The sequence below is a fragment of the Rhipicephalus sanguineus genome, chromosome 2, assembly GCF_013339695.2.
Source record: "Rhipicephalus sanguineus isolate Rsan-2018 chromosome 2, BIME_Rsan_1.4, whole genome shotgun sequence".
Lineage (NCBI taxonomy): Eukaryota > Metazoa > Arthropoda > Arachnida > Ixodida > Ixodidae > Rhipicephalus > Rhipicephalus sanguineus.
In genome coordinates this window covers 105968636-106040724 of record NC_051177.1, presented here as the reverse complement: position 1 = coordinate 106040724, position 72089 = coordinate 105968636, and the positions used below count along the sequence as shown (strand labels likewise).

The window sequence follows — 72089 nt, the reverse complement described above, 5'->3', positions numbered from 1 at the left end:
CATTGGTCGCTTTCTTTCCGTCCACGCTAATCAATTCCGTCTTTTCTGGCGACAGCTCCAGTCCGAGGGTACCTAATGTATCGATGAGGGTGAGTATAGCTGCTTGGAGTTCAATTTGCATGCTCTGCTCGTCGGGATAATCCGCCGCTTCTGTCCATATTGTGATGTCATCCGCGTAGATAGTAAAACGGGCCGAAGTTTCTTGCTCAAGCCTTTCTGCCACACGCGTCATGGCCAGATTAAAGAGCAAAGGACCGAGGATGGAGCCCTGGGGTACACCCCTATCCAGATAATAGGTCCTCGGACTCCAACCCGGTGCTTTGCCGTGGAGCCTGATTGGTCTACATTGGAGAAAGCTGCGAATCCAATTATATGCTTTTTGGCTGGGATACCTTGCTGCCAATTCTTGTAGTATAGCCTCTTGTTTCACGTTATCGAATGCTTTGCGCATATCTACTGCAAGGATATAGTCTGGCATCAGTTTACGAGATTTGCGGTTGATTACTCTGCGAAGTAACCACAGGCAGTCATGGGTGCCCATGTTCGGCCGAAAACCTGCCTGCGCAGGGTGTAGTCCGGGTTTCTCGTATTCGATGTAGTACTGTATCCGTGTGTTCAGCATTCGCTCTATGAGTTTGCAGACTGTAGAAGTCAGAGCTATTGGTCGCAGATTCGCTGGCTTTGTATGGTCTTTTCCTGGCTTCGGTATAGGATAGATGAGCGAAAGTTTAAGTGAATCGGGTACAAGGCCGGATTCCCAGGATTCGTTAATGATAGTTAAAAGTTTTTTTAGTGTTTCGTCGCTGAGATTGCGAAGTTCTTGCCATGTCACTCCATCGTGTCCAGGGGCGGACTTCTTTTTGCTCTGGGCCAAAGCTGCTACAAGCTCACCTAGCGTGAAGGGTGTGTCAAGCTCCGCTCTAGGGTCGGCTATCCTGATATATGGCAGTTGTAGTGGTGGTGTTTCAGCAGCATGTGGGAAAAAAGTATGTATGACGCGGTCCTCTAGTGATGTGGGCTCTTCCCGTAGGAAGAGTTCTGAGAGAGGAGGCGCGCCTTTCTTTTTTCCAAGTAGGCTCCTGAGAATCTGCCATAGCCTTTTTAGACCAGGTTCTCGATCCAACTTTGCGCACGTGTCGTGCCACGCGTCGGCTTCAAGCATTTCTTGGTATTCTTTTATCAGTCGGTATTGGCGCTTGAGACGCATGAGGTCCCGATGACGTTTTCCTTTATATCGGTATTGTTGTGTTAGGCGATTAGCCTTGCGCCAGAGATTTGCTAGATGCATATCCATGTGCGTCGCGGTGTCATTGCATGGGATATATTCCCTGGCGTATGGACGCGCCTCAGCGACTGCAGCGCTGAAACCTTCGAAATCTGTAAAACAATCTCCGGTGGCCATTCGAAATTTTTCCCAGTCAAAAACAAGTACCTCTCTTTTCTCTCTAACCTTTTTCCGATTGAGTGTAATGATAATGGGTAGATGGTCACTTCCCCATGTTGTCGATTTAACTTCCCACTGCCGCACGAGCCCGGCAGAGGCTAGCGTCAAATCGGGTGTCGTGTCCTGCTGCTTCGCGTGCAGCCCTATACGAGTTGGCGTGTCCAGTGAGTTGCATATATTCAAAGTCGACATTTCTATTACATCGTGGAATACGCGCCCTCTCGGATCAGCCTTGGTGTAGCCCCAGGTTGGAAGTTTGGCGTTGAAATCGCCGCCGACTAAGATAGGAAGGCTTCCCGCCTGTGCCTCTACTTCACGCAGCCATTCAAAAGAGTCGTTCCGATCTTTGCTCGTTAAAGGCCTGTAGTACGCGGAGACTGCAACCATTGGACGATGTCCTTGCGGACTTAGCTTAACTGCCACTACCTCTCTAAATTCGTTACTTAGGTGTGGAATTTGGAGTTCGGTAGCAGTGCAGTCTTGCCTAACTAAAACAGCGGCCTGGCCTTGCGCTTGCTGATTTCCTTTGCCCTGATGTAGTATGGTAGGTTTTTGAAAGGTTCGATAACCTTGAACTCTGCATGGTCCTCTTGTCTACTGTAGCAATACGACAAGAGGTTTGAGTTGCTTAATTTGCTGTCTTAGTGTAGAACCATTCTGCGTGAAGCTGCGACAGTTCCACTGAATGATTATAGGTCGTGTAGCCATATTTAATCTGCCGGCTTACGCCGTTTAGGTTCGTCATCTCGAGTCTGCAGAACTTTGTGGATTTCCATGAAAAGTGTTTGCATCTGTGTTTGTATTGCATTAGTTACAGCCTGAAATTCTTCCCGTAGATTCTTTTCTAAACGCTGAGTCTCAGTGTACCTTTCTTGCCTTAGGATGCTCAACATCTGTGCATATGCCGAGTCTTGAGCAGTGACAGGCTGTGACGCTGAGGGCGTCTTACTCTGCTGGGACGGCGCAGCTCCGGTGTAAGGCGGCGTTTTAGAATTCGCCGTAACTTTCTTACTCGAAGAACGCCCGACGCGACTTTTTGATCGGCCGCGTTGTGCTTTAGCTGTCGGTGAAGGTTGTTCACCTTCCCGAGATGGCGTTTGGGGTGGTATATCTCGCTGCTGTGGTGTTAGCCTTTCGAGCAATTCCTGTAGCACGGCTCTCAGCTGCTGATTTTCTTTTTTTAACTCTTTTATTTGTTTCTCATGTTCATCTAATAGCACAGGTTGTTTGGGGATGCCCGCTTGTGCTTTTTCAGACCAGCTGACTGTCTTCTGCGGTACCTCTGCATTATGCCTGAGATTCTGAAAGTCTTTCGGTGCACGACTAGGACAGGCTGAGTTTAGTGATATATGGCCCTGCTTCTGACAGGCAACACAGAACAGCTCTTCATCGCATTCCGCATTTTCAGGATGTTTTCGGCCGCACTGCTTACAAACTTCCTCTGAAGGGCAGTACTTGGCAATGTGTCCCAATCCGTGGCAGTTATAGCAGGCTATGATTTTCGGTTTGTACTCGTACACCCTTGTGATCTCATAGTCAAATACAAGCCTCGTTGGGGGTGATGGCGTATTAAACGTCAGCAGCAGCATGTTCGTCTTTCCAAGTCGCCGCGCGTCAAGGATAGTGGCCGTTTCGCATCTCAAGTGGTCCATGATGTAGTCGATAGTCTGGTCGGGACGCACCTTGATAACCCCCCGACTGCTACCTGCTCTCTGTGTCGGAACTCTTTCGATGCGCACTTCATACATACGAACTCGGCCGCACGTTTTTTCAGTCAATCGTGTCAGCGCTGTAAGCCGTTCAGCATGTTCTTCATCCCTCAGTGTAACTTTTATGCAGTTCGCTGCAGATTCGTAACGGAAGATCGCTAATTCTGCTAGCTCCCAACTTTTAGCTGTCATCTCTAGTGCAGCCGTTATAGCCTGTTTAGGTATATCATGCACATGTACCTTATTAAGTGGCCTGATCGAGAGAGCAAAATGAGGTCGACTTACCCGTTCGAGGCGAAGCTGCTCGGGCTTGACTTTCCGGATCGGTTTCCGCTTGGTAAACAGAGACCACTCTGCGTTCCCTTCGTCGTCGCGCGCGTCTCTGGCGCCCACCCCATCGTCGCTTGTATCCTCGGTATCCATTTGGTCGTTTAGTGGTGGCCCTGTCTTCCTGGTCACCTCCCTCAAGGGGCGTAGTCCGGCATCTTCTGCTGCTACTCGGCGTTCGCTTGGCGTTCCGTTGTCCTCGGCGTGCTTCGCTCGACGCGCTGTCTGCATCCTGGAGGAGCTGCTGTCCAATTTTCCGGCCTCTCTCCTGCTAGGCGAATACGAAGCTCCAGCGTTCGGTTCACTCGAATGCGAGTGGTGCGGTGGCGTCGGCGGCATGATGATGGATTCACCGAGCCGGCATCGCCGGGACCGCACTCGAGTTGGGCCTTCGCGCTGTTAAGCCTAAGGGAGCAGTCCGCCGTTCAAGCGTTCGTCGTAGCCAAGAAAAAGACGGCTGCTGATGCTTCGAAAAGGCAGTGTACACTCACCAAAAACGTTCACAGAGACGTTGCTCAGTTTCCGCTCACTGTGCGATAAGCTGCACAATTTATCATAAAAACATCGAAGAGCTCAGGTGAGATGCGTCTTCACATTGTGGCGATCAAAGCGCCACCCCATGACGATGAAGAATTGTGGCTCAGCCCTTTGTAATGGGTTGAAAGCATTCAAAACCCAATCGTTGCGCAATTCGCATGGCGTGACGCCTGGTTGTTATTGTACTCTTCTATAGGCGATGCGCAAAGCGCCGACGACGCCATCTGCCGCCACGGCTCGGAAGCGCTGACGGGTCCCGGCGAGCAGTATTCCCGCGAGCGTCTACGCGAGTGCACGAAGTGTTTTTCATCGTGATTTAACGACTCTGACGGGCCTCAGCGATGTCGAAAAATAACTGCTGCGTTGTCGGCTGCTCAAACACAAAAAAAAATCGCCAGGAACGCACATCTACAGGTTTCCGGTGCTATTTCATGAGCGAAAGCGACGGCGGCGGTGGATTGCGGCTGTACGACGTAGAAGCTAAGCAATCGCGCTTTGTTTACGGCAGTGTTAGAACGCTTACCGTGTTTTTATTTCTCCATTTATGTCGCCACGTCTTCAACGAACGCTACTACGTTTACACTTGGTCGCCTCGCCTGCACTGTAGACACTACAATTCACATGAGGTTGTTATCACTGATAAGACGCGATACCTTGGCTCTCTTGAAAAACGAATGGCGCGAAGCGCAATGCGAGAGAATGTAGGGCACGTGACGGCTCCTTTACAAAAGCGCCGTGGAATCACACGTGTGCTGTACGAAATAGGCTGCATTCTACCTATTGATAGCACTGGAATGCGATCATCGGTGCAGAATGTTCGCTGTGCGCTTCTGCTCCGATGATGACAAGCTTATCGTTTATTTTTCACAAGTTTATTGTGCTGGTTTCAAAGTTTTACCAACGCTGACCCTTCACGTGGCCGACCCTGTGAAATCTATACGCCGGTGCGACAGCGCTCCCTCAAAATCTACTATATAAACACATAGCGCGTAAACGAAGCTACTGTGTCGAGAAAAAACGTTGGTTCACGCGTCAACGCATGCAGGCGTTAGCGATCGGGACGTTGTAAAGAAAGCGGTGTACTTACGATGAGCTCCACTTCGTAGGGAAGCTTGTTGACGCTTGTCTGTGACAAACACTTGGCGTGTATGGGGACATTGTCGTCCCACACAGCTGTGACATCGAACACATGTCCAGTATTATAAAGTGCGGCTCCTCTGCGCACACTGCTGCCGCAAAAGTAATTATCTGGGATTCGCACAAGCGGCAAATCACACGCGCGCAAATCAGGCGTCTGCTACACGACCCGCCAGCGGTTCCAACGGCCGCCGCTACGCGGCTTTCAGTGGCGCCCCTATAGGCGCTGCGCATCGCGGATAGCGCTGTATTACATCTGTTTACGTGATTCCTTGCCCGACATGAAGCTTGTATAGGGTCTTTTTCCGAAGGAGTTGCAAGCACCGGCATGGCTCTGTGGTACTCGACTGCCGCGCAGAGGGCCCGGGTTCAAGTTCCATCCGATCCTTGATATTTTTTACTCATTTCAATTTTTCTTATTTCGCGCGATAGCCGTTACGGACGCCGCCGGCGGCGTCGGCCGCGGCGGATAACTACGGCACCGAAATCAGCTGTTGTTGTGATGTCATAACAGCTCTCGCTGTAAAGCACAATATGTCTTCTATCGTCTCGTCACAGTTGCAAGAGTCACATCTTGAAGTGGCTGACATTCCAACGGGGAAAAAAAATTCACCGCCATATCCACGAAGTGAATGATGTTAGAGGAGCTTGCTCGGAGATGATCGCGTAACCCGCGATTGCTCCGTGCACATTCCTCTACCATCATATATAGACGTGACAACGTTGTTATACATACATTACATCCACAATGCTTATTATTTACGGTTGGATGCACTATATACATTTTGATGAAGTATATATACATTTGGATGAACTATAAACATTATATATACACACAAAATGTTGTTTTACCAAGTTCAAACACATTCCTGTACCATTGTATATAAACGTGACAACGTTGTTATATATGCATTACATAATGTTTATTAACATAAGGCTGGATGCTCTATATACATTTTGATGAAGTATATATACATTTCGGTGAACTATAAACATTATATATACACAAGAGATGTTCTTTTACAAAGTACAAGAAGGGCGTCCCTCGATGAGCTTGGGGACTCGTTTCCCTTTAAAAATGATTGCTTTATGATCAGTAAAGTATGTTGCCAAGGGATCATCGATGATGGGACGCAATGGAAAGTTCGAGAAGGCAACATCGATACAGGTGCCCCTGATGGTGGTGGGACGTTTGCAGTCGTACGATACGCATCGGAGAGCGTAACGTGACATCATGTGTTGGCTGGTTATTGGCAAGGCGACATCTTCCCAAGCTGCTGCTGCGTTGCGAGCGCGTCGCGCTGCTGCCATTCATGCTGCGGAGCGGCAACGAAGAGTGTTCACTTAGTGAGCTCCCGGCGAAGAGAAAGGAAGCCAGCGAAACGAGAGGTGCGGCCCTCGAGCAGTCGCGCTAGCGCCGAGCGTGGTGTGTGCTGTGTGCCGCCTTGAGCGGCGGCGCCATCTGGTGAGCATTTTTGAAATCACCAGAGAGAGCCAGGGCCGGACTCGACTCTCTCCTCCGGGTCGAGTCCGGCCGTGAGAGCGCAGCTGCGCCGAGCGTGGTGTGTGCCGCCGCGCCGACGGTCACATAAGTGACGGCAAGGCGCGAGCATAAGAAGCTTGGCGAGCAAGCTCCTAAAAGCATGCCTTAGTATAAGCCGCTCCTAACCACAGACAGTACCGTGAAGTTGCGTCACGGCGGGATGACTGCGATGGAGTTTGCAGCTTCCTCGATAGATCGAGTTTACTTCGACGATAGTTCCAGAGACTCGGACAGCTCCATAAAGCTTGCGACACTGTATCAGCAAGTGAGTGAAGGCCCCTAGCAGCGTCTGTTCTCGACAAGGGTTCTACCATTCTGGCATTGAAGGAAACTGGTAGGATTCGCCCGTATAGTGATATTCTGCCGGCACAAATTTACAGAAGAATTAGTGGACGTCCATCGTATTTAACATGAACGCCACAGAAGTCTGCGTGCTCACTCGTCGACTTTAATGCCTACACAACCGCTGAAATGCCTCAGAGGTGCAGTGCAGAATGTCGTGGCTCGTCGCGGTTATTCCGCTCCGCTTATTGCAACGAAGGCAGCACCGCTTATTGTTATCAGACGGATTCTCGTCCTGCGTCCTTGAAGATCAAGTGTTGAGGCAGTAGAAGTAGAGGCAGCAGTACGTATCTCAGGCCCTGAAAAATATAGAATTAAAACTGGAATGCTTCAAAATAAAGCGTGCTTCAAAATAAAGCGTCAGCTTCATGGCCTGAAAGTCGCAACACGTTCAAAGATTACCTGATTGATTGATTGATTGATTGATTGATTGATTGATTGATTGATTGATTGATTGATTGATTGATTGATTGATTGATTGATTGATAATGTTTATTGACAGAAGGGCATCTAGGGCAAACAGTGCCTTGAAGTTTCTATATATATTTGACCTGTGTTAAAGAGAATCAAAACGATAATTTAGTCCTATAGTGGGTCAATAACTCTAAAAGAGGTGTCTCGGGTGAAATGGTCAGTCTGTAAAATAACTAAATATGATAGGACTGTAGTGGCACTTGTCGTGTGGATGATTTTCTGTTTGCGTTAAACACTCACTCACTCACTCACTCGAGCACTGTATATATCGAATCAAGTGAAGTTCCATGTTTATATATTCACTGCAGGATCTGATGCGAAAACTGTAAGGAACATACAATTTTTCCGCGGTAAAAATGTATTCACAAGTGCAACAACTGTAAGCTTAGGTCCCAAGTAGTTCAGAATAGCTCGGCTGATTGTGCCTAACACACAGAACAAGTGCACCGAATACATACACTGGCTTCTTCCTGTAGACGCTGCTATGTCATCTCGGCTTGCGACAGAAATGAGGCAAGAAACGCGAGGTATGAGCGAAAAGAAAGAACGTAAGAGCTAGAGAAGGCGCTCGAGACCGGCGTAGTGAAGATGGCCTTTCGAGATGGCATCCCACCATACAAAAGAAAAGTGCCGGGACATGAAAGGAAGAGTATGGGATGCGGTCTCTTTGCATATGTTTTGCATATGCATATATGCTCGTGTGTGATGTCCGCCGATGAAAGAGCCGAAAGGCTACCGAATCCATGTTCACAAGGGAAGTCGGAATGCGTATTTGCATGCATTTTTAGGATGCGGCTGTTGCTGGTGTTTCTGTCTTCTTCCGCAGCGTGAGATTCCCGTGAACAAAGTATGAATGCTGTCTCCACTGTTTGAACTCCTTAGAGCCGGGGGAGCTCTGCACAGTCATGCGCGACGTCCTGCAGTGAGCTTCTGCACATTTTTCCTTTTATATGTTCCTGTGTTCGTTTTGGAAGCCTGTAGAATAAGCGCGAAGAGTGTGAATAAAGTACTTTTCTTTGTGCGTGTCTAGAGACATGCGTTGAATTACAGCGTTGCTGCCAGTCTCTAACAAGTTGCTGCAGGCAGAGAAATAAGGTCAGGAACGAGGACGGTTGTGGTTACGGTACAGTTTTAACAAACAGTGCTATGCTTTGGTCCAACAGCGGAAATTCCACGCTTTTTTTGTGGAGTAGTACCGTGCCCACATTCTTACAACTCTAGGTTACACATCAAATTTTACGGTAGTCCGCGTGAAGGCGTGGAAACCTCTCGCATATACAATTTCATTAATCTGTGATTCCGTAGTGTGTTGTGTAGCATCCATTTTTAATGGACGTTTCCTCGGAGCACTTCCGCAAGCATCACGGAGCGTCCTCATATCAATACGCGTGCGGCTCACCTGAAGATGCATAAATAGGTAGACGACAGTCTATGGGATTCTGAGCAGCGGTCGTCGGCTGGTTGGATTTTGTGATGATGGCGAGAGCTGTCAATGAGGTGAGTTCGAAGGTGTGATGCTGACAGTCCAGCTTCTCGATAGCGGCTAGTGTACTTCCTTCGGTAAGGCTGTGCCAAACAACCGTGTTATGGCTGTGCCAAAAAGCCGCGGCCACGTTTGCAGGTGTCTCGTAAGTCTCACATTAGAGGAAATGAAAAGATGCAAACTCTTCCTACACAAACATCGCGGGGCTACCTCCCTCATGGATAAACATATCACATACCTGTCCGGGAATACGACATACTTCATTCTTTGACTCGCCCAAATGAAAGCTACATTCAGGTATTTGCCTGAGAAGGAAGCACCAGCTGTACCTAATTATTGCTTAACTGTAGGGAGCAATATTGTTTTATCGAACATTTAGTAAAAACACCCATGATTTGACATACAAGTATGATAAGGCTAAATTATATATGTAGGTGCGGAGTTTATAAATGCAGTATTGGTGCTAGAAGCTAAAGAGCAGCTTTCTTTCGTCGAAACAGAAATTAAAAGAACGTAGGATAATCAAAATATTGGGCCCTTCTGGTGATGTTGAACTTTTTCTTTGCGTGTTTTAAAACTTCGCATATATCAACTACTCAAGATTATCAAGCATTTCCCTGAAAAAGAAGAACAAGCTCCTCGTCTCACAGAAGCACTTCACTACTTCCTGACACAAAAGTTAAAAAAAAGCAAAGCCTTTGTTCAGAAAGAGACTAATTTTTGCACCACTCTCATGTAAACTATATGTTCTTGATCCTGCGTTAAGTGCGATTCAGCTGAGAGAATACTGAATGAGAACCTTTTAAAAATTGCACATTCTGGCAAAATTTTCTGTCCTTATGCGGCTAAAAGAGGAAGCAGCCTGCAATATTCAGTGAGCTTCCCACTGTCTCGCCATTGAAGAAATTCTCAGATTGGCGGACTGCAGCCCCGTGTCGCTTGTCTAAGAGAAATCTTGCTTCTTGTGGACGCCCTTCAATCTAGACGTCTACTCTTGAAAACATGTCTGCCTTGTTTGGAGGAAAATAAAACTTGGATCCGTAAAGTAGTGAAGCTGTCTGATCATGATAAAACATGGGGCTTAGGCTTTCGAGTACGTTGTTCTTAGAGACATTCATCTTTATTTCAAGTGTAAAACTACGGATAGAAAACAGCTTTGTGCTATTTTTGCAGTAAGGCTCCTCTTTTTGATTCCGGTATTTCGAAGGAGTTCATTTTTTTGCTCGTCCTTGCAGAGTGGTTCAGTTATTCCTTCGATGCTGAGTCGAAGCATTTGAGTCGCAAGTTACTTGCGTCACGAAATGAAATTCCGCCTTCCTTACTACTCCAGGCGCCGCAAGGACGAGCTCTCTAATTAAACTCAAAGTATGGTGGCAACGCCTCTATGTAGGAAATGCATGTCGAGAAATGTGGTGCGATACACCGATCAACACCGCCCAGCATGTGATACACCGGCCAACAATATACATGTGCACCGTCTACCGTGCGACGTCAGTGCACGTGAAAGCACCCCAGACGGTCGAAATTTCCAGAGCCCTCCCCTATGGAGTGCCCCATAATGGTATGGTGGTTGTGACAGATAAGAACCGACAAATTATTGTTTTGCGGAGCCACTGAACTAACCCTATACCGCGCCATTTTCACCATACCGCCGTCGATCATAACGTCGGGGTCTTTACACGATATTTACGAGACGTTTTTGTTACCGTTTTCTAGTACGAACTTCCCAGTCCCTGTAGAAGTCGGCAGTTGTCAGCCCATAAGTCGTTTCACATGGCGTCATTCTGTGTGCTTTTCCTGATTGAGAGATGTTTTCCTTGTGAGCTTTCTCTTCGCTTATTCTTTCGGAATGCGATCCCTGAAGTCGTGTTTTATAAACACGTCTTTCCGAAGCGAGAAAGACTAGAGAAATTGGGAGTTTTTGTAATCATTTCTTTCCCGTACTTGCTCCACTGACTGAAGATTTTAAATGAGTGTCGAGTCGATATCAGGCCTTTAGCAAGGTAAATAACGCGGTTTGGTCATACCCAACGAGACGTTCACATGCTACTCGCACTGAAGGCAGCTTTCAATATACGCGCCTACGTGACTTAGGCGCTTTGTATGCGCAAGGAAAAGAAAAGAAAATGCAACACGGTGTTTTCAAAACTTCGTAAGGGCAGAAATCCCAATTACAAAGCTACGGTGCCGAGCCCCAGCTTCCTATGAGTAATGGGTTATTGAAACACAAATTATTACTAAATTTATTTATTTTACAAAGCTATTCACTTTCTAAAACAAAGCAACGTCCTATTCATCGCCGATCCCCGAGCTTGGGTTGCACCAAGCAACTGATCGAGGTACAACCAACCAACCATCAGCTCGTGAAGTGTTTATTTAGCAGCTCATTTTTCGCAAGAAACTTTAGGATAATTCGCTTCCGGGTGCAAGCAGGTGCCGCTATTAATTACGCCAGCTCGCGCTCGATGGTGAACAAACTCATATAATTATGTCCGCTGAAAGTTCGGGAATGTGTGGACTTTGGTAATGCTGTTTGTTCAGAACGACACCAGTATAAACTAGTGTGTTAGTCTCAGTCAAAACTCCAAGCGCCACAGCGAATATTTCGTACCGTGCAGTTGACACATCCAGTTTAATGAAATACAGGTAGCTTAAAATTTCACATCGTAAACACCGTACTCAACGACATGTGTCGTTTTGTATCGTAATTTATTAACGAAGGAAGGGGAAAGGATGAAGGGCTTGCTGTGTTTGTTAGACTCAACTTAATGAAAACAGCAGACAATGAAACTAACGTATAGGGGATGTTATTGTAATTCTTATAACTGTAGTGTATTAATTATGGTCTAAATGTCAAGATTTTGAAGTGGACGAAATAACAGCTTTTTGCCTGTAGGTACCGAACTTGCAGCCTTTGGATAACGGCACATAGAGGGCGGGAAACATATGACAAGCGTTTGTTGCGCGTACTATGCATGCGCAACCAGTTCCGCCTCTGCGGATCTATTTATCGGCGACGTACAACTATTTACGTGCAGCGCTATTGCATCACTAAGGCTGCTAGCTTTGCTAACGTGGACTATATTGCCTAACTTTAAACATGTGAAGAATCTTTAAAGTGCGTGCTGCACAATTTCGCAATCAAACTAACTTCGGCAAGGGAGGTCTCGCTCCGCGCATAACATGCATCTGTCTTTTCCCGAGCAGAGGATGAAGCCACTACGAGAACTGAACGGCAGAGCTAACGTCGGCTACTCATTCGCAGGAACTGCACGCTACCCCACAGAAGCACAGGGCCCTCGCCACTCTCCCAGCAGTCTGGGACAAAATACAGAAGATGCTCGCAAAGTGGCTCGGTTAGGCCCATGAATTTAAGAAACCGACTTGTCGAAAGAACAATGGCAGACCTTGCGTCCTAAACGTGGCGAATTCCGGTATGCTGGGCGAGTCGGTCGTACATCATGAAACAAGACTTAAATGTAAACATTTCGACAGAAGTCACACGCGACCCTCCTCCCACGCTGGCCACCCCACCGGATACAATGGTATCGCAGAAACCAGCCCAACGAGTCGTCATCCCGTATGTTCCGGGAACTAGCGAACAGCTCGCCAGGGTTCTCGGAAAAGCTGGGGTCACGGTGGTTCACAAGCCGGCCTCAACGCTCGCTCGCTTACTACCGCGGCCGAAAGATCGACCATCCCGGGAGCAACACCAGGGCGTGGTCTACAAAGTGTCATGTGCTGACTGTCCAGCGAGCTACATAGGCGAGAGTAAGTGCTTCCCGGAAAGAATGCGCCAACACAAAAACGACGTCAGAAAGATGGAAATACAACGCAGTGCCCTTGCAGAGCATTGCGAGAAGCACGACCACAAAATTGACTTCGAGGGCGCTTCCATCATAGAAACGGAAAGGAATCTGGGAAGGAGGCTCTTACTCGAGTCGTGGCACATCCAGAACACACCTGCGAATGTGAACCGGTCCCTCGGAAAAATGCCTCCGATCTACGTGCACGGCCTCCGGAACCTGAGGGAAAGAGAAAGGCGGAGCCAAAAACAAGCTGCGACGAAGCCCCCCTGATCAGCACAGTCACCCCTGAAGAAGAGACCAAGCCGGTCTCGAAACGTCGGGTTTCCTCCAAGAATTTGTGGCTGGAGGTATTTCAACTTCTTAATCATGAAACAAGGTGCTGCGCAAAGTAAACACGGACAAGGAAGTGAACGAGGACGGGCGCAGGTAGCTTGTCCGTGTTTACTTTGCGCAGCACCTTGTTTCATGAATTCCGGTATACTTGGGAAAAGGCTCAGTTCGGACAAACCAGTCGGTGTGCCAGTTATTGAAAACGGGAACGCGAGCGATCTGTTACTAATTAAGCTTCAATCCGTTAAGCTATGCATCGTAGATCCTGTGCCGGTGAGCCAATGCTGGAATAGTACTCGCACTCTGGGCAGGAGTGGGAAAGCGCTGGCGCCAGAAATCATAAAAAAAAGCATTTGCATCAGTAACACGTATGTTGTCTTGCGCAGCAAAGAAGCTTTTTAGAAGGGATGTTGTAATGCACAAGGGTTCTTTGGTGGGCTGTAGTTAGTTGCTGAACATTGTGGCAGACCAGCGCAGAACACGGGACGGAGGACATAGAGACACAGCTCTGCCACTAGGCTGTTGTAATCTGCATGCTCGGCGATATGCTGCATCTGGTGGCAGTGCACTTGCGCAATCTGATTCTACTGTGCTTATATGTAGATAAACCTGCACGTTAAAGAACACCAGAGGGTCGAAATTTCCGGAGCCCTCCACTACGGCGTCTCTCATAATCAGATCGTGGTTTTGGGACGTTAAACCCCAGATATTATTATTATATGTAGATAAACCGGACGCAGCAGCGAAATTTTGAGTTAGTGGTGTTAGCGCTGATCCTCGGTTCGGTATCAGTATCTCTTGTCCAGTTTTGAAGCTGCGCTATCTAATATTCCGTTTTTTTTAACAGCTTGTTACGCGTTATGTAGTCAACTTAATCAACACCATCGACTGCTTGCAAGTGTCTTCACGCCACCTGGTCTCAATCCAAGCCACTGAGCTGTTCAAGAGAACAGCTTCCTTTTCGGTTTCCGTGCACAAAGGCCACTCTTGGGCAGAAGAAATACGACTAGACATCTTGAAAACATTCAAGGTTTGCCGTCAGTTCTTATCTGACAGCGTAGCTCGTGTGCTTTATGTACCTCCTGGAACTTTTACAGGGAAATTCGAGAATGCCAACAAAGAAACACGTTATCTGCTACGAACGAGCGCATATATAGTATATTATTGCGGTTACTTTGACATACAGCACCGTACAGGACAGCGTCCCGTGCTCTGTTAAATGGGAAGCATTTGTTAGCGAACCAAAACCGCTTTGTGCGTTTCTGTCTATCTATCTATCTATCTATCTATCTATCTATCTATCTATCTATCTATCTATCTATCTATCTATCTATCTATCTATCTATCTATCTATCTATCTATCTATCTATCTATCTATCTATCTATCTATCTATCTATCTATCTATCTATATCTATCTATCTATCTATCTATCCGCCTACGTCTGGGTGCTCTGGTGGTCGCCTCCTTAACCTGATATATAACAAAATTGGCATGCGAGGACATGAGTGTACAATGAACACAATTAACAGGCAATGGCATGAATAACATGACATGTCTATTGTTTACGTGCGGCATATACCCGCATACCACGGCCCGTGGAATGCGTGTATGCACTACCAGTGATTTGCAGTCTATATCAGCACAGGAACGGCGAGAATAAGCTTTAGAAATGTAGCGATATAGCGTCAAGGAAACCGTGTCGCTGAAAATCCAGTGCCGCCGTCGGCGGGGTGGCCAAAGAGCGAGAAATCTAAATAGGCACAAAGGATAAAGATTAGCGCTCGAGCCAGAATCGAGTCCAGACATTTTGCTTGGCAGCGGAGTATATTCTGTCACAGAGCAACGCCTGCCTGTGCTTGAAACGCTTCGGAAAATGACCCTGTACAGACGTATGTCGGCTCAACCTCATTTGTGGTTGTAGTGTTGCCTATCCGCATTAACAATGTAATAACATTACAGATGTACAATGTAATAAACATTACACATGTAGTATTATGCCTCGGCAAACCACAGTGAGTGGTTGCCGAGGCATAATACTAATAATACTACAAATAGGCCTGCGATGACTAGTTGTGATGTGAACGTCATCGCGCCGTATCATGCACCTCGTTCCGATAAAAATGACACCTGTGCTCTGACGTGAACACCGACGTTACGTCGCACCGTAAGCTGTCTTTTGGCGTCAGTGTAAATCGATGTGTCAGGTAATCCCACTAAATGCGCAAAAATACTCAAAATACACGAATACGCCAAGGCACCTCAAACACTTGGTTCACAGAAAAAAAAAGGAAATGCGGCACAGACGACACCCCGAATCCTTAGCATGAAATTCATTTCCACAATGCGTGGGATCCAATTGCTCTTCCTCCACGTCGTCAACCACAAATGATATTGAGGGTATTTCAGTCGCACGCACTATGCTCGTTAAGCGTATACACAACAAAATATACTTGACAATGCGTTCAGCCATAACCTCATCTCGCGAACGAAGCCATGTAATCCATTGAGGTGTGCGAAAGTACTGTCTTTGAACTCTGGCCTGTCGCGTTACCCGTCAGCGCAAGCAGGTCGTCGGCGTACGTGGCTATCCCGTCATCGTCGGAGCCCTCGGAGACGTGCATATACTCTTCGGCCAGCACCGTATATCGGACTTTCACGCCGCCCTTGGCTGCGTCCTTCGCGTACTGTAGCATGGGGCATTAAAACCCACCACGAGCGGACAACTTCTTCAGTTTCTCTAATTCCTCGGAACGGGAGGTGGCCTCATCGTCGAGGTTTATGATGGTCCGTAAGTATTGGATGGCCTTCTCTACCCGACTGCCCTTCTGTTGAGCCAGAAACTTGATTATGTCGATCACTCCAGAGTCAAACATGTTCTGAGCGCCAAGGCCGACACCCAACACGCGGTCCGCCTCGTGAAGCGTGTTTCCCAGCAACAAATCTTTGCTCACGAAAAATCTCCGGTTGTCTCGAAGTTTATTGGCATAGTCGAAATGGAAAGGTTAGCCCTTAAGGTTGATTTGCACCCATCGAGAATCGATGCTCTAACAAATGCGCCAGCTGAGCTGCTGAAAGGACAGCGAGACATCGTGTGTATTCTGCAATAAAAAGAAATGAATAGTTACGTCAGCTTTTGATGAAAAGCTGTCCCGGTTACTGGCGCGCTACATAACTCTAATGATCCTTGAATTGAAATGTGTACAACTACTCAGATAAATTTAAAGTTCTAGAACCGAAATGTTCCTAAGAATGTATCCCCTTGCAAGTGTCTTGCGCCTTTGTGAGGCAACTAAGCTGATCGAGCTTCACGCCAGCATGAAAATTCACTACCGAACAAAGATACAGGCAAATGAAAGAGATGCTGTTTGCAAAATATTTAGCGTGGTTCTACATGTGCAAATAAAAAATTGGGGGACGCTTAGGCTTCGCTTGTAAGAGTTGAATGCGATAACAATATCCGGCCCCATCGTAATCGCTGTCCGTTTCGCTTGTCATTGTGTTCATTCGCCCAGCCAGCCACACACACAACACAGACAAAATACACACATAACACACACAGCACACAACACACACAACACACAACACACACAAAACACACACACGACAAACTGTAGTAGAGGTAAAGGTTCCACGCTCTTCAACAGCACCTTTATGACTACAGTGTACCCCCTACGTATGTGTAAGAGTATACGCGCACTAATCTGTGTGCCCTTTGTAATGGGTGTCATGCCTTAAACCAGCGGCAATTACGCGCATGATACTTTTTTTAAAGTTGCGATGCACCCACTACGTGTTCGTAAGGGAATACGCGCAGTAATGTGTGTGCCTTTTGTTATGGGTGGCCGGCTTTAAGCCACCAACTCGTTATGCAGTTCACATGGTGTGACGCCCGATGACAATGTACCCTTGTCCCATGTTTTACTGCGATATTACATCTCGTACTGTTACGCCGTTACAAAAGACGCGTATGTTTGTGCAGCACAAAAGGTATTTTCAGTGCAGTTCACAGCATTTATGTAGCTCCGTGGTAGAACGTAGCTTGCCGCGCCGAAGGCCTGGGTTCGATTCGACTTCGGGCACATCATTTTTTAACATTTGCAACCACGGAGATTTTTCACTCACGGACAATGATTTTTCGCTCACAAGCAACGACGCCGACACCAGCAACAGAATTTCTGCCACACGGGCTCTTTGACGATGTCGCGTTAAATCATTGCGACAGAAATTTTCTTTTCAACGGGTAAAAATAGGTGTCTATGAACGTGAACCTTAGTTGCAGATATAGCAAAAACACCGCCGATAAATGCGAATTCTTACTTTCAGTTCATCAAATATTTTGAATAATTCCAAAAGGCAAATGTCGTAACTTTTGTGCGCACTACTGTGTGCGCAAAAGAAGTTGCAGTTTCACCGCAAGGGCGAAGCAATGAATGCGATAGCAACAAATTGTAGTGTTACACAAAGTCAGGCTGGCAGCTAACTGTTTTGTACCCGATCTCGCGTAACTATAGTTAGCGTTTTGTATACAAAACGCTGGTGTACGAAAATACGGCCGCTCCAGGGAGAGATGCTCTCCTCATAATCACTTCGCGTTGAGAGCGCAGCCCGTAGAAGGGTATACGAGCCGCCCGCTGTGATGGCTTTCGAGATAGCGCGCGCGCCAGCGATCGCGACCGCGCCCTTTGATTCAAAGTTCAAAGTGGCTGCTCGCCCTCTCTCTGTTTTTGTGTGACCACAAACGGCACATATGAGCGCAAATATGCGCTCATATGTGCCGTTTGTGTGCTCTTACTCTGTTCCTAGTCACTTCTTGTAAAGTTTGCGTAAAAATCTTCGATAATCCTTTGAGCGCTGCAGGTATCATACCGTTTGAGAAGCACGCACAAACAACCATTATTATGCTTTGCCATAAACATTACCAGGCTTAATGCGAGGCGCAGGTGAGACAAGAATGATATCAAGATGCCGAACGAAGGGGAAAAAATATTGAAATTAGAATTCAGGCACCCCCACGGTGGTGCAAAGGAAATAATTTTCGTGACGTTCGTTCATACGTAACCGACTGTCTTTTTTTTTTACTCGTCCTTTAAAGTTTGACTTACGACCTTCAATACGCGGCCCTAACTATACCCTACATGCCGAATTTTCAACGCCGGTTTGCGTTCTAACTCCTAATAATAATATCTGGGGTTTTAGTGCCAAATTCACGATATGATTACGAGGCACGCCTTAGTGAAGGGGTCTGGCAATTTTAACCAGCTGGTGTTCTTTAACATACATTGACATCGCGCAGTACACGGGCCCCTAGCATTTCGCCTTCATCGAAATGCTACCGCCGCGGCTGCGTCTTGCGTCTTGACACTGCGGCTAAGTCAGAAGCTGTTGCGAGTGGCAAAATTTTGAGGATTATGTATACTTAGAAAATTAACGTACTTGGTATACGCAGTCATTGCTGAGCTGCTATGACGTGCTATACTTCTGTGTGCATGGTTGCTTGTTTTTTGTTTCGTTTCTTAACAGGCAGTTTAGAAAAAGGTATACGCAATGCCTTGCATTAGCATTTGTCGCCACTGCGCATGCGCCAATCGCTATCCTCTTGGATACCAATTTTAATCGACGAAAACACTTATCGCGTCCAACAAACGCTATGTCTGCGTACGTTATTCCATAACTGCCTAATGAAAAGCCTCTACAGTAAACTTGGTGTGATACGCTTTGATTCAGGCAGCCTGAAAGGGTCGGGGAGCTATAACTAAATGGCTTTACTTTCAGTCGGAGGCAAGGTATGGGCAGAATACCAAAAACAGCAAATACCTCTGATTGTACTATGTGCTTTGTACAGCATAGACGTAGCCAAACTCGAATATAAGTTACCACTTTGTTTCAAACAGTTATGTACTTCGGTGTCCGCCCTACGATCATGAAAAGCCACTTGAGTAACAATATGTTCTAGTGCCAAGAATTGCACAAGTATTTTAGTTTCGTTCACTGAAACTTCAGGTGCCCGCCTGCCTCGTTATGCCAATCAAATAAGGTATCTTCTTCGGTAGCATATCTTACATATGAAGCTAAAAATTTATATTGGGAAGAAAGACAGCGCTATGTAGTGTTCTGAAAAACAGTTAGACTGTACTATAACGTGTAAATATCAGTATCCAGTGTACTTTCCCATTTCATATTTGCCCTTGCTTTGATTTCACACGCCGTTCTCTGGAATCTCTTAACCCCCTTCAGACCCCTTTTGAGGAATGTTAGCTCTCATATACACCCGCATAAAAATCTCTGCATTCCAGTGGAAAGCTTATATTATATCACCCTCCGCATTGAGTTAACACTGACGCACTTTAGACAAAAACAACAAGAAATGAAGGAAAACACAATGTGTTGTAGAAGACGGGATAATACTAAGACGTCCAATGGAAGGAAGTGGAAGAGAATCTAATCATAGAACTTATAGCGTACTAATATCTGAGAGCCCCTGGAGGACAAGTAAAGGCGCACAGTGTCCCCGTGACATCGTTCAGTGGGAGTTCATTAGTGCCGCCTCGTCACCTAACCATACTGAACTGTTCTGTAGTTCATTCCTTCTAATGACCTAAAGGAAATCTTTTTGTTATGTACTTCCGAGATAGGACAACCGGCATGGACTTCAAGGCACGTTTGCACCTATGGAGATAGAACTGGACAGCAGAATGGAGGAGCCGCTCTCTGTAAGGAAGCGCCCCTCCGAAGTCTTATTTGTCGGGGTCTGACGCCAGGCATTCAGCGCCCGTACTCTGCACTCGTCGGGCCGGAGCAGGAACCGCCCGCATTTGGCCTTCACACTCACGCGTTTCTGTTACGGTGACAGTTGTTGTGGGCACTCGACTCACTCGGATTAACGCTGGCGCCTCAGTCTCTGTGTGTCGTAATGTGTCCCGGATATGTGTGCGTTAATAGGGACGTATATTAGAGCGCGTATATTTCCAAACCCACGCACCACTGTTTCTATTAATCTAGCGTAATATAATGCTCGAGTACTCCTTGCCTGTCATCGACACCCGGGATTAGTGAGATTATTTAATAGTTGACGTGTGTCCTCCTGTCAGCGGCTGTGATTTAGGACGACGCGAAGGGTCTCTAAGTACAAATAAATAAAAAAAGACAAGGCTGGGAGTTACCCGTGTGCTCATGGACGCAGGCTTGTGGGGGTGCTATATCACCCCCTGTAAAGGCGACTGCCGTAGCTTGGGCGCGGCCGCTGTGTTTGGAACGCACGTGCTTGGCGTAAGCCGAGGCGCTCGTCCAAGGTCAGTGATGCGCTGTCTGTAACCCGAGTTTAGCGCGGTGGCGCCGGCATCGCCACCGCGAAATTACGCCGGCGCATAGAAACGGCAGTGAGGTTTTTTTGGGGGGTGTGGCAGCGCGCGCGGATGGACGTCTCCTCGCGGTGGGTCCGGGGACGGTACCGCGGCTCGCTGCCCTCGGACCCTCGTGGTGAGTCGTGCATCTGCGGCGCCGCATTTGTATTGTATTATGTTGTCTTATTGTATGTCTTATGTTATATTGTACTGTATGTCTTATACTGTCTTGAGTGTGCGTGTTGTTTGCCATTATTCATTGTCAGCGTATAAGTTTACATGTTACGTGTTACTAATTCGGCCGGCGAGCTCGCCATATATGTAAAGTGTTTATTAAACGTATACGTTTTTGTTGCACGACCGCGTGAACTGTGTCCGTGTGTTCCGAGGGCGGCGGCGGTTATATCGCTCAGACCCCACACTGGCTGCCCAACGTGGCGCGCTTGGAGCATCGGACGACAGTTTTCGCGGTTCGGAGCAACATTTGTGTAGCCAGGTTACAGTAAGCCTAGGGGGGGATTTTCATCGCTAGCGTCGGCGGCGTGCTTTTCCCAAAGCGAGGAGATCGGTTGCTGTGGCGTGTTAGAACTTGTCAGCACGCTAAGTTTTCATCTGTTCAGAGGCGGTTCATTTTTATTTTTAGGAAGGTCGTTGAGTGTCGGAACGAGAGTCACATGGTCCGCATCCTGGGAGAGCGAAGCACAGAGAACGTGAATGGTAGGCAAGCCCGAAGCGACTGAGTACAGAAGCCTCGTAGGTGGTCCGAGTTTTTTCTGTAAATAGTTTTCTTCTGTCTTTTTGACTCTGGGAGTCGCGGCTTGTGTAGCCGGGTGGCTAGGGGCCACGGGTGTCGTTGCTGCTGGTATTGCGGCTCGACGCCGGGGCGTCGTGACATCGTCCGGGACGGTGGGCGCCGATCGCTCGGTAAGCTGCTGTGTGCAGCGAGCGCTTAGGGCCACCTCACAGAGCTGATGTCTCCTCGCGGCTGCCTCTTCTGCGCCTGTGCGAGTGCTTGTTTTGGATGCCGGTTGTTGTCGAGCGAGTCGTTAGGTTTAAGGCTCTGCTTAGCTGCCTGTTGCACGTGAGACACAACCCGTTGGATCGCGGCGTCGAGTTGTTGCACTCAGCTTCCCTCATTTTAGCTTGCGTGGCACGATTAAACTAAAAAAAAGGCAACCGTTCACTTTCATTTGTCACCTCGGTCACCGCCGATGTCATTGCTAGCCGGACTGCACCGTTCCTTCGAGCGTGTACGCAGTGGGAGTTGTAACCCGCGGCTGGCTGTCTGCTGCATATCGTCTTCACCGATGGTCGACATCCCGTGACCTGCGTAGCTGCCTTCAAATCGGCGCCCTCGTTGAGTGCTGCCCGCAACCAGATGACGTAGCGGCGAGCGACTCTCTCTCGCGCCGACGGCTACGTTGCTTTTGCGGTTCCGGGACTGAGGCCAAGCCAGTGCAGCGGTGTCGACCAGCGGCTGTGTCGCAGTGTACGGACATTCTGTAGGGACATTTACACCACATGTTCTTTCGTAGAGCTCCTGTAGCTGTTGTTTTAAGTTTGTTTCCGGGATATGTGTTTGATTTAAGGTTGGGGGGATGTGGGGGTGCTATATCACCCCCTGTAAAGGTGACTGCCGTAGCTTGGGCGCGGCCGCTGTGTTTGGAACGCACGTGCTTGGCGTAAGCCGAGGCGTTCGTCCAAGGTCAGTGATGCGTTGTCTGTAACCCGAGTTTAGCGCGGTGGCGCCGTCATCACCGCCGCGAAATTACGCCGGCGCATAGAAACTGCAGTGAGTCTCTTTTGGGGTGTGGCAGCGCGCGCGGAAGGACGTCTCCTCGCGGTGGGTCCGGGGATGGTACCGCGGCTCGCTGCCCTCGGACCCTCGTGGTGAGTCGTGCATCTGCGGCGCCGCATTTGTATTGTATTATGTTGTCTTATGTATGTCTTATGTTTTATTGTATTGTCTTATATTGTCGTGAGTGTGCGTGTTGTTTTCCAGTATTCATTGTCAGCGCATAAGTTCAGCGTGTTACGTTTACTAATTCGGCCCGCGAGCTCGCCATATTTAAAGTGTTTAATAAACGTCCCCATTTGTTGCCCGACCGCGTGAACTGTCTCCGTGTGTTCCGAGAGCGGCGGCGTTTATCGCAACAGACCCCACAGGCTATATAATCCACTGACGGAGCTGTCCGAGTAAACTCAAGCCTAAAACCTTATTTGTCGGAAGGCACGGCCTCGCAGATGGTAATATCGATAAAAAATGATACGCATTTATACAAATAAAAATGTACCCAGATTATTAAGACGACTGAAAGGAGAGACGATAGCTGATTACAAAACCTGATTAATGATTGTATGGAATAAACCACATGCTAAATGTATTAACATCGGGCTTACCCATAACGACAACGCTGACTGTGTTAATCTGTTCGATACGCTATCAAAGTCGCGTTTATTGCGGTTTTAGGGACAGCTGCATACAGGTATCCCATAGTACACTGCAAACGGGTTTGAGCCTTTTAGGGAGTTTCGGGCTCGACGCATAACGTGCATCCAAAAGGTACTACGCAGAACCCCCTTCAAAAAGAGGTTCAAAAGGAGGTTTTATTTACATCCTTTAAGGGAGTGATTAGACGGAACTAAGGAGGTAAATTTGTGTTTTTATTGAACTCATTTTGAGGGCTTGAACGGAGCGCATTGGAAGTTTTTCTGGTTCTTTTGAGAGCTTTTAAAGCCTCCTTTTGGAGGTAAAGTTGGTGTTTTTATGTAAGCCATTTTGGGGGCTTGAACAGAGCGCATTGAGAGTTTTTCTACTTCTTTTGAGAGCTGTTAAAGCCTCCTTTTATACGAGGCCCTAGAGCGGTCGCGAAATGAAAAAAAAAAAGTATATTTTGGGCAGCACATTACGTTTACCGGCCAATTTCCGCTACTATTCATCACTAGCACATAATAGAAAATGGACATCAAAGTATTTATGCACAGACATGACATTTGCATAAAAGTACGCACGACAAAGGAATCGAACTCGCGACTACACGCACTCAAAGCAAGCACTGTAACCATTACACCACAGCGCCACCACTAGAAAGCTTGCTTTTTTCGTGGGCTTATATATGTACCAATGCATGTACAAAGCGGCTGGTAACCCGTCGGCACAACTTCGAACTTCTGTTCTTGTACCATCGGCGTGTGTTAGCTCTTGCGGAAGGTCAATACATCATTTGTGGGGCGTCATGCAGGCCGAGCCGATCGACGTAAACACCCTCGGCTGCGAATTCTCCGGTTCACCGTGTCGTGCCGCTAGAAAAATTATAAACGTGTGCCCTCTTCGCTCGCGCTAAATTCGTGAATACCAGCGTGACAAAGGTATCTTCAGATGAGCGAACGTATGTGCATTCCATGAGCGTATGCTGTGGAGCAATTTTCGTTATTTCTGCAGCCGCGAACTGCGCGCGTCCAGATGCGGCAGCGTGTTATGAGCGGTTCGAAGACCGCCTGCGTTCTCATATGAAAGTTACACACGCAGATGCCCGACTTAGAAGAACATTGTAACGCGCCTACATTAAGTGCATTTAATGCGCGCGTACTGCCGTGAGCTGCACGCAGGGGCAGCAGCGCGCTCTGAGCAGCTGAACAAAAATCTGTTTCCGCAATTAGCGCTTATTCGCAATGCACCCTTTAGCGCGGACCGCCTGCGTTCGCATATGAAGTGCGTTGAATGCGCGCGTACAGCCGCGAGCAGCGCCTTCTGAGCAGCTGAACGCTTATCTATTTCCGCAATTAGCGCTTATTCGCAATGCACGCTTTAGCACGGCATTCAGTGATTCTCTATAACGCATATTCAGTATTTATTTGCTTCCATACTCGGATACTACCTACATTTCTTACTAATTAGCTATTATTAGTAAGCATCACGCCACCGCGTTAAAGCGAATGCCTAACGCGTGCCCCAAGGTCAAGGACAACCTTCTTTACCAGTGACAGGTCTCCCACAAAACAAAAAAGTTAATGTACTTGCACTTCTCTCTTGTGAACGTCCATGTGTACTTGGCCCTCCCCTCAGACAGATGATGCAGTACCCATTAAAAAAAAGCATTAACCTCTTCCTCAATGGAACAGCTGTTCTTGTGAAAATATGGTTCTGTTGAATTACTTCACCACAGCAGCAGAGAGGTTGGCTTGTTTGCAATTCAGAATTTCACAAGCGTAACACAGAAGCACGAGGACTGTAGTAAATATGCAGAAAACTGGAAAAACTATCATATGTGCACTCCCTCGTCCACCTGCACACTACGTTAAACTTTATTTATACAACAGCAACCTTCAATTATGCTACTATTGATAAAAGATCACCCAATCTACGTTAGAACACAGTGATGACTTTCTGTCTTTCTGTTGCCTATCTTCTACAATGTGTCATAATCTGTGAATCATCTGTTCAAAGTGTTTGGTAATAAAACACAAGCAGTTACATTGAGCAGGCAGTGTTTCAGCAATCTGTTTTGCAAGCGCAACTTCATTTCTTCAATTTGCATGCACGACAGGTAGTCATACTTCAATTGATACAAGAACCAGTGGTTGCAACATTTTATTGGAATCAAAACAGCAGCAATTCTCGTGTCAATGTAAGGATATAGGTATATATTTCCATCGTCGTGCACAGAACCTACTCCCAAAACTGAACACGTGAAACAACATATACAGTACAGCCTAAGCACTATACATAATTCACAGCAGTAAAGCAATACGAAAGTAGGGTGTAAAATCTCATCACGATGCGCACTAACGTGTGCACTTCACCGTGCCAGTATGTAAGTATAATCCAAAAAAATAAGCTACCCAAGGAACTTGGTGTCAGCCTACACACGAAGGCAACTAATTAGTACAATAAGGCTAGCATCACTTTTGGGAAATATGAAACCATGTAGACAGGCAGTTGTACAGTTTTTTATTGCATTAGTTTGCCCTATGGCATCAAAACATGCCGCACATGATTTTGGAGTTGAGTTTCCTACAAAAAAGCCCAAAATAGACCTGTGGTGTTGACTGTAGGTCCACTTACCAAGGTGCATAAAAGCATTCATCAATGCCCACAAAATTGCAAGGTTGCCTTCATATGTTGCTGTACATATTTACTCACAGATACCTGGAAGCCATCGTAAATTTCTGGAAGTGTGCTTGGGAACTTGTCGGCATAATCACATGACTGCAATGTACCAATACTTCTAATATGCATAACAAGTACAGCCATGCTTCAATCTTTTTATGCCAGCTAGTGCCATCTGTAACTCAAAAGTTCATCCTTAATTCCTCACTTGATGGCTTACGCATAATTACCACATTGAAAATAATCCAAGCACCATGGCTGCAACGTCAACTTGCAATTAGGCAATCACAGGCACTAAATAAAAAAATTCCTGTAAATAGTGACTGGTCGCTTTACACATTGGATCCTAGGACTTGATATGCCATGAGGATGAATAAAAATTGACCACACATATATAGAGACTGTGAAACAGCCAGGAGTTCAGTTCATAGGTAAGGAAAACGTGAAAACGAAATCGGAACACATAGCAACAAAGGGGACGGAACGACACACTACTAACAACTGAAGTTGAACATGTGCGGCTTTTTTAGTCATGTGTGTTTATATCTCTCTGTGGTTTTGATTACACTTCAGTTACTTGTAGCGCATTGTCCTGTCTGCCCCCTTCATTCCTCTGTGGATGTGTGATTGTTTAGTCTTGTAATTTTTTCGTACTGTGTGTTTACATCTTTCTGTGGTTTTGATTAAACTTCAGTTGCTAGTAGCACGTCATCCTGTCCCCTTCATTTCTCTGTGCTGTGATTTTTGTGCACCCTCTTTAACTATGAATATACACCAACTCGCCCAACTGCCCCTGTTAAGACTTATGTTTGCTGAATAACACTGGGTCCACTCAGCGTCTTTTTAAACAATGCGAAATTTTCAAATGCACATGATATCAGAAAGGTTGCACGCAGTATTGCGCATAACACTCTGCATCAATACCAGTGTTGGCCTAAATGTGGTAAGATGTATGAGCTGTTCGACATAGTGTAAAGTGAGGCACATCAAGGTGTTCCCACAATCATGGGTGTCGGCAGGGGTTTGCACAAAGGGCACCTGCCGCCATCAAGACACACCAGCACTTGACCCCACCCAAGCTACACCAATGCTCTCCTGCTCACCAGGCCGACACGTTACGCCGCCTTGCACCCCCAAGACAAAATCCTGCCGACACTCATGCCCACAATACACTTGACTTGAACACAGACTGGTGGGCAAGCAACACTTGCTGCTTTGCCAGAAGTGTATTCCTGAAAATTACACAAAAAAGAAGTCCACTAAGATTTCTGTATACATAAAAATGAATGTCTTACCGAAGATTCGCACTTGACTATCCTTATTGCAGACATTTTGTCAAAACACGAAATAAATACAAAATTGAGATGCTGCTAAGTATTTCCTTGTGAGCGTTTCACTTCGTGTGCACAGGGCGAAAAACAAATGGATGTAAAAAAAATGCGAAACACCACCAGAAGTGTACTCTTGCCATGTTTACCATTATGTGGGTAGTTTTTGATGTCAGTAAAGTTATCATTATAAGTACACTTTAAAAGGGTTGTGAATGTTAGCAAGGTATTGATTAACCGCACCTACTCTGTTTAGGAGTGAAGATTGGGATACTTGGCACTGAACCATGGAAAAAATAAACAGCGCACTTCTAGTGAGGATAAACTAAGGCCTGGGCACAATAACAGCGCTTTCACCTTGTCAAATTGTGTCAACAGTCATGATACTATGTATTGACCTTGAAAACTATGGCAACATAATGCAAAACAGCAAATTAACGAGAGGGAATAAACAAGATGATTCAACAATCTGATTCAACAGACTCAACAGCTGACTTATATCAATGCGATTAAATTAGCCTTGCACATCTCCTAATGGCTAAGAATATGCACATGTAACCTTGGCAAATTCCACTGTTGATACGTGACCAATGAAGTTGCATTCCTTCCATGCCGTTGAATGGCCGTTCCTTCTTTTCTGTTTTCTGATTTTCATTGTATTCACTAGCGTAAATGTTCACCCTTTTTGATTTTGTCATTTTGCAGATGGCGTAGGTGTTTTGCCTTTGAATGTGCACGTTTCTTCCGCTTTGTCTTACCTGTTTCTTTTTGTATGCGTATATGTTTTGCCTTTGAACGTGCACACGTTTCTGCTGCTCTGTCTCTCTTTTTGCTCTACTGGGCCTTGTGCACTTCTCAAGCTACCATTGTCGCTTTTCACTTGAGGCCCATTTCCTGTATTTTGCTGGAATAAACATTTATCCATTCATTCAATACCATAAAACGCATGTGCTTCACAATACACACTGCACTTAGCAGATGTCTGTCACATGATATGGCCGTCATTGTATAGCTTTAACATGATTTATTCGTTCTAGCTAAATGAATCCAAGCTAATGATGTTAATGTACCTTGATATGCTATTTCACTGTTCCTTGATGCATATGTATGAAGGTACAGTGCTTATGTACCTTAATATGCTATTTTGAGGAGACGGGCAGAGTGCGCAATGCAAAATTGTTGCCGAAAAGTCTTTTCACTTCCTGACAATCTGTGCTTCGGTGGGTTCTCACAGTTGCATGGCGGGAGAAAGATGTCCAGGGTAGTTGACTGCATCCAAGGTAGATGCTGCAAAATGAGAGTGCACGGTCTTGTCACATGTCAATGTGCGCAAATTGACACGATGACGAAGGATTAAAACAAAACAAATGAAGTTGGAGAAAAGAATAAATCGCAAACAAAGTTGTCCTTTATGCACATTCCATCATGTGACAATGTGATAACCGTGGCCTTTTGCTCTAATGTATATTCCCTGAGAGCATCATGCCTCATTCATGCTTTATCGCATGCAAGAAAATTATATCGTGCAAACAACTTCATCAGGGCGCACTCCTGGGTCGATTGACTGGTCGTATGAAGCATGAGTGATATTCACAGAAGTTCCAAAACATGCATCACACATCATTGCTATCCGAGTTTAACGACTTAAATTCGAAGCAATCTATCTACCTATCTATCTAGCCGCCTACGACTCATAGCTCGTGTGGGTGTTTCGTTAATGGGATGTATGCCAAAATTTGTGTGGCATGACACGACTGCATGAAGAACATAAATGATGGGTCTTAACTTGAAAATCATGATATGCATTTCATTAACGACATGATTTACACGTCACTCTCTTGGTTCTCTTGCGACTGTTTCGTTAACTTGATATTTACCAAAATACGTATGGCGTCACAAGAGTGTATGACGCACATAAACGACAGTTTCTAACGTGCAAATCACGACACGCTTGTCATGTATGGCGTTATTTTGACAACATGGTCTCGGGGCGCTAGTGGCCGTTTCGCCTGCTTCATATACACCAAAATTGGTATTGTGCAGTGTGACTGTACGTCCAACATAAATGACAGCTGGCAACATGAAAATAATGACATGCATGTCATGTACACACGCCACGCTCATGGTGCGCTCGCGGCCGGTTCGATAGCTTGACATTCACCTAAATTGATATAGCGTGACGTGATTGTGCGACGAACATAAATGACATATAGTAACATGAAAATAACGACATGTATGTCATTTACGGCATGGAGCCTGGTGCACTCGCGTCCGGTTCTCTAACTTGATATTATCATACCAAGATTGGTATAGCGTGACGTGACTGTATGACGTACATAAATGACAGCTGGTAACATGGAAACAATGAATGACATGCGTGTAATGTACGGCATGGGTTACATGCCACGCTCATGGTGCGTTGGCGGGCATTTCGCAAGCTTGACATGCCGATTTTCTTTTCTTTCTTTTTTTTTTTTGCTTTTCATTGCACTTTTCAAGCGACGCAATGTGCAGAAGGTCATCTACAGGTGCATAAGCGACGATAAGGGCTCGCAAAGAGAGAGAACATCAGTATTACTTACCATTTTTGTTCCTGACTGTGCCGAGCACGCAGGGTGCCCATCATCTGCTTGGTAATGCACAGCGGCACGCTCGCTTGAGTCGACAGGCCGTCGCGATTATCGCACTCGCAGCGCAGCATGTCGCACTGTCGTCAAACCACGCATATCACATCCAGCGGCGAGAACACAGTGAGGCTGCGGGCACAAAACGCGCACACACGACCGACACAGCTGATCACTTGACAAGTGGCGTTCACAAGGCCTAGCCGGCTTAGCTACGACGATCGCGCCGCCGCGGGCGCGGGAACGACTCCCTCCTCACGTTTCTTTCTTTCTTTCAGTTTTTTTTTTTTTCTTCGCGCGCGCATGCGGCGCGAAGCTTTGTGCCATTTCACTTTGGTAGCGCCTCGTCTGGCTTGCTTTTGACCTGGCGGAGGCGGGCCGCAGTAGGCTGCAGGGGCTGCAGCCGCCAAGGCCAAAGGGCTTCCTCGCTTCCTCTTCAGCCGTTCGGAGGGTCTCGTATATCTCTTTCTCTGGGCTATCTGTGCAAGGGATTTTTAGTGCGCTGAAGCATGCCGCCTCTTTCTTTTCTTTCCCCCGCACAGCTGCATACATGCCCGCCAGCACTGAAGGCATTATGGAAAGCCTCGGAAAAAAAAAAAGAGAAAACATGCCAGAGGAAATGAGATGGGAGTTTTTCGTTCCTCTAACTCCATTCGACAAATGGCGTCAGATAGTGAATTTACCTCCATTCTTCCACATAATTTCTTAACGAAGTAAAATTGAGGACGCAGAACTTTATTACACCCACCTCATTACACCCTAAGGTAGTACTGTCCAGATGAAGGTAGTATTAAGGAGGATTGTAGCCCTTAAAACGCCTAATTCGGCTAGTTTGCGTTTGCAGTGTAGGGCACATACTGCTTCGAAACCTTTACTTTTAATTCTAAGCGCTGATAGCGGTAAGAAGAGTCAGTCTTACCGTAGACTAGCTTATGCGTATAACGAATATTTATGTGTATTACATGGCTGTTGGGCTTAGTTGCGCGTGTTTGTCAACATGTGCTACACGAATTTTTTATCTGGTAAAATTCGTCTTCCACTACTACTTGCGCCCTTGGCTTGCCGATACATTTCTAGCGGTGACGATACATGCACTGTGCTTCGTTTTATTGTAGTCAATGGTACTGTAGAAAGAAAAAAAAACTCTGTCGAGCAATTCATGAAGATTTTGATTTATGAAAATGAATTTTCGGAAAGACCCTACTGTGACCTGAATCACTCATTGCGGAAGTTGTTTATGAAATGATCAAACGTAAGTCGTTTCATTAAAAATGTGAGCACTCATGTAAGCAGAGGCTGTCACACTTTCACAGTGAAGACGCATATGCCGAGGCGAAACGGTTGTCCGTATAGGCAAGTTGTCCCTATAGGGCAGGTTTGTACCAAAGAAATTGGACAATCCTCACTACCCTCCACTGTTCCACTAAAAATGAGAGAGAGAACAAGCTTATTAAATATAAACAAACCCCAGTTCGGGTCCACTAATAAATGAGGCAAGGCTTAGCCATCAGACCGGCCTAAAAGTTTCAAATGTCCGAGTAGGGCCTAGAAATCGTTCGCGGCAAAAACGTATGTGCCACTGAAATTGGGCAGACCTAACTACTCACCACTGGTCCACTAAAGTGTTGTGAAACGAAGTATGCGAGAAAACTGCGCGTGCTACTCAAATGGCCCGTCAAAGCCGTGCGCGAAACGCCAAGCGCATGCGGCAAGCCGGAGAAGACGACGCATGTCACGACAAAAAGACGCATGCTTCTCAGATAGAAAACTTAACGGAGCATATGCTACGTTAAAAAGGGACCTTCTGTATACCTTTCTGGGCCTGTCATGAAAATTCTGTGTCTTTCTGTACCTTTCGTCCAAATTCAGTGTCGCCAGTGCCGTGTGCTACACAGCTTCACTGGTTATCGACCTTCAGAGAGTTGGATGGCTCTGTGATAAACCCAGTGATAAACACCGGGGCCGCCCCTTTCAGCTTCGGTAGTTAAGAATCTCCCCATTGTGTAAGGCCGTGATCTTGTAAAGGAAGATTCCTTCTTAATACAGACATGAACACTCAAGGAGAAACGCACACTTTACAAGAAGAAAAATGTTGCGTTTAGGTCTTTCCAGACATAATTCCCTTACATGTGTATGCTGCAGCCGTAAAGACTCCGCACACTGTTTTATTTGTATAGCGTGTCTACAAATACCCCTTCACTTATCCAAACATCGTTTGGCAAGTGTGGGTGACTGTGTCCGAAAAGTGTATCCCGGGTCAGGTTTCATTTATGCATACACGCGACTCGTCCACAACGTCGATCAAGCACGAGTGTTTACTTAGAGTGTTTACAGAGAATATGAGTGCAACGTAATCGCTGTATGTTTCCCGCCTTTAGTGTGTGACTCATTTCTACACAGTCGCATAGATTTACAATGACAACGATACTTGTTCTACGAGAAGCGCTCTGGAGCCGATTAAGTCTTCTTTTGTTCTCAGACAAAAACGTATCACGTTTCTGTCTGCAGAAACAAACAACACGATGTCTTGCTTTGGTCTTGTCAGAGCTGATATTTCTGTATTTTTTTGCATTGTTTTCGATTTAACGGTGTTATGTTTTCAGTCCGTCTAAGTTTATCCGGAGTGGAAGCTTTTTTCAGGCTAATACGCCCTTCATCTGCTCCTTCGGTTTTCTTTGTTTTATTCCGAGAGCAATTATATGGACAGTCTCGGCTGATTTTTGCCGTAGCCGTCGTCATACACCGTGTATGTATATGTGTATATATATATATATATATATATATATATATATATATATATATATATATATATATATATATACCACAAAGAAAAATATTTCAGAAATACTTTCCGACGCGCGGAATCGAACGGCCGACCTCTCGCTCCGAAACGCGCGGCGTTAGACGGCTAAGACACTGAGAGTAGCGTCTTTCAGCATGCTAACGGCGAGCTATTTATATACACCATTTACACCATTTACTTCAGCGTGCTTTCTTACTCACAAGCGAGATGGCACGATGTGCGCGCTGGGCGCTGGGCGTGCTTTAAAGGTCGTCGCCCCGCTCCTGCGAACGCCGAGGCTCTTCGCCCAACAGGGCGTGGTCGCCTTCGTGCGCTTATCTCAAGGAAAGAAGGGGGCAGGTGGGGGGGGGGGGAGGGGGGAGGAACGGGAGGCTGTGTGTCTTGTGCTCTCCCCGCGATGTCCGCGCTGAAGTCACAGAGCGTACGAAGGTCAGGTCGCTAGCTGCAGCGGCCGCGTTTGCGAAATGAGCGCGCTGTTCAAACAGAAATAAGTAACAACTGCGACATTTAGTTCGCGCTCGTCCTGTGTGCACCTGTTCGTTCGTTTCGTGCGTCCTGCTTTATGTTTCAGCAGTGCGCTTCAAGTATCGAGCTGTGACGCATGATAGTTCGCGCTCGTCCTCTGTGCGTTCTTTTCGTGCGTCCTTTGGTCTGATGATGATATGTGGTGTTTAATGGCGCAAGGATCCTTTGGTCTCGAGCGACGCGCTGGCAATTTCGAGCTGCTTTCCGTTCTTCGCGTTACATTCCAATTTGTTGCTATCGCATTCATTGCTTCGCCGTTGCGGCGAAACTGTGACGACGTTTTTGTGTATGCGTGTGTTCATGGTTTCAATTGTTAACAGAAAAGGGCAATAGAGGGATGAAATAAAACGAATGAATGTGAGCGAATAGATGATAAAAAACGGTAGGTGTACAAACACGGACACAAGAGAAGAGTCAGGTCAACACAAACTCCGGTGTACGTGGTGTCCCGGCTTTTCTCTTGCGTCTGTGTTTGCACACCTACCGTCTTTTATCATGAATCCCTACAAACTAGCTCAGACATCTGTCATTGTTGGTGCATTGTTTTCGAACCATGGTGTGGTGTCCACGCATGGGAAAATATCATTTCCATGATGAATACTTCGCCAACCATGTTCGATGTGGAAGATGGGTGTATTGAAACTAAGAGAAAATTTATAGTATTTAAAAAAAATTACCCGACCTCAACTGTAGAAGAAGATATTTCAATGCCGAGATTTTATGAACTAACATAAAAATCGGTTCATCGTCATCAGGCACAGCATCAACAAAGTGCGCATAATGCCTTACATGCGTATAGCAGGTACCAACGCTCTCCGTAGAATGACGAAAAATGGCACAGTGCCTGCTGCCCTACTTTTCAAAAATTACAATGATTTATAGCGTAGTGGGTTCCTCGCAAGTGCACTTGTATTGGTTGCCAAGGAAGCCCATAAGCGCATGATCCACTTCCTCGGGGCCTCAGTAAAATTACAATGATTTATAGCGTAGTAGGTTCCTCGCAAGTGCACTTGTATTGGTTGCCAAGGAAGCCCATAAGCGCATGATCCACTTCCTCGGGGTCTCAGTAAAATTACACTGATTTATAGCGTAGTGTGTTCCTCGCAAGTGCACTTGTATTGGTTGCCAAGGAAGCCCATAAGCGCATGATCCATTTCCTCGGGGTCTCAGTAATGTTCTTCGCCCCCCCCCCGTCTCTCTCCCACGTCAACGTATGTTATACAGCATGACGGGAGAGGGAAATAGTGACCGGGCGTCACCCAATGCAAATTACATAACTGGTGGGCCGTTTAAAGATTCCAACCCATTACAAAGGGCTGAGCCATAATTCTTCATCGTCATCAGTCGTCGCGTCCACAAAGTGCACATAATGCCTTACAGACGTGTAGCTGGTGCCTCGCTTCTCCGCAGAATGACGAATAATGGCTTAGTAGGTGCTTCCCAACTTCACAAAAATTGTGATTTATGGCGTAGTGGGTACCTTTCTAGTGTGCTTGTATTGTAGCCCCAAGAGAGCTAAACGGGCTCTAGAAACGCCGCTCTTCCAGCTTTCGCTGTGACTGTGCTGCGGTTTCAGCGCAGGCCTGGCGTTTTTTTGCCTTTCACGGTACTCTCACGTACACCTACAAGAAACACTGATAGGTGCACCTGGCATAAAATCGAAATGCAGCCGCTGTGGCCGGAAATCAAGCCCAGGACTTCGAGTTCAGTAGCGCAACGCCCTAGCCACCGGACTATATAGGGCGACGTGTAACAACAATGATGAATATTGTTCTCTTTTTTTGCAGTAGTTATTTTATTGCAATACATTTCTGAGCGAGCCCCGTTGCATGCGATAGTCTCCTGCAAACAATGAAATGGAACCGGAAAGAACATCGTCATCGTCATTCCCGCGACGTCAGTTATTTGACACTCGGCGCTGGTGAATTCAGCGTTAGTAATTTTTCCCCCGCTTTATGGAGTCCTGATTAAGGTCTCCTTGGACGAAGGAGGATTGCACGGACGGATATTGTGGGTAGCCGTGGTGACTCCGTACCGTGGACATCGGAAATGAGCATGGCAATGTCATGACAGGCTTGGGCCGCCAGTAAAAATAAAAGAAAGAAGGAAAGAAAGAAAGAAAGAAAGAAAGAAAGAAAGAAAGAAAGAAAGAAAGAAAGAAAGAAAGAAAGAAAGAAAGAAAGAAAGAAAGAAAGAAAGAACACAAGTGAATCAGCTGGCAAGGAGAAAAGGACGAAAAGCGAAGGACCCCACGGCGCAAGTAATGAGAGCAATGGATACCGGGCTTTCACGAAATGAACATCTCCGCTTAATAGGCTTGCCTCTGTTATCCACGTTAACATGACGAACATGTTAACATCAATGTTAACCAGATGTTACCGGCACGTAACAGCAGTGGTGAGAAAAGGAGCGCAATACGCATGTTAGCGCAAGCTGATCTATACTTCCGACAATATTTTTCGGGGATTAGAAAGTGACCAACCATTGACGCGAAACTATATACTGCTGCCGTTGACTATTCGCAATGACTTGCGTTAACCATTACATTGCGATGGGAAACAAAGCAGGCAAAGTGACATCAATAAAAAGTTATTCAATATACCTACTACAGATTACACATAAAAGTTATTTCGATACATTTTTTTTGCGAAGTGTGGCCCGAATTGAACACATGGCTCGTTCGCGCTGCCAGGAACTGGACGAATTGACAGAGAAAAGAGAGACACAGGATGCAGCGCGTACTAACAACTGTTTATTTTTGTGCCACGCACTTCCTTATGTGGGACCCAGGAAAAAAAAAAGAGATAAGTAAGTCACACGAACAATGAAAAACAAAAAAAGCACACGTTACGCATTCGTGAAAACGTCACCATCCACGAAAACACTTGCAAGGCATCACATCTAAGATATCATAGCAGCTTTTAAGAACTCTATTTCTTTTTGACATAGGAAGATCGATGGTGAACTAACGCAACCTTCACTCGTGGGAATAAAAAAAAAAGCCTCGATGATTTCTCTTTGCATTTGATCAGATGCGCGCTTCAACACCTTTGTACCCGAGAAAGATGGCTTGCATTTGCACACAGCGCCGTGCGCGGCCAGGTTACCAGGATGTCTTAACATCCTGGTAACCTGGCTGCATCGGATCAAACGGAAAGAGAAATCATCGAGGCTTTTTTTAGTGTGACAGCAATTATATGGACACTCTCGGCTGTTTTTTGCCGTCGCCGTCATGCCCCGGATATGTATATGTATGTATATGTAAATAAAACCAACAAAGAAAAATAAACAGAAGAAAATTTTCCGCATGCGCCACGGGGTTCGAACCTGCGACCCCTCGCACGCCGCTTTAAACAACTCGGCGACGCGCCACTGGTTGTGTAGAATAATAACGCTGAGCTATTCATATACACCATTTAACGCTGGTGGTATGCAGATCTCGGAGGTGCTTCCGCGTGTGCAGTATCACCTACGAGATTGCCCGCAGGGTGCGCTTTAAAGCTATAATCCTACATTTTGTTTCTGTTTGAAAACTGCCCTTGAGACGCGCACTAAAAAGTGGCCCATTTCTGTACCCACGCGCGATGTGGAACGCCGAGTAAACAATGCGTCGAACGCCACTGCGCGGCAGGAGACGCGGAGGGGCCACTCTACGCGCCGCAGTTTTCAAGAACAGAAAAAAATCACAGCATATCCACGGAGTGAATGATGATGAGTGGGCGAAGCTGCGGAGGTTCATCGGTAAACCGTGAATCTTCCGTGAATTCTGCCCAGTACATCATCACCGACGTGAGATCGGGCGCGTTTATACTAAAGGTTCGATGAGTTATGACGACTTGCAGCTCACTTTAATTTTACATGTACGCTGTGAATTTTCATTGTTTAGAAAACCATTGCTTTAGAAAACATCTGGCGTCTTTCGTTAAGCAGCTGGCGTCTTTTCGTTTTGCTTTAGAAACATCTGGCGTTCTTTCGTTTTGCTTTTAGAAAACATCTGGCGTCTTTCGTTGGTTTATTTCATCAATCAACGGCGTTTTGAACAAAATTTTTATTGTTTAATCACGCACAGGAGAAATCTCACCAGGCACTACCTTGGAGGTAAACAATGGCTGCTAATGGGAATGAGACACAGAAGAAGTCGGCTTTTAGCTAACACTTACACTTCTACTTCTACTAACGTTTCCTACTGGAACATGCCAATGGCTGCTAATGGGGAATGAGAGACAGAAGAATTCGGCTTTTAGTTAACGCGCACGCTGCGAATTCTTTATTGTTCAACAACGCACAGGAAAAATCTCCCACCGGCACCACCTTGGAGGTCAAGATCTGGTACTAGCGTTACGACTGGTTGCGCACTACTACGAGGGACGAACGGGTGCCGCCTTAAGGAGCTTCGCCCCTAAAAATATCTAAGGAGCGTTGGGTTGTAGCACGCCGCTCAAACAAGAATAAGTAACTTGGAGAGTTGTTCTCGCTCGTTCTTTGTATACCTGTGCGTTCTTTTCGAGCGTATTTCGTTGTGTCTGAGCAGCGCAGCACGCTGCAAGTGTCGCGGTGTTACCGTTGTTAGTTCGTGGTCATCATGTGCGTGTTCTTTTCGTGAGTCCTTTGCGGTTCATGGGCGCGCTGCAACTATCGAGCTGGTTGGTGTTCTTGTGACATTGTAATTTGTCGCCATCGAAGTCATTGCTTCGCATTTGCAGCGAAACTGTGACTTTTTATTCACAAGAGTGAAGGTTGCGTTATTTCACCGTTGATCTTCCTATCTGAAAAGAAATAGAGTTCTTCAAAGCAGCTATGATAACTTAGATATGATGCCTTGCAAGTGTTTTCGTGGATGGTGACGTTTTCACACATGCGCAACATGCGCTTTTTTGTTTTTCACTTTTCGTGTGGCTTACTTATCTCTTTACTTTTCCTGGGTCATACATAAGGAAGTGTGTGGCACAAAAATAAACAGTTGTTAGCACGCGTTGCAGCCTGTGTCTGCCTTTTTCTGTGTCAATTCGTCCAGTTCCCGGCAGCGCGATCAAGCCATGTATACGCACCAACCAGCCCCCATAGCAGCTTAACCTGAAGTGAACGTATTTCAAGTTGATGAGAGTGACCTTGATAACTAGTCGCAACGAACGATAGTTATCTGTTTCTTGAAGTGGCTTGCGATTTGATACACTAAAGAAAGCGCTTTAGGTGCTGGCATGTATAGAGGTCTTGGATGTAAGGTGGTACACCGGCCAAGAGAAGGGGGGGGGGAGAAAGAGAAAGGGGGGGGGGGGCATGAGTGAGAAGAATGTTCACATAGTAGTGTGTCAAACATATTAAAATGAAGGAAAAGTGAAGTATGGATGCCAAACGAAGTAATACTGGGCGATCTGGTTTCGCGCACATTTGCAGCTGTGCAGCTATTAATTTGACTTAGGCCCGTATTCTGAAACGCTCCTTACCTCACTGAGGGGGCCTTAACTGCTTGAGGACGCCTTATCACGTATTCTGGAACGCTCCTTACTAAGGCTCCCTCACTGAGGCCCTCCTTGGTGCTCCCTCAAGTTAAGGTAGCTCTAGGTCTACCTTCAGGCCTCCTTACCTTGCTACTTGCACTGAAAGGGCGCTTCTCTGCTGTACTTTGTCAGCGACCTGGTGTCCGATTTCTTATTTTCGATCGATGCCTTGCACTTCTGCACAAGCTCGCTCTAATTGTATTCTCGTCGTTGTTGGAAAATTGTTTGCCAGGCGTGTTTTTGAGCGTGCGGCCGAACGGCTGTCAACATTTTTCGTTAAGATTGCGCAGCGCGAAGAGGACAAGCCATCTTACAGGAATATACAAAAAAAAAGAACAGACTCAAGGAATGCGAAACGGTAGGCCTCCTCATTGCATACCGTTCGTGCTGCCGTCTTTCAGGCATGACAGTTCTTGTTTGGATTAGGCTAACAGTGGCATTCTTCACATGTCATGCGGGCTGCTTCCACAATGAGGCAGGTGCGGTCGTCCGGGTAAGAGAAAATCACATTGGTCTCAGCGAACACAGGAGTGCAGCCGCATGCGCTACAATGTATGCCCAGGAAACTCTCCTTTCCTATTCTGCGAATTATCTCAGCCACTGAGATTAGTAATCCGTCGTGATACAGGCGAGTGACCAGTGCCTGAAAGCTGGCGCCTACTCTGTGGCAGCATGACTATTTTAATGCGTTGTAGAAGCAAGCCCGAACAATAAACCTTTTCACAAGCTTACTGTGCGGAGTTGAGGTTGTACGAGCCTAGTTCATATGTCCCGCAAACATGATCACGGGTGAAATCGAGCTTAAGGTCAAGGAACCCGACAGAATATCACGTGTTATGACGATGGGCGATATACATTCTTCAAATAATACTGCGACCATTTGTGACAACTCAGAATGCAACTCCGAGGCACCACACTGTAAGACTACTAAGAAATCGTCCACATATATCTGAATACTTCCAGGACTTGGATTACTGGGAACCGCTGCTGCAAGACTTTCTCGTTTAGCAAAAAAAAGAGGGTCAATTCAGGAAGGCGCGATGCACGACCCGATCGACGAGCCATTGTTTTGAATTTAACCATATTAATTTCCTTGGACATAAGTACATTGGAGTCAAATTTGCACCAAAGTCAGGAGATTTCACAAGCTTAACTCTGCTCGGTTATGAAAATCAATTTCACACACGTCTTCAATTCTTCAAACGATCTTTATTACTCGCTCCCACATAACAGGCCGTTGAAATGCATAAATGAACGCAATGAGCTCCAAGGTTGCTCGACCATCCTGTTTTTGTCTTCTGCAACAGGTGAAAGTTAAGTAAATGGAAAAGGCTGTGCACCCATATCGCGAAAAACCAGTGTACACTTTCATCATTATGCACAAAAAATGGTTCTTAATGCTTGCTTGAAAACGGACGTTTAGTCCGTATTTCACACGTACTCTCGATCCCAGAATTGTGAAACACGCGCCTTACCTTACTGAGGCGGCCCTTAGGAAAGGAAGGTTGAAGGAAGCTTTTAGAATACGCTGGCTCCCTCAAGGAGCTCCTTAAAATAAGGAGGCTTGAAGGGCTCCTCACGTAAGGTTAGGAAGTGGTCCGAGGTAAGGAGCGTTCCAGAATACGGGCCTTAGTGAGGGCAGCCACCAGCGGCTAACGTAAATCCCACGCCTTAGAGTAATGTAGTAGGACGCATAGTTACACAACTCAATGATTTATGCGCCGAGGCTCATCGGGAGAAAACTTTCAACTCTTGCATATACGAAAAGTGTACATGAAGTAAACTTACGCGGCAGCATGCAGTTGTATAGAAAAGCCCTCATGTGTGGCAACTAAAAAAAATACACATATTTTAATATCCGAGATAGAGTTACCTTGTGAGTCCCGCAGTTACGCGTCTTGACCGCGAGAGCGTCGCTATTACTCTACGATACGTCACTGAATCATATGGAGTCTGCGCACATTTAATAATGCAGGAACTTCCTTCTACGTTAAGAGAAAAAATGTTGAGTGAACAAAGTGAATCCGCATAAGCTCGGGTAATATGAAAGGGGTCTCTTCGACCGCAATTCTGTATTCTGTATGAAATTGAATACGAATTATAAAGCCTCAGCAGTACATCGTGTCAATACCGCCCACGCCGCCACACCCCTGTGTTCATTAGTTGCGCAATAGAGGCGAGTGCCGAATTCATAATTTACGTTACCGGTGGCTGGCGTAATAATCTAAGGTTTCCCATCTGGAAGCACCTACAGGCGAACTACGCCTGTGGTTCGAAGTCCGACGGCTTCCTTATTGTAGCTTAGGAAACCAAGAAACTAACGCGGAACGTCATCGTATGATTTGCAAGTTCGTAACTGAGATTTCTATGTCGCTTGGTATGTTGGGTTACTGTGCGGTTGCATGTAGCATTGTATCGGCCCTCCTGCGATAACCTTAATATAAAGCGTTAAGTTTAATATGAAGCCTTTCAAACCTAATGAAATTCGTCGAGATGTACAAGACATAGTGGGGCTGCATTGGTGATGGCATATTCCAAGTTTTGTAAACACCGAAGAAATATGCGTCAACCACTTGCACGCATATTCATGCGGCGTTTTGACTCGTGAGGTGAATAAGGCATGGACGATGTATATAATTATTGACGGGTTATGTCTATGAGCAGCGGTTTTACTAAGCTAAATGAAATGTAGGCCTAATTATTATGCCCTGTGCTGAAACAAGATTTTTTTTCTTTGAAAAAAATACAGTAATGGTTTTTATTTTGCCTCTTAGGAACATGTTTGGCTACTGCATGCGAATAAAATTAATAATATTTAGTGAGGTTTTACTTTCCAAAACCGAGAGACGCCGTCGAGGAGGGCTCTATAAAATTCGACAACATAGGGTTCTTTAACGTGAACAGAAATCTAAGTACACGGGTGTCTAGCATTCTACCTCCATCGAAAATGCGGCCACCGCGGCCGGGGTTCGATCAGCGAACCTTCGCGACACCAGTCGCGTACCATTACCACAAGACATCGCGGCGGGTGCGCATGCTTACAGGCACCACTACAAAGGATGGGCGGTGGAATCGTCATTGGAGTTTTTAAAGCAAGGCGGACATAAGATGCCCAAACCTTGGACCTGAATTCGGTCGGAAACACAACAGCTATGAAACTTAGCCGCATCTTTATGCGACAAAAGAAAATTAGAAAGACGTGACTTACGGGTTCGAAAGGGCATTTACATCAACAGCATGACTCCACTCTTACTGTCACCAAGCGCTTGGTGTAGAATGAAATGCATAATAACTCGGGATGAAAATTGCACCACTGACGCGTCTTCCAGCGTGTTGTGACCCTTTCGGCGGCGAAAGTTTTCCCAGACGAGGAAATGATTACGTCGGGGTGGTACTCTGAATTCAAAAGTCGTCCAGTCCACACGGACTAAAGAAAGTGCACGGCAAACGTCTCGTGCGAGATGTAGATTTTTAAAGACGATAGTCCTTCTTGGGGAACTTAAACGCAGAAATTTTGGTCTGTCTTTCTGTCTGTCCTTCTGTCTGTCTTTCTGTTTGTCGGCACGTCCCTCGATTCAGCCACTCGGCCAAAGTTGAACCACTTGCCCAAGGGCCAGCCATCGTGAACGGCTGACTAGGTTCATACTTGTGTACATTGTTGATCAAAAAGCAAACATTACGCATATCTGAGGCGCAACATCACTAGGTAAGTATTAGGCGGTGTGTTCCTTTAACAGAAAATACATAGATACGCAATTTTAAAGACCTTGATGGTATGCGTTTAACGTTGAGACAGTAACGCGTTTATTAAAAGATTGCCACAGCTGAAGCGATCAGCGGTCCAAGCCGAGCAAGCGCGAGCGCCAACAACAACCGTCTTCGTCTTCTTCTTTCGCAGGCGTTCTTGTCTGCGCCCTACCATGTTACAAATCACTCCCCCGCGGAAAAGGAGCCGTCCTGGCGACCTAAGGAACAGGTACAACTGGTGGGTCATAATGCGGCTTCAGTCGATCGACGTGAACAGTCTCGCGGCCGCGACGACGGCGATCCGTAGATGATTGAACAGGCTCAATCATATAGTTAACTGGGGATGCTTGACGTAGGACGCGGTAGGGGCCTTCGTACTTAGGCAGTAGCTTTGTGGAAAGGCCAGGAGCGGAGGAGGGAACGCGAAGCCACACCAACGTTCCAGGCGAATACGACTGAGGAGGCAGGTTTTCGTCGTAACGGTCCTTCTGGCCCTACTCGCCCTACAATGTTACAACCCTAGTTTCTTAAGGTGCGCTGAAAATGCGACTGCGCTGAAACTTGTCTTTCTCCGTGCCCTCTGCACAAGCTCATGTTGTGTTTCGGTTTCGGTTCGGTATTGCATTGTACGAATGACAGGGGGCGCCGCTCTGGCATTCCTGTTTTACCCAGGCGACGTGTAAGTAAGAGAGTTTGTGGAGAGTACTCGTTGAGTGCGGACGTTTCTTCTGCTTCGGCGCATCGCGCCAAACAGCGTGTTCGGGCTGGCCGGCGTCCCCACCGGTCGCGTTGGTCACCGCCGGTCTTCGCCTGCCGCTGCGCCGGGACTACCAGCCCGCAACACAGCACTCGTGTTTCCCGACGTATTGCCAGATGGCGTCCATATCTCACGCAGCGCCTCTTCTATCGTCTTTAGACGACATTTGCAGCGAAGCACGCAGATACGCGGCCAATTTTTTGCTTGCTTCTCAAGTACGCATCTGTGATGTTATGTTTGGTTCAGGATTCGCTCCAGAAAGAATAACGCAGCACGCAGGGGGACAAGCACACGCAAGACGTCTTTACACACACAAAAGGACTGAACGAATATAAAAAGCAGTTACATGCGACATCATGGCTGCTACGCGAAATAGTCAAGCACTGGCGTACAGTCTGCCGTCGGAGCCGATGAGGTTGCCGAGTTGAAGGCGTCGTGCGTAGACCGTGTCGATGCCGGAGCTTGGTGCTGGTGTGGCCGCGTGAAGTCACGGGGTCTACTCCGCGGCCGTTGATGTCGGAACTCTGCGCCCGAGGGACCCGCTCCACTGTTGACGCCCTCGGCTCATGCGTGCTCGTGGGCCGAACCCTGAGGATGCCCGCCTGCACACGGCGTCGAGGCTTGGCCCGGCCTCGTACACGGTCCCTGGCTCGATCTTCCCGTAGCGGAAACGCTCCGTTACGTCGAGGCACCAGGAGGTAGGACTGTGGCTTCTCCCATGGACCGGACGCCCAGCGAAGGAGATCCCAGCTTTGGAATGCGACTCTCGCGCACGGCCCACGCACTGCTCACCCTGTCACGAGGCACGCCGCGCACACGATCGCCGTCCTCTTCGCCATCGCACGGCACATACGCGATTCGCCCCCGCACGGTGCACACATTCAAAGGGCCACAAAAGTCGTAACACAAGTCGCCACCGCACGGCGCACTGTTTTGTTTTTGCCTATTTGAAACCCGCGCGAACCATATATTATTACAGCGTCTATCAGGCATGGGAAAAAAATCGCGAAGTCTCGAATTGGCGTGTCTGCAGCATTGTATCCTTAATGAGATGGCTGTGTCTAAAAGAAAGAGGAAAATTTAATTGAAGAATCCAGATTAGAATCTGTTAGGGAAGCCATCAGAAGGCACCTTAATGTTCTTGAAATCTTGAGAAATTTCATATTCGAGACAGGGACAGGAAATGTAACGGGTATTTGGTCGTGCGAAGAAAAATATTATGTTCAAGTAATTCCTTCGGCACGCAACAATATAAATGGGTGTCTGCTTTGAATGATAGTAATGCTTCGAATAAAACCCGCTTTGAAGATTGTGTTTACCCAGTTAAAACACTGCGATTAACGACCCATGAAAAATGCAGGCATATAACGCCCAAAAGTCTTATACGTTATACTGGATCACAGAGATTTTTATAGCAAAGTACCACAAAAAGCATTGTTATCGGCCATGAAATATGACGGTATGCAGCCGTTATCACAGTTACCTGTTTCTAAACGCAAGTGAGAAGCCATTTTTTATTTCTTTGCGTGGTCAGTGCGATTTATCTACAGTTGCTAAAACACGCTTAAGCTTGAAAAATATCTTATGGAGCATTGAATGTTAGATGATTATTTTGCGAAACTCTTAGCGCATAGCGTTTGTTCATTCCACGTACAGCACATAAATAACAGTGGCGCTCTGTTGATTACCCAAAGAAGAAAGCCATTACACCAGCTGGTGTTTAGGGATGAAGCGTGCGATGGCTCATCGCTTATCGGTTTATTGCGCCTATGCGCGTTCCCTCTCTATGGAGCTCTAGGGATGAGTGGCTTTGGTTGAGTTAGCTTGTTTTTCGGTCGTTTCCGGCAGGCTTTGTTTTCCAGCGATCGCTGTCACGATATGCAGCATTTGCCCCAATACTTCCCGGTCCCTGAGCGCTCGCTGGTTGGCCAGTCATAAAATCTGTGCCGTGGCACCGCAATCCCTTGTACGCATTCGCCATAACAATAAACAGATGTCCAGTCATTCCCTTCAATAAGAAATTGGGAGAGTGCTCACGATCATGATCATGTGACTATATCTGGCCCCGCGTAAAGAGACTTGAGCTATGTACTTCGGGCGGCAGGCATCAACACTACGTCCTTATTTTTGGGCACAAGTCACCGCACCGTATACGCTACAGTGTCGGCTAATCTTGTCTACATTACCGATAGTGCAAACACAACAAGCAGCGCTGAACGCGGGTTGTTGAAGATGGATTACCAACTATAGGCCAATCACACACTTTGCGCTAGTGCAAGCTAAAGTTGGTTAAACTATGGCTAACACCGGCTAGTTTTAGCTAGTCATGGCTAATGCTAACTGAATGACCGTTAATATAGATTAGTTAAAGCTCAAGTAATCATGACTAAAAAAACGCCAGGCCTGCGCTGAAACCGCAGCACAGTCACAGCGAAAGCTGGAAGAGCGGCGTTTCTAGAGCCCGTTTTAAGCTCTCTTGGGGTGACAATACAAGTACACTAGAAAGGTACCCACTACGCCATAAATCACAATTTTTCTGAAGTTGGGAAGCACCTACTAAGCCATTATTCGTCATTCTGCGGAGAAGCGAGGCACCAGCTACACGTCTGTAAGGCATTATGTGCACTTCGTTGACGCGACGACTGATGACGATAAAGAATTATGGCTCAGCCCTTTGTAATGGGTTGGAAGCTTTAAACGGCCCACCAGTTATGTAATTTGCATTGGGTGACGCCCGGTCGCTATATCCTTCTCCCGTCATGCTGTATACCATACGTTGACGTGGGAGAGAGACGGGGGGGGGGGGCGAAGAACTTCACTGAGACCCCGAGGAAATGGATCATGCGCTTATGGGCTTCCTTGGCAACCAATACAAGTTCATTTGCGAGGAACCCACTACGCTATAAATCATTGTATTTTACTGAGACCTTGAGGAAGTAGATCATGCGCTTATGGGCTTCCTTGGCAACCAATACAAGTGCACTTGCGAGGAACCCACTACGCTATAAATCATTGTAATATTTGAGAAGTAGGGCAGCAGGCACTGCGCCATTTTTCGTCATTCTACGGAGAGCATTGGTACCTGCTAAACGCATGTAAGGCATTATGCGCACTTTGTTGATGCTGTGCCTGATGACGATGAAGAATTATGGCAGAGCCCTTTGTAATGGGTTGGAAGCATTCAACAACCTACTCGTTGCGCAATTCGCATTGTGTGACGCCTGGTTACAGAATTCGCGTTGTCCGACGCTTGGTGCTTATTTTACTATTCAACCATGCTATATTGCATATGCTAGTGTGGTTCCTTCCCGACATGAAGCCTGTATAGGACCTTTTTGCAAAGCAGTTTCAAGCACCGGCATGGCTCAGTGGAGGTGGAAAAAGCATGGATAACAAATCCTTGTAGAGTCGCTTGCGTGATACTGTGTATAGATATTCTATGGAAAACCGGACCTTGAGAAACCGTACAGCGATGAAAACTTCCTGCATAAATCCCCACAAACACGGGCGTACAGAGAAATCTGAGGAAACAATCAAGTCAGGTAAAGCATTAACAAACGTAATCTGCAAGAATGATCGAATAATGGGATGCGAACTGTCGCGAAAAAAGTAGAACCGTGAAACAATTTGCCATAGATATAAATGAACTAAACCCAGCCCTCCCTCCTTAACTGGCCTGAATAGGTTATCCCGTCTCATTGGTTCAAACGTCGAAGACCACACGAAAGTTGCGAAAGTCCGATGAAAGCGCTGTATGTAAGATCGAGCGCAATGAATAAGTTGCAATACATAGTATAGCTTTGTGGCTAAAAATGTATTGCAAGCTTTAGCTCTCCCAAGATGGAAAGGCGATGTGGAACGTAAGTCTGGGCCTGTCGTTCAAGCTTAGGAACACGTTCTTTCCAGTATCGTGCGCTGAATCTGTACGCATCTAGCGGCACACCGAGGTACTTTGGTGGAATACGAGTCCAATTAATTCCTGCGAACTTCTCCGGCGTACTACCCCATGATCCAAACCATAATCCTAAACTTTTAGATGTGTTTAAACGAGCACCTGATACAATGCCGAATTTACTTATTGTAGATACCACATTCTCAATACTTCGTTTGTCTGAGCAAAAGAAAGCTACGTCATCTGCATAAGCCAATACCTTAACTTCATTGCCTAATATATTGAAGCCGCGAATACTATTCGATCGTATTATGCTCAGGCATAGCGGTTCAAGATAAAGTGCGAACAGCAGTGGGGACATTGGGCAGCCTTGCTTTACAGAAGAGCAAATAGATACCGGTTTTGACAGATGGCCATTAATAATTAGTCGCGTTGAACAGTCATTGTAACAAAGTTTAACGCCTTCCAGCAGAACAGAGCCAACATTTGCATGTTGCAGAAGGGAAAACAGAAAGGAATGACTAACACGGTCAAAAGCTTTGGCAAGGTCTACCTGTAGCATAGCAAGCTGTCCTTGACAACTGTAGCAATACTGAAGAAGTGTTCGAGCGATGTGAAATGCTTTTTCCACCTCCACTTTACCGCTCATTATATTCTCACCTTCCAGGACATGATGTACTAAAACGAGTTCGGAAAATGCATCTTTCTCCTGATACAAAAACCTTCTTTTACAAACTCCATACTGATACACTGCCGGTGAAATCATGGTTGCAGAGGAAAGGTATTTTTGTTTCTTCAGTTAACTGTCGTCTCTGCGATGTACCAGAGACAGTAGAACACTGTTTTATTAGCTGCAAAGATGCCATTCTATTTTGGGACATCCTTCAACGAACTGTTCAAAAATATTTTAACATTAACTCGCATACTATACGTTACCTTCTCCCAACGTCTCTTGATGAAGTGCCCTTTGACATGTTTTTCCTTATGGGACTGCACAGTCTGTGGAAAACGCGCATGCAAGACCGTTATGCAGAACTAACCACTGCTTCAAGTATGCATTTCATGCGTATGGCTCTCCATCTAAAGGACATTTACGAGGAACTTGACATCACACCAGACTGGCACCCCATCTTGATGAGGTGTTCATCCTTACCAGCCTCCACGTGTAACAAGCTTTGAAGAGTGACTTTTCCTGCTTCTCTGGACTTGCACAGTATATATGCATGTAAGCTTTTGAATGCTTGTGCAGTGCTTGTGCGATTATTGTCGCTAAGTGAATGCATCACTACGTCATAGCGTTTGTGATAATTTCAAATACGCATTATAATAAATACCATGAAAGAAAAAAGAAAAAAAAAAAAAAAAAAAAAAAAACCGGCATGGCTCAGAGGTTGAATACTGGGCTCCCACGCAGAGGGCCCAGGTTCGAACCTCGTTCCATCCTGGAAATTTTTTCTTATTTCCTTTTTTTTTCTTATTTCGAGCGATACTGGTTACGGACACCGGCGGCGGCGGCGGCGGCGGCAGCGGCGGCGGCAGCGGCGGCGGCAGCGGCAGCGGCGGCGGCGGCGGCGGCGGCGGCGGACAACTACGGCGCCAAAAACGGCCGGTGAAATGATCTCATAACAGCTTTCGCTGTAAAAAATGCCAGGCCTGCGCGGAAAGCGCAGCACAGTCACAGGGAAAGCTGGAAAAGCGGCATTTCTAGAGCCCGTTATAAACTCTCTTGTGGCTACTAATACAAGTACACTAGCAACGTAGCCACTACACCACAAATAGTGATTTTTGTGAAGTTGGGAAGCACCCACGACATTATTCGTCATTCTGCGGAGAGGCGAGGTACCATCTGTAAGGCATTATGTGCACTTTGTTGATGCGACGGTTGATGACGATGAAGAATTATGGCTGCGCTTTCTAATGGGTTGGAAGCTTTAAACGACCCGCTATTTACGTAACTCGCATTGTGTGACGCCCGGTCGTTATTTAACTCTCCCATCACGCCTTATAACATACGGTAACGTGAGAAAGAGAGAGAAGGAATCAACTTTATTGAGACTCTGAAGGAAATGGATCGTGGGAGCCTTATGGGCTTCCTTGGCAACCAATAGAAGTTCACTTGCGAGGAACACACTACGCTATAAATCAATATAACTTGTGTGAAGTATAGGGAGCAGCCACTATTGCAATTTTTCTTCATTCTGCGGAGAACCGTGGTACCCGCCAAACACCTCTAAGGCATTATCAGGCGATGATGATCTTTTTACATCATTCTTGTTGGCGCCGACGCCACCGACGATCACTTTTCGCGTTTAGTGAGGCATCTAAGGCTTTAACATTAACACTTGAGCATTCTCAGGCGATCCACCAGAAGAGAGAGTTCTTGCTACAGTTTTCGACTTGGCTGGCGGGCAAGTCTGTAATATACCAGATAACTGTGAACAATTTGACCTTGGTTTATTCGCGGGTTTCGCCCATTTTCGAGCCTGCCGGCTGTCATAACGACGCGTTACATTCGTTAGGGAAGGCAAGGTATTGAAAATGCTGGAGGCGTGTTAGAGGGTATAGTGCCGCCGAGTGAGAGAAGTGAAGTACTGGAGCTTAATAGTACTACAACTGCGAAGCCACGAGGACTAGGAAGGGTTTCTCCATAACACTGCCTCGTGCGTGGAAGCCATTAATCTGAGCTTCTTTGACCTTTCTTCACATACCACGCCTATCCCTTCGCGACCGGTAGAAAAAAAAAGGACAAAAACTCGCTATCTTTCTTGCCTTCTCTATCTCGCTCGGCCAGAAATCTCGCGGGCAGACCCGACGCAGACAGTCCTAAGAAAAGCATCGTATGGGGGCGAACGTGCGTATTTGATGCACTAATGAACGAACAGCAAGGCAACAGCGCTACTACGTTTCGCACGTTCGTGCAATAGCCACGATCGACGCCGTTGAGTCTTGCCCCTCTAATTTACCGCCCCTCATCCCATGTTCTATATGAAGCCGCGGATATTGCATCGGTTCTGAGTTAGTGAGAACGTAACGTTAAACAATCAGATTGGTACGACGCGTGTGTCCCGCTGTAGATGAGATTGAAAGTGATAGAAAGAATGTCACATAAACAGCGTTCTTTTTGAATGCAGTGCTATCGCTGACAAAAAAAAAAGAGTTGACCCTGTATGTTACTGAAAGTCAGTCGCGCAGAGATAGACACGTAGAAAAAAGTCACAGTTTCGCCGCAACGGCGAAACAATGAATGCGATAGCAATAAATTGTAATGTAACGCGAAGAACGGAAAGCAGCTCGAAATTGCCAGCGCGTCCCTCGAGCCCAAAGCACGCACGAAAAGAACGCACGCAGGACGAGCGCGAACTAATGCGTCACCGCTCGACACTTGAAGTGCACTGCCCAAACATAAAGCAGGACGCACGAAAGGAACGAACAGGTACGCACAAGACGAGCGCGAACTAATTGTCACAGTTGTTACTTATTTCTGTTTGAACAGCGCGCTCCTTTCGCAAACGCGGCCGCTGCAGCGAGCGAGGCGAAACACCCCACCGGCCGCCCCTTCTTTCCTCGAGATAAGCGCACGAAAGCGATCACGCCCTGTAGAGCGAAGAGCAACGGCGTTCGCAGGAGCGGGGCGACAATCTTTAAATCGCGCCACACGCGCGCACGTCGCGCCATCTATGCGACCACTAAGAAAGCATGCTGGACTACATGGTGTATATAAATAGCACGCCGTTACCAGGCTGAAAGACGGTGCTGTCGTGGCCTAACGTCTAACGCGGCGGGCTGCAAAGCGAGAGATCGCCCGTTCGATTCCGCGCGTCGGAAATAATTTCTGAATTATTTTTCTTTGCGGCTCTTCTATATATATACATACTTATAGATATACGGTGAATGACGGCGACGGGGACGGACATTTTCCAGCCGAGACTGTCCATATAAGTGCTATCGCAATAAAAGTTCCCGAATGCGGTTCTGTGCTTTCTCTTGTATATGTCCCCCTCTCCCCCCTATGTCCGTATCTCAGTACGGTTAAACCACACGAACTCGATGTACATTCAGTCGTTTCATGCTTAAGATTTCTATCGGTACTAACACAAACGGTAATCATATTAAGTTTAAGGCATTAGCGCAGGGTTCTTGATCAGTCACTGTTCACGAAGACGCAAATGTGCTGTAATTGATATCACGTATCAGTTATCAGATATTAGATGTGTCAGGCTTTGTGTCAAATGAAAAAGAACAAACGTTTTCAACAGGAAAAATACAATAGTAATGGAAAAGCACGTGCGGGGCATGCATGAAATTTACATAAACTGAGGTCTTTATGTCCCACAACAATCTATGCTGCGCACACAGATGGTTATATAGGACGGTATTTATCAGCTTAAAACCGAAATCATTTTCCCATCTTCTTTAATCTCCCAATGCTTGTAAAGTCAATGAAACTTTGTCAGGAAAACGGTATTAACCAAGCGTTCATCGTAGCAGCGCTGCGACTCTTTACATATGTTCCTTTCGCTCTGATGCCTTTACGGAACCCACTAGGCATTAGAGCGTTAGTAAATAAAAAGGAAGAAAAATTATACGCGCTTTCCTGCCTCGACATTGAGTGCATTCCCATTTAGTGCATTCGTGCTTCATTCAGCGAAAATTGAAATAAGCAATCTGTTTTGAGCCATGGCGAAATCCATCTTCCTGCTTTCTCTACGAGCTCTCACTGAGAAACCTGGTATGGGTTCCAGGAAAATGTAAATTTTTGTTGTATGAGCTCTCTCCGAAGGTTTACATGATAGGATAGGCAAAGCTTTTTTTTTTCTTCTTCTTAGTGCTCTTTTTCTCTCAGGAGTTTGTCGTGTTTGTTCTTTTTTTTACATCACGATGGATGGATGGAAAAACTTTATTTCGTCAGAAAACAGTTGGGGACGATTCCGTGTTAGATGGCCATCAACCCAAGGTTGACGGCGACCTGTGTGGCCCACTCCACGACCCTTGTCTGGACGGCTGGGTCTGAGCTGGTCAACACGGCCTCCCACTGCTCGAGAGAGGGATCACGCATAATATCCGCCGGTGGCGGCACCATGCTACATTCCCACAGTATATGGTCATAACTTGCCACTGCCTGGCACCATTTGCATTGTGGCTTAATCTCCTCCGGGTATATTTTGCTCAACACGTATGGGTTGGGAAACGATCGCGTCTGCAGTTTTCTCCAGACGCATTCCTGCGCCTTGGTCAACCGCTTGTGCGGAGGCGGATAAAGCCTACGCTCTAGTTTATAATGATTGGTGATGACGTGAAAGGACACCAGCCCATCTCTCGCGGATCTCCCCGGAACGGGAGGCTCACCTGCCCGGCTGACGAAACCTCGAGCATTCAGGTGAGCCGCCTCGTTCCCAGGGTTTCCAGAGTGCGCTGATACCCAGACAATTTCTATTTCCCGAATTTCTCGCCCCGCGGCTCGGTGCAGCAGTCGTGCGGCGGTGACCGATATTCTGCCCCGCGCCAGATTTCGAATGGCTGTTTTCGAATCACTGAGAATCAGGTTAGACTGAGAATTAGTGATAGCTAGCGCTATTGCCGCTTCCTCAGCAGTTTCTGAGGAGCGGGTTTTGACTGATCCAGAGGCGACCAAGCGTCCCCGCCTGTCCACCACCATAATCGCAAATGCGTCCTTGTCCTTAATTTCCGCGACGTCTGTATAGACTGCCAATGTGTACTCCCCATATTGAACATGTAAATTTCTGGCTCTTGCCTGCCTGCTTCCCTCATGGTGGATCGGATGCATGTTCTTGGGCAAAGGCTTTATGTACAAGGCCTTGTGTAATTCTCGCCGCACCTGAGTTTTAGTGTCACCAGCGGGAGCCTCGGCGCCAACGCCAATCCTTTCCAATATATCCCTGCCAGTTTCCGTTGTCGAAAGCCTAGCGTGCTGCATCACCAGGTGCGCCTCCCGTAGTTCTTCCAGGGGGTTGTGCACCCCTAATCTTAGTAGCCTGTCTGTTGACGCATTCTTAGGAAGCCCAAGGGCTGTCTTGTAAGCCTGCCTAATCATAGCCTCGACCTTGCCTTTTTCTGTGGTATCCAATTTCATGTAAGGTGTCGCATAAGTAATCCTGCAGAGCACAAACGCCTGTACCAGCTTACAGAGATTCTTTTCTTTTATCCCGCTCTTACGGTTAGCGATTCGCCTGATTAGCCTTACGGTAACGTTGACCGTGTTCTTAAGCTTTTCAAGGGCCACCGTATTCTTCCTGTTAGTCTGTAAATATAGGCCCAGGATTCTGATCGCTTGGGCTTCGGCGACCGGCATACCCCCCACTTTTACCTCCAGCGGTGGTGGCGGAATATAGTGCCTCGCATGTGGACCTCGTGGTTTTTCCTGAACCACAAAGAGCTCGGACTTGGGCTGAGAGCATGAGAGTCCCACATCTCCTGCGAGCTCTTCTACACTATTGACTGCCTGTTGTAGCGTTTCCTCCAACTGCGCATCCCTACCCCTGGTCACCCATATAGTAATATCATCCGCATAAAATGTGTGCTTCAGTCCCGGTATATCTTCCAGCCTCGGCGGTATCTTAATCAAAGCGAGGTTAAACAGGAACGGCGACAAAACTGAACCCTGTGGCGTCCCCTTGCCCCCCATCGGGAAAGAATCCGATTTGATTTCTCCAACTGCAATCTCCGCAGTCCTGCTCTCCAAGAATGATCTGATGTAGCGGAAGATTCTGGCCCCTGGGTTAACGTCCGATAGGTTCTTTAATATTGCCTCATGGGAAACATTGTCAAAAGCCTTATTCAGGTCGAGCCCCAATATAGCTTTGGTGCCCGTGCCGTTCCCGGGATCTACTACGTCATCTTTCAGCTGTAACATGACGTCCTGCATGGACAAATTGGCCCTGAAACCAATCATAGTTGCGGGAAAGATTGCCTTGTCCTCCGCATAACCCTGAAACCTGTTTAAAACCACGTGCTCCATCAATTTGCCCACGCATGATGTCAGTGAGATCGGGCGCAGGTTCTCCACGCAGAGCTTCTTGCCTGGCTTAGGAATAAATATAATCGTAGAATGCTTCCATTGTGCTGGGATCTCCCCTGCCACCCAATACTTGTTCATCAAGTCCGTGAGCGCCCCCACCGATTTGAAATCTAGGTTCCTCAGCATTTTATTAGTAACCCCGTCCAGGCCCGCGGCTGACGTAGTGCGGAGCTGCCCCATGTCAAACTCCACCTCCACCACCGTAAAGTCTTCATCTAGTTCTTAGTTTTCCGCCCCCGAATAGTGGGGTAAGCAACCATCTACTCCTTTGGTTATGTATCGATCCCGGAGTTCCTGTATAAATTCTCCCATCGTGCCTTGATACTGATGCTCTAACCGAGTCATTTGTCCCCTTTGTGCCAACTTGGTTGCCGCCGGATCCAAAAGGTGCCTCAACAACTGCCATGTCTTTTTGCATCCAAACTGACCATTCATTCGATCACAAATCTGTCCCCACTGCTTGCACTGCAAGTCCAATGTGTAGGTCTCAATTTGGCGTTCTAGCTTGGCCATCCTTCTGCGAAGGACGCCATTATGTTTCTGCTTCTTCCACCTTTTCAGGAGACTCGCGTGCGCTTCCCACATGTGTAACAGCCTAGAGTCTGCAGTAAACTCCTCTTCCTCGATTGGCACTTCTACCGTGGTACTCTTTACATCCTGCTTGAGCGCCCCAACCCAAGCGTCCAAGTCTTCAATTTCCCCGTTCACCGTGTCTGCCCTGGTTTTCCTATATCTGTCCCAATCTGTAACTTTATGGCCTTTCACTTTGTCTTTATGCTTCGAAGCACTAAACGTCGTGGAAAGGATATAGTGATCACTTCTTAGCGTTTGTCCCGTGTTAACCCACTTTGCATTACTGATACCCTTGAGAAACGTAAGGTCCGGAGAAGTATCCATGCTAATGTTGTTGCCTATCCTCGTATGATCTTGCGGGTTGTTTAAGAGCGTCCACCGCAGATCCCGGGCAACTTGCCAAAGCCGATTGCCCTTTGGGCTGGCTTGGATGTAACCCCACTCTGGGTGAGGCGCATTGAAATCCCCCGCCGCTAACCGTTGAGTTTGAATCAGGAGCGGTGGCAAGCCCAATTCCTCATCTTTTGGAGAACAATATACATAAAGTACAAACAGACTCTTCTCATCCTTTCGCTTGGGCACAATCTCCAGCAGTACGTAGTCTTCCCTGCTGCTATGTATGGTATGCTGAATGGCGGTGGTGTTGCGATAGACTAACATTGCGGTAAAGACGCGCGATACGCCCCTTGGATCAATCCCTTGCGGTGTAAGTGCCTTAAATCCGGGTAATTTCACGGAACCACTAGTCTCCTGTAAGGCTATTATGTCCGGCTTACTATCCAGATTTTGTACGTGTAACTGCAGGTTCCCCGCTTGCGACGGAAACCCCTGCAGTTCCACTGCCAAACCTCAATTTGTTGGCGAGGGGCCATGATGAGGCAACAGGTTGTCCAATGTTGGCGCTTGGCCAACTACGGGGGGCAGTCTTGCCTCCAATAAAGAATGGAGCTGCTGAAACATGCCCATAACCTGGGTTGTGGAAGACCTGAATTCACTGGCGAGGGTGCCAAGACGCTCCTCTATTTTGTCGAGCCTAGCTTCGATTTTCTCGACCCGAGCCTCCAACCTATCCTGTCTTTCCCCCTGTTTTCCTACTTTATCCGCAAGGTTAGTTATGTGTGCCTTACGACTAGTGACCTTAACAACTGGCTGTGGCATGTCTACCGTCGATGTTTCGGCTAACCTTTTCGCATTAACTCCCTCATCTGCCGGCAGCGGCCTCTTGACAGGCCCCCTATTCTCCACTTCCATAGCCGCACTCTCCTGTACGCGAGCAGACGCCGCTTGCGTCGCTTTCTGTAGGCCCTGTATTACTGGTGCCTGTACCCCTTGTCTTCTCTTCAACAGTTTTCAATCTACGTAAATAGCCAGTCGGTTTTTTTACATACGGAAGTGAACGGTGACAAGGACATCTGCGTCCACGCATCTGGCGCTGACGACGAATCTGCAGCACAAACTTCAGCAAAAAAAAAATCACAGCATATCCACGGAGTGAATGATGATGAGTGGGCGAAGCTGCGGAGGTTCATCGGTAAACCGTGAATCTTCCGTGAATTCTGCCCAGTACATCATCACCGACGTGAGATCGGGCGCGTTTATACTAAAGGTTCGATGAGTTATGACGACTTGCAGCTCACTTTAATTTTACATGTACGCTGTGAATTTTCATTGTTTAGAAAACCATTGCTTTAGAAAACACCTTGCGTCTTTCGTTAAGCAGCTGGCGTCTTTTTCGTTTTGCTTTAGAAACATCTGGCGTTCTTTCGTTTTGTTTTTACAAAACATCTGGCGTCTTTCGTTGGTTTATTTCATCAATCAACGGCGTTTTGAACAAAATTTTTATTGTTTAATCACGCACAGGAGAAATCTCACCAGGCACTACCTTGGAGGTAAACAATGGCTGCTAATGGGAATGAGAGACAGAAGAAGTCGGCTTTTAGCTAACACTTACACTTCTACAGAGACAGAAGAATTCGGCTTTTAGTTAACGCGCACGCTGCGAATTTTTTATTGTTCAACAACGCACAGGAGAAATCTCCCACCGGCACCACCTTGGAGGTCAAAGGGTAAGACTTGTTACTCACTACTACGAGCACGACGAGGGACGAACGCGTGCCGCCTTAAGGAGCTTCGCCCCTAAAAAACCTTGTCCGCGACGAGACGACCACTTTTCGTCAAAACACGTCAGGGGAGAGACAAACGCGTCCTCATGCGTACATATTTCGCAAATGGGCCTCGTTCGGAAGCGGACTATCTCTCTACTTCGGTATACGCGTAATGGAGGCCTAACTGCCACGCACTTTCTCTCTTTTCGGGGTAAGGCCCTTTCGTAATCGTCTAGATTTATTTCCCACCGAACGCTGCTGTCCCACGGATCCGGAGATCGTCAACAGGTAGAGACACGAAGAAAGAAAAAAGCCGTTCTCCTACCGTCATCGTAGAAAGAATGGAACCGGAACTGAACTCCATTAGGTACTGCGCGTATTCGCAAATAGAACTCGTGAAGGTATAGAAAATTATAAATAGCGAGTTCCGTTTTATATTTCCGCGCGAAAACATTCCGCGTAAGCAGTTTCACTTCTTGACGCCTCTGAATTTGACAAAGGACCCTACAAGGCGGTTTATTCGCTTTTTTCTCCTGAGGTTAACGTATTCGTGGCATCTCGTACTTCCGTTTTCATTAGCGTGTCGTACCATTCTTGAATATGAAAGCCACTTCTGGTGGATGTGTTTGAATCGTTGACGGAAGCGTGCAGGTTTAGGTGGCTCGTAATAAAGGAAAGAAAGAAGGGAGAGGAGAAATCAGATTTTTTTCTTAACAACCGAGAACCGTGCATACTTCCAGGAGTGAAAGAAGAAGTGGGAAAGGTAGAAAGAGAGTAAACAGGAGCGTTGGAATATATTTCAGGGTGCCAGGCTTTCCAGAACACGAAGTAGAAATCTGTACCGCACCACATTTCAATTTTGTAACTCATCAGAGCGTGTGCTTTATACAATTTTCGGACATGCCACACTACAAGGACGAAGAGCGGATAGCGAACGCTGCTTCCTTTGTTATAAATTCGGAGGAAACTGTTGTAATACTGATTTTAAAAAGATAGAATTATTCATCTATTGCTTCCGAACACGTCCTCTTACGATTCTTGGCGTTTTTCATTCGTGCTTTCGTCTCCGGATATTTCTCCGTCTTGGTCTTGAAGTTGGAATAATGGCGCAAATGCTCCTGCAGGGACAAAGAACACAGTACGCGGGGGCACTTGTCCGTGTCCTGCGTTCTTCGTCCCTGTCCGAGCATTCGCGCCATCGATTCAACTTCAGCCATGTACCAACTAGCCCGACAGCAAACGCTACTAAGTCTCGGTCTTCTTGATTTCTGGATTCTTACGACTCACTACACTACGTTTAACGGTTATAGCGCGAAGAATGAGGGACAGGGAGGAGAACAAACAGAGACGAGCGCTTGTCTTTGTCTGCCCCAAGGAAATTTTAAAAGAATCACTGGAGTAGAAATTATGATTGAAGAGTGAAGCGGTACCCACCCTAAGACTGGCGGCTACGGCCGCCATCTTACTATGGGCACGATAAAACGCTAGCGTTCAACGAAGAAAAGAGAGCGCGGTTTCCTCCCACGCGCTATACAAGTTTAAAAGGACCCTGCAACACTTTTTGAGGATGGTGAGAAAACGCTGCCGTTCGGTATACGAGGATACTGAGAACACGTGATCCAAATATTATAGCTCAGCACGTGACCTGGAATTTACAATTAATCCTCAAAGTCAGATAGAAATCGCTCCCTCTTAACTCGACAAATGATGCCATAAACCCAAATGACGGCGCCATAAACCCAAAGTCCACGGCAGTTGGCTCATTCGAGCACCGTGAGCTGCATAGTTACTGCGGCCACCACGGGCTGCGCCACGTGCCCGCGAGCGCTCTCGCGATCACCTGAAAGCAAGCCGCGCGTTCGAAGAAAAAGAAAGTTCTAAAGGTCATGACGCGCGCTGACGAACGGACCCTATTTTCTTGCCTTCTTTGTAGATGCCGCCGGACCCCTGCACAACCGCACCACGGCAGCCGTGGTAAACAGGGGACAGGTCGTGGACTGCGTCTCGGCTACCGGAATCGACAATACAGCCATGGAAGAAGCCGGTATAGCCTTAGCCATGCGTAATACAAAAGCCACCTTTGTCCTCACGGATTCCCAGGCGGCGTATCGTAATTTCGCAAGAGGTCAAGTCGGTCGCTTAGCGCATTCAATACTGCAGCAGGCTGCGGCCACTCCTCAAGAGGGTCAGTGGATACAGTTGTTATGGGTACCAGGGCACGCAGGAGTTCGAGGCAATGAGCTTGCTCACGCCTCCGCCCGCGAACTCTTACACCGGACCTCCACTGCTTCCTCCACAACGCAACTTCTCGCTGACCAGGACGACCCCCAGCCCCTCCTTTCCTACACCTATATCCTGCAACACATTAGGCTGAGTAGACGCACTCTACCCCCACCTGATCCTAAATTAGATAAAGCAACGCAGGTCGCGTGGCGACGATTAGAATCATTATGTTTTCCAAATCCGTATATATTGTTTAAAATAGATCCCTCGGCGTACAATCCGCAATATAAATTTTGTCCCCAGACGGCCACCTTATTCCATATGGTCTGGGAGTGCCAAGAGAATCCCAATATATCGGCCAAACATAATCCTACATTAGTCGAGTGGGAGGCGACCCTGTCCAGCTCTGACCCAGGGCAGCAACAAGCACTGGTCGACCGAGCCCGGACGGCGGCAAGAGCCAATGATCTTCCGGACTAGGAGGTCCAACCACTAGAGACTCCACTTGTTTGCAATAAATGTTTTATTCTCTCTCCCTCTTGCCCCTTTGTCATTGCCCCCTGCGTAGCTTTCAGCGCGCTTACTGGTACGAGAGGCAAGACAAAGCGTTGACGGTCAAAAATTGGACCATCTCCCCGAAGGGAACGCTGATGGGATGCGAAGCAGCAGCGTTGCGCGCGTGTGGCGTCACGGGTTGAACGGCGCTAACGCGGGTGCTGCGGTGAGCGCTGGAAGATTCGTTTGAAGCGAAACTCGGTGTAGCGTTTACTGGTGTGAACGCTTGTTTGAAACGCGGACACGGGAGGCGAGCGGGCGTCGGAGCCGGCAGCTGCGGCGCTCCGGCGGGTGAGGGGGAGAATGACGTACGCGCGCACCTGCGAGGGAAGCATGCCAGGGGTGCGTGACGTCAACGCCCAGCTGCGGCGTGACCTACTTGGCACCGCTCCAACAACTGCGCCGAGGGAAGCGCGTTGCCTCGCGTTAATGCGGACGGACAGCGTTACACAGGCTAGTCAAAGAGCTGCTACGCATCTAAAAGAAGTCTGGAACCGTCGCCCCAGTTTTTGCAGAAAACTGAGAGAGAGCGGCAGATCCCTGTACTGCGCTCGTACTTGACGGACACTGAAATTATTTTGCGGCAGTCGATTCATGAGGCGATAAACTCCTTGAAAAGCCACTCGAATATTAACTACGAAAATTGTTGCAGGGCCTCATTAATATGGCAAGTTTTCCTGTACCCATACTGCTCAGTGTGCGTCTTTGCGTTTCTGGTTTCCTCAAGAAATCTCGAAGTCTTGTCAAATTTTATTGGACAACGAGGTATCAGTGTACGCATCTCGATATGTTACTTTCGTCGACAACAACGATCTGTTATTTTAGAATTAACGTAGCGTTTGCATTAACGCAGTGAAACACCTTTATTTTTAAGAGGACGCTACTAGTAAAGATCAAGTTTTCGAGATGAGGGGTGGGCAAGCAGTGGCTTCATTTTAACCGGTAAGGCCGTGCCAGAGCCATATATCCCCTCCGAAGGGATATGCGGCTCTGGGCCATGCGACGACTTCCATTCCGCATTTTTAGGGGCGAAGCTCCTTATAGCATCACCTGGTCGGTCGTCGCTCCATGCGGCGTGCATGTCCCCGCCGTCGTGTCTTCCGTATCATTCAATAAATGGCGCTGTCCCATAGAGATGCATGCAAGCTGCAGTTGGGTGACGATATACTAGATGGCACTATCCCATAGAGATGTGTGCAATATGTGCGCAAAAAAAGAAAAAACAAAAAAAACGAAAAAAAAGCAGCGGCACCCTGCACGCTAGATGGCGTGCAATAATCAAAGCGGCGTATTGCTTTGATTACTGCTGGGCGAAACCACTGAACATTTCACGGTGTAACCATGATTGCTTCAGGAGCTTTGCCCAAGCTCTTCATCATTCACCCGTGGATATGCTGTAATTTTTTTTAAAAGCCTTATTGGTCTGCCTCGATTGTTGTTGCTAACGCTTCACGCTAAAACCGTCGAGCTTAACGGAACATCGACTGCCAACTACTATTCTAAGCTCGAAACATTGCGGTCTCGCACGACCGACGCAAGCCGGTGAACCAGGCCAGAAAGGCAGGGGAGGCCTACGGACTAACTAGGCAACCCATTTCGTATAGACAGATGTATACTACTTCTGAATGATTCGCGCAAATCGACGTTTATTCCCTCCTTCTTTCTACTTCTTCAGTTCGGTTCTTCTGATACGTCGGTGAGTGGTTCCAACACCTGCAGAATAAGTGCCTCATCTGCACCCTTTCTCACTTTCGTAACGCGATAATTTTACGCGATGTGTAAAAAGGTTGACGCAGATATTCAGCTGTAGGAGCCGAATAGTCACATGGGTGACAGAAAAAATTTAGCCATCGGTCAGAGTTGCCAGATGCTACCGAGCTAAGAAGCAAATAATGATCACAAAAGAAGTCCCAAAAAGCGGTGCGACTTTCGCGAAGAAGCCCAAAAGAAGTGAAAATTCAATGGTTTTTTTTCTATTCTTGAAAATATTTTTAATTATACCAAAAAACGTCACTCAAATACAAAGGAGAGTGGAAAAAATCATTTAAATTATTTTGTACATCGATAATATGCGCAATTGTGAAGGAAAGCACATATTTACTATTTAACATTACCTCTAGGGTAGTCTCCACTGGGTTGAATGCACGTTTGCCAGTGCATGATTAACGTTACTTGTTCATTCCCCCAACATATGGTTGACTTCAACCGTGAACAACTCAAAGTCATCGACAAACGTGCTATTAGTGAACGACAAGCGCGCTATTGGTGAACGTGATGACCACTAAAATGACTATATTTGTTGGAAAAATGTAAACAAGCCCCAAAAACGCGACAAGCGACTGAAAAATTCTGCAAGCGACTCGGCGAAAAAAGAAGCCCGAATCCGCTTATTATAAGCGGAACTGGCAACTCTGCCATCGGCTCTTCTAGATGCCTACGATACTAGCTAAAACGTTTATCCGCGTACTGACACGAATTTTAGAAGATATATTGTTGCTCTGAAGAAAAGCACTGGTGTCAATAACCCTAAAAAGGAGCGTCGCGGTGCCTCGGAAAGAATTGAATATATTTTTAATACCATTGCCTTAAAGAAAACACTTTCGATATCGGTATCGAGGGTGTGGTTTCACAGTGACGTATGAACACAGTCTGACGTAGGTCTAAGTCACGTGCTAACGGCAACTCTGACATCATAAGCTTCATTTTGATACCGAAGTTGACATAGAACAATCGTAAAACCGCTCGATTCTTGTTCAATTCCCGACAGTCGGTACGAGCCAGTGTTCGGCAAAAAAAGAAAACAAATCTAGAATGTGATATGTATAGCTATTTTGTTTTACAGCGAAAGCTATTATGAGATCACAACAATGGCCGTTTTTGGCGCTGTAATTCTGAAGTGAAGTGAAAAGGACTTTATTCGATTATCCGGTGGACGACTATCCTAGCCCCGCGAGGGGACGGTCATCGCGATGCGTCCACACATCACCTCGGTGTGACGTCCTTTATTCCCCCGCCACCGCCGCCGCCGCCGGTGTCTGTAACCACTGTCGCGCGAAATAAAAAAAACTAAATAATAAAAAAACATCCAGGACGGAACGGGGCTCAAACCTGGGCCATCTGCGTGGGAGCATTCTGCCCAGTATTCTGCTTAATGAGAACTAACAGACCATAACGCCAAGGAAAGTATAGGGGGTGTTATCTGTAGTATTTAGAATATAAATGTGAAGAAAGTAAAGAGGACGAAAAGATAACTTGCCGCCGGCAGGGACCGAACCTGCGACCGTCGAATAACGCGTCCGATGCTCTACCACTTTATGGGGTATATATGTGCATTTAAACCTTGGAGTGTTAGTCAGCGCCAATCGCAGCCATGGCGGCGAGTGTGGAACACTCTTTTTCTGCCTTTCTGGCGTCACGTAGCACGTCATCGTTTTTTTACGAGCTGGCAGCTGACCAATAATCGCTCGCATACTACCTGAAGGCATCAAGTCTGCCAGAACGAGACCCTTGCTATGAATTGAGGAAAGAAGATGACTCTTAAGGGCTTGTTTTCTTTGTTAGACACAATATAAATGAGAACTAACAGACAATAACGCCAAGGAAAGTATAGGGGGTGTTATCGCTAGTATTCAGAATATAAATGTGAAGAAAGTAAAGTGGACGAAAAGATAACTTGCCGCCAGCAGGGACCGAACCTGCCGGCGGCAAGTTATTGGTCAGCTGCCAGCTCGTAAAAAAACGATCACGTGCTACGTGACGCCAGAAAGACGTCAGAAAGGCGTCGTTCATTTGAACGAGCAGAAACGCCTGTATGAGGAACGAAACTGCACAAATTGATGCAGCGTCGAAGAGACGGCGAGCGACGCAATGCGCGCGCCTATCTTTGTCCTTGGCCTTGCACAGTTGCGCCATTTATCAACCACGCGTGGCGTAATGCAAAGCCGACAGCGTAAACATGGATCGCCGGCTCGTCTGATAAGGTGTTGCAGCTTGTTTGTGATTCACCGAGCCAGACGCTACGCGGAGCTAATCGTACATGGTCCTGAAACGTTTTTGACGAGATAGCGTTAAAGAGCTCCTTTCTCAGAAATCCCGGAGTCGGCGTCCGCGTTGGTGTCGGCGTCGGTGACAGCGTCATGGTTGTGAGCGAAAAATCATCATCTCGTCCATGACCGAAAAATCGAGAAAAATGGAAATAAAATACATAATAAAAAACTTCGGTACGAGTGAGATTCGAACTCAGGCAGTATGCGTGGCAAGCAGGTGTTCTACCACCGAGCCTCGCTCTTTCCTGAAACTTATTAGGAAAAAAACATTATATGAATAATCGATAAGGATGCAAATAAAATAAATAACAAAAATCATAGAGTTCTAGTGAGAATCGAACCCAGGACGTCTGCGTGGCAAGCAGGCGTTTTATCAGAGCCACACTATTCCTTGAAACTCCTAAAAAAACACTATATGAATGTCATGAAGTGGAAGGAGTCTCCTTAACGCAGGTAATAATGCGTGGCAGAAGCGTAGAATAGCGCCAGGCTTCAAATCATGTGAATTGCGCAGCGAATGGGTGTTTTAAAGCCCTAAGTATTCTAAAATACCTTGAAACGACCAATGTTACGCGCACAGTCGTTCCTTTCCTTACGGCCCGGTTGAGGCATGCACCGAGAACCGAAGCCAGGCTAGCTATTGAGAAGACGATGCGCACGGGGTGCGATTAAGCTATCGCGTTCTGCTCTTGAAGGCGAAGCTCATGCGTCCTCCAAGTTTTTATAGGCGTGAGTAACGTCCAATTTCTGAAAGAGACACTTCAATGGAGAAAGCAAAAATAACATTAACATAAATGAAGTAGCCATGATGCTGGACTTGAACGCGTCGTCAATTATTTGTGAAGGATATTCGTGTTCGATTTAGAGCACTGCACGGGCCTGATTTACCGGCCCGAGCCCGCCCCGGGCCCGCTTTATGAAGCCCGAGCCCAGCCCGGGCCCGTGATTCCAAGCCCCGGCCCGGCCCGGGCCCGGGCGTACATGACCGAACCCAGCCCGAGCCCCGGGCCCGTGGTTCCAAGCCCGTGCCCGACCCAGGCCCGGGCGTTCATTACTAAACTTATCTCGGGCGCACGTGTTCATGAACAGGCCCGGCCCGGGCCCGCTAGAGGATATTAGTTGTTGATGATGAGCGTTAATGATGCCTTGTGCTTTGTAGCGGGCGATCGGACGGAAAAATCCGGTGTGTACATACACCGAGATATTGCTTTGCCCGCGGTGGTACTTCAGCGGTTAAGCTGCTTCGCTGTTAAGTCCTAGGACGCGGGTGCGATTCCAGCGGCCACAGCGGCCGCAATTTGATGGGGGCGAAATGCAAGAACACCCGTGTATATACTTATCTTTAGGTGCACGTTAGCGAACTCGAGGTGGTCGAAATTAATCCGGTGCCACTACGGCGTGCCTCGTAATCATACCGTGGTTTTGGCACGTAATACCAAGGAATACCAAGGAATATAAATGAAATGTATCGTATGTGTCAACCTCAAATAAAAGACCAAAGTCTTTATTCTTCCCATGGGAACAACCGTGATCTGGCCCACTGATAGTGCTGTCAATATATATATATATATATATATATATATATATATATATATATATATATATATATAGTAGTGGGAAAAGAATCACGCGGACCCCGATAGAATAAGCAATGAAGAAAGAAACTACGACTTTCGTTGGTTTGGCACTGTATATTTTCACTAACGTTTCGTCTGGTGGACCAGACTTTGTCAAAGTAACAAGTACATCGCGGTGGGTTTCCTTATAAACACGCTTAAAGTAGATAGATAGTTTCAAAGAACTTATCGATAGCAAGAATGACAACATAAGATAGCGGTCACGCGCAGTCGACATGGATTCATGCGCGCACATTTGGGCCTCGTGGCAGCGAAGTCAGGTTACACAGGGTAGCATAGATTGCACACGCAGTTGATATGGCATTACACACTAGTGATATGACAGAATTGTTGGATTGCACGTCACATGGAGGAAAAGGCGGGGGGGAGGGAAATGACATCAGATCTGCGCTTTACCTATTTTTTTCGAAGGAACATAATCACATGCTAGCATTAAACTGCGAACAGTCTGAAATCGCAAACGGAAAATCTACTCAGCACTAAGGTCAATTTTTACTTTTAACTTCTCCTGAAGTACGCTTCCAGGGTTGCCGTTGGTGGCTACTTTGCGCCAAATTGGCTACTTTACGACCCAGTCTGGCGACAAAAATTTCAGGTTGGCGCCGTGGCTACTTTCTGGCTACTTTGAACCTCTATTTCAGCGCATTCAGTAGCCATTTTTTTTTCTCATTATTTGCAGATAAAATACCGAGCAAGCCTAACGACTACCCTTTGTTTCCAAGCACTTCTGACGCGTCAGCCAGTGTATGCGCGTGTCCTAGCCCCGCCATGAGTCAGGTGCTCATCGAGGCACCTGAACGCAACGCGCGGTGCGCCTGCCGAGACGGAATGATGAAGTTCTTGTTCGCATAGTCAGTGTCTCACACCCACTATGGGGGATTGGCCAAGAATTCGGTGGTTTTGTGGATTTAAATAAAAATGTAAAAAATTGGAAATATAACTTCCAAATTAAAGATGAAATTTAAGTACGCCTTTTGGCTAAGATCAAACTGACGATGTTACGCGCATGTTGGCAAATGCGTGTCTAGCACGCTGTTCACGCTGCCCGCAATCGATGCCGACGGTATACGAGCCAGTTTTGTAATGCTGATGCACAGCGCGTGTTTTCGGGTGAACTTGACAGACACAGAGATCTGCTACAAAATTAAGCTGGACCGGTCATCTTCAAGCAGATATCACTACTTGAAGCTGATCGTGCTCGTGCTTCTACGATTAATATTCCTACTGAATGGTTGACTGGAATGTTCCAATCTTACTCTGTCTCTGGCAATTACTCTATCTATTCTATATAGACTGTATGCAGGTAATTGTTCATTTATTTGCAACTTGCTTATGGCTTGAAGAACAAGCATGAGGAGAAAATGACTACATGTGCTCGTATGCTATTTTATTGCTGACACAAAATGGTACTATTTATTGTTCAATAATAAAAACTCTTTTCATAATACCGCTTTTCTGCCACTTGGCTACAAGTTTGGCGATAAGATTAAATGACGTGGCTACTTTGGCTACTTTTAGCTTGAATTCTGGCTCCTTTTCAAATCTACCCAACGGCAACCCTGTACGCTTCAAACACATCAAGGTTAATACGAGAAGAAACTAAAAAAACTAAAAAACAGCACAGACACCGTACATGATGCACACAACTCAGTACGTATGCACGTAGTCTGGTACGAGAGCTGAAAAATAGTGGGTGTAGTGGGTGATTACCAACGTGACCGTAGAAGAAACACGAGCGATATTAGAAACAGAGCTGCCTATCCCGTTGAAGACCAGGTTATGATTAACAGTGCTTAGTGGGAACGCTTGTAAGTGTGCCTATGCTTTCGTTGATACCGGATGAGACGGTATTAAACTTATAGATTAGGTAAGACTCGCGGGCTTCACGATCATGATGAGAACGAAAGCCTGACTAAAGTATAGTGGCCCGAATATTTTCAAAAGAATGTCCAGGTAAACGAATGTGTTTTGATAATGGTAGGTTAGGAAGCTTATTGGAATGCGATCTATGGTTGTTAAAGCGTATTCTAAATGAAGTTTCCGTTTGGCCAATGTACTGTTTTTTGCAGACGGTACACTCAAGCATGTATATAACCTTAGAACTATCGCAATTAAATGAACCTCGAATGTTAAGGGAGAAGTCTGAAAACGTGCTATTGGCTTTCTGTGTCGTTTGCATATGTACGCACACCTTGCAACGTGCTTTGTTGCAGGGTGCACAGCCAGTTATTTCGGGCTTATTTACTTTCGATGACGTTAATAAATCTCGGAGATTTTTAGACCGTCGGTACACAACGCGAGGTGGTTCAGGAAAAATACTCTTGAGATGTTCGCTTTGGGCAAGGATATTGTAGTGGCGTTTTAATATAGAGTGTACCTTTGGTGCTGATGCTGAGTGTGTTAGTACAAGGTTGGTGCTATTCTGTTTTTCGGGCAAACGGTTCCCCCTCAGAATTTCCGCTCTATTTAATTTATCTGCTCGACCTATTGCGTCATCGATTAAAGCCGATGGATATTGCCGTTTAGTGAGAGAAGTTTTAAGTTGTTCGCAATTCGCTATGAAATCCTCGCGGTTGGAGCACAATCGTTTAAAGCGATGGGCCTGACTATAGGGAATGGCGGTCTTGCAATGTCGTACATGACTGCTCTTGAAATGCAGAAGCGGGTTTTTATCAGTAGGTTTACGATATAGTTTAGTCAGCAGTTTTCCTTCGCATAGCGACACAGTGACGTCTAGGAAGTTTACCGAAAGTGGCGAGTAACTATGCGACAGTTTGATTGACGGGTGGAAATGATTAAACGCATCTATAAATTTCAAGAGGTTTTGTTCCCCATATGTCCAAATCAAGAAAATATCATCAATGAATCGCTTATAAAAGAAAGGCTGCATGTCAGTGCTGGATAAGAAATCATTCTCCAAAATACCCATAAAGATATTAGCATAATTCGGACCTATTCGGGTTCCCATCGAAGTACCGCTCACCTGAACGTAATGGCTATCATTGAATTCGAAGTTATTAAGTTCAAGAATAAGTTTAGGAGCGATCCCAGGGTTTCTTTATCTACAGGCTTTTCGACACGACAGTCTTCATACGCTTTAAGGACTGCTGAAATCCCATCGGCATGCGGTATGTTAGTGTAAAGCGAGGTGACGTCGAGAGTTACAAGGATTGAATTATGCGGAATGGTAAGGTGTAATATATCTTTGAGAAAACTATTGGTATCCTTTACGAATGACGGAAATGTTCCAGGAATCTCGTTAATAAGGGAGTCTACATAGCGCGAAAGGTTTTCCGTTGTAGTGTTCACACCGGAAATGATCGGGCGGCCTGGGTTACCTTGTTTGTGAATCTTTGGTAGCAAGTAAAACCTACCAGCCACGGGACTGAGCGGTATGAGAGACCTAACGGTTTTTTCGTCTAGTTTTTTCTGCTTTAGTAATTTTGTGAGCTGATCTATCAAAATGGACCTAAAGTTATCGGTTGGGTCGGTTGCGAGGGGTTTATAAAAAGTGGTATCCGAGAGTTGTCTGATCGCTTCCATGATATAATCACTCTTATTGAGAACAACAATCGCTCCTCCCTTATCTGCGGGTTTAATGACGATATCATGATTATTTGAAAGCTCTTCAAGCGCTGTTTTTTCTTCCTTCGTCATATTCTGTCGGTAACGGACGCGGGTTTTGTACGCCTCCAGTATTTCACGTTGCACTGCACTTATATACAAATCTAGACATTTATCACGTTGCGCTGGTGGGGTCCAGTGTTTGTATGAGGGCATAGATAGTTTAGCGTCACTAGGATTTTCACGGTTATGGAAGTATTCTCTTAGGCGCATGGTTCGAGCAAAGTTGTCAAGGTCTTTTAAAAGCTGAAATTCATTGAATCCACCAGAGGTTGGGCAAAAGGTAAGACCCTTCGATAAGGCCGATATGTGAGCACGAGAAAGAACAAACATTGAAAGGTTAACAACATTGTCGCTTGGTTCAGTTGGTCTGCTTCTGAGTGATGGTTGAGTAGGAACAGTATCTATGTTAGCAATACATATAGAAGGGTCTAAGCCATCACGAATAAATTTATTGTGTTTAAGCGTGCATAAGTTTTTCTTCTTATTCTGTTTAAATTCTGCCAGGCATTCTAATTCACGTGGCGTTAACTGTGACGTGAGGCGGCTTTCTTCGCTATGTAGACGCATCGTACATGATTTGTAATGGTCAACAACAATACGCAGTAATTCCAAAGAGGCGTTGCTTAGTACTCTTTGCCAATCGGCTTTGTTTGACTCAGAAAGGTCGCAAGTGGCCGGCTTCAGTCTTAGCTGTAAGCCTTTCGGTACTTTAGAAGCATTCAGGTACGTCGACAGTGCGGTTACATGCAGTTCAGAGCGGATGCTTTTCTCGGCAATTTTTCTAGCCCTTAAGAATGTCCTAGAAGGAAGACGCTGAACAGAGTTACCAGGAATCGGTAGTCAATGGGCGGCTTTGTCACGAGCGGGGTTCTTCCGGGAAGGGTAGCGGCGGCCCAAAGACGGAGTGGTCTGTGTGCCTCCCTCGTGAAGGTGGCGACTGTTTGTGACGGGAGAGCCGCGGCTGGTGCCTGGGGAAGTTAAAGAACAGTTCTTACTTGGAGGGGTACGGCTGGAACCCCGATGGTTGCGATGGCTTGAGACTGAAAGGTCCTTGTTGGCGTCTGCTGAGGGTTGACTGTAGCGCGTTCCAGAAGAAGTACGGCTGGAACCGGGAAGGCCACGGAGGTTCGAGACTGGAGGCCAGTGGTCGACGTCTGGGGAAGGCTGAGCGGAGCACGTTCTAGGCGAAGTCTGGGCGGCACCGCTGTGGAGGACACACGATGCGAAATCACGCCACAGTGATACATCGTTGTCTGTGTGTGTGAAGAAAAGTTCACGGATGTGGCTGGCCATGAGAGCGACGCCTTCAAAACTCGGGTGGAGGCCGTCGGCGGCTAGAACACGGCCTGGGGGCAGGTACTGGAATCCGTGGTCCACGAAGAAGACTTTCCTCGAGTGGCTGCAAAATCCACGCAGTAGTTTATTGAAGTAGCTGGCTTCTCGGTTGCAGCGTCGGACGAACAAGAGGTTGCGGTTACCATGACGACGATTGGTACAACGAGGGAGAATGAGTGTAGCATAGATTCTTGAGATGTTTGGCATTGTCTTCATAATTAGTTCAAGCAGAGAGCGATACCTTTCAAATGCTGCTGCTCCGTTGCTTGACGGCATGTCGTTAGTACCGACAAGAAGCATAAGGCATATATATATATATATATTGTAGTGAAGAGGAATGTCCAGCGCTGCAGCCACATCGCCAGCCCTGCGCGAGGCACGAGCTGGAGCTGCCTAGCCCGTGTTCGTGCTGCCACGCTGCCCGCGCCCGTCCAGTTCCTGCTGCTACTGTTACGACGAGCACCGCTTGTAGCCCAGTGTTTTCATTATATTTTGGTGGAGGCTGCTGCGGTTTTCCCCGGCCCTGGAATTGCGTAGCCGAAAGCTCCCGTCCGTCATGCCTGACGACGCCGTCTCGACACCCCCACCGGCTTCCCCGCCCACGTGTCCCGGTGCCCAGCGTCTGCGAGAGCCAGAGATCTTCAGCGGCACCGATGAAAAAGACGTCGAGGATTGGCTTGAATCCTATGAACGCGCGAGTGCTAGCAACAAATGGGACGATCCCATGAAGCTCGGCATCGTGATGTTTTACTTAACGGATGTCGCCAAGCTATGGTACAAAAACCACGAGGCCGACATCCCCACTTGGACGACCTTTAAAACCAGCATCGCAGCTGTTTTCGGACGCCCTGGGGTGCGCAAACTTCGCGCAGAACAACGACTCCGAAGCCGGTCCCAGCAAACTGGCGAAACATTCACCAGCTACATCGAGGACATCCTCGACCTCTGCCGGCGTGTCAACCCAACCATGGCGGAAGCGGACAAGGTACGCCACATCATGAAGGGCATTTGCGATGACGCCTTCCAAATGCTGCTCTCGAAGAACCCTGCCACTGTCTCTGAACTTATCGAGCTTTGCCAGAGTTTCGACGAGCTCCGCAGACAGCGTCTTCTCACGCGGCGCCAGCACGTTTCGGACGAAACCATTTCGAGCGTCGCTACCGCTCCTGACCTTGAGTCACTGCTGTCCCAGATCAAGGATTTCGTACGTGCTGAGGTTGCTCGTCAGCTTTCTCTACTATCACCAGCCGGACCACCACCGTCGCCTTTGCCAGCAAACATTCGCCAGGTAATCCAAGAGCAAGTTTGCGCGGCCCTGCCTTCTGCCCGCGACACTCCGCCGTTGACGACCCCTGTTGTCTGTGCCGAGGTGAATGCGCCTCTCAGCTATGCTGAAGTTGCCGCACGGCCACCGCCTCAGACTTTTGCGTCATTACCCTCAGCCGTTCCAGTGCGACCAACTCCCCGCTTCGATCAGGCAAGGTACCCACAGAGTAGTGGCCAATGGCGCACTCTCGACAACCGACCGATCTGTTTTGCGTGTGGCCTGCCTGGCCACGTCGCGCGATATTGCCGTCGGCGCGTACCTCCCTACCACCAGAGCTTCGATTCTGACCCGTATGTGTCACAGCGCCCACCGTTCTCAGCATCTCGGAACCCCGGCCAGATGTCTTCTTACACCGACCACCGCCCTCCTGTTAACCGCCGCTCGCCATCGCCTCGACGCCGCTCGCTATCGCCGATGCGTCGTCGTTCATCCACGCCGGAGCAGGAAAACTAATTGCCGCAGTTCCAGAGGCAGGAACTGCGTCACCCGCGAAACGACCAAGACCTCTCCCTTCACCGACGAATGTTATTGATGTATCTGTGGACGGCGTCGCTGCACTCGCCCTTGTCGACACTGGTGCCGCAGTTTCAGTGATGAGTGCCAAACTCTGCCGCTTGCTAAAAAAAGTTACGACGCCGCTATCGAACATATCTCTTCGTACCGCCAGCGCCGATCGCATCACGCCGGCCGCTGCATGTACTGCTCGCGTTGTGATTAATGGCCTGCTCTATGTCGTCGAATTATTAGTGCTGCATTCGTGCTCCCACGACCTCATTTTGGGCTGGGACTTTCTCTCCGCTAATAAGGCTGTCATCGACTGCTCTCGCGCTGAGGTGGCATTTGAAGTGCTTTGCGACGCCCCGTT

The 72089-nt window shown here is 47.0% G+C and overlaps 1 protein-coding gene across 1 annotated transcript; it reads right to left on the bottom strand.

Annotated features, from left to right (window-relative positions):
• Window positions 1-15835: 15835 nt before the first annotated feature.
• On the bottom strand, window positions 15836-53976 carry LOC119381788 (uncharacterized). Its single transcript, XM_037649548.1, has 2 exons — window positions 52107-53976; window positions 15836-16077 (listed from the first exon to the last, which is right to left on the bottom strand). Exons 1-2 carry the CDS (start codon window positions 53974-53976, stop codon window positions 15836-15838), a joined length of 2112 nt encoding a protein of 703 aa, XP_037505476.1.
• Window positions 53977-72089: the final 18113 nt, after the last annotated feature.

Coding starts and splice junctions, on each gene's coding strand:
- LOC119381788 (XM_037649548.1), bottom strand. CDS start 53,976: ATGGGGCAGCTCCGCACTACGTCAGCCGCGGGCCTGGACGGGGTTACT. Junction 16,078..52,106: donor AGGTTTCGTCAGCCGGGCAG/GTGAGCCTCCCG, acceptor TCGTGAGCAAAG/ATTTGTTGCTGGGAAACACG.